The following is a 68,608-nucleotide window of genomic DNA, read 5'->3' as shown; positions in this document are numbered from 1 at the left end:
GCATTAAATGCCCCCACGGCTCCCTGACGGGTGGTGGCAGGGACTGACAACAGGTGTGGGAGGAGTGGTTAGAAGTGACAGGCCACGCTCCTTCTTAAATGCAGCATCGGGCCTCTCACCAATTGAAACCTCACCGCTGAGCCCTTGTGGGATCCACCGGTAAGAGGCTTCTCAAGTCCTCGGGGAACTCTGGGTGCCCGGGGACTACAGTTCATAGCCCCGAGCGCCCTCTCTCGAATATGTCTCTTCTCGGTCCTCGGGAAACTTGGGTACTCGGGGACCACTGTTCATGGCTCCGAGCGCCCTCTCCGGTAGTTGTGTCTTCTTGGCCTTCGGGGAACTCAGTTACTTGGAGACCACTGTTTATGGCCCCGAGCGCCCTTTACCGGAACTACCTTCTCGGGTCCTCGGGGAATTCGGATACTCGGGGACCACTGTTCATGGCCCCGAGTACCTCTCCCGGAACTGGGATTTCTTGGACCTCAGGAAGATAATCCCCGAGGGATGATGTCACGTGGCATTCTGCTGTCCTGATTTCGGGACTCGGGGACCACTGGTTCCCATATCACCGACAGGTATGCCCAACACACTCATACACTTCAAATGCGCACCTATCATATATTTACAAATAAAATCTGATAAGCTCATATTATATATATATATATATATATATATATATATATATCAAAATTTAAATTATGATAAATGAAATCTTACCTTCTTACCTTCACCACCACGCTAAGAGCTGGTTCGTGTGATGAGCTCAATTATCAACTTATTATACGTTCTTTTCATCGATAATATACTCTACCATAAAAGAGAAACCATGGGCACGTCCTTGCACGTGCCTGTGGCTTGCTTATCGAAGCGCGGCGGTGATCCACGGCGACAACCCACAGGCAGCACAAGTTCCAGGGCATCGCAGAGGCGCGTTTGCGTGGGCGGCCCAGCTGCGTCTGCGTGCGGACAAACTGTCTCTGCTCCTTCCTGAACTGCAGTCCGGCCAGGAGGAGAGTGGTACGAGTCGGTGAATCTGAATCTTAAAGGCTCCAGCATGTGGCTACTTGCTCCTACTGTATTGCTGCCAAGTGGACACACGTCCCGGTCCACTTCGCCAAAATGCAAGGATATGTCTGCATACCTGATTACAGATACTGAAATTCATGGTGCTTGTAGTGAATTTTTGCATAACCACCAGAGTTTTCATGCCTGAAAAATGCAGAGACCCCAAAGAAACAAACAAACAAAAAAAAGAGAAAGCCAAAGGGCCTGCTTGGGATCTTTGTAATTTTTCTAGAGCTGGGATCATGTGATGGAGAAAAGAAGTAGGGAGGAGGCGGCAACGCCGATTGTGGCCTACCCATCAAGTTTATCAGGTGAACTTTTGTACAGTTACAAGCTCACCAAAGCAGCTTTCTGAAGCCTAGGACGAGCTATTTTCTTGGCCTCTAATTTGCATCAGCTGTGGGTCCAAAACCAGCCCTGTAATCAGGGCTGCGACCACTTTCAGTTTAATCTGGGTAGAGAGTAGGGACTCTGGAAAGCAAAGTCCTCACAAAAAAAAAAAGATTATGACAAGCAAAAAACATGCTTGTAACAGCCCAAAATAAAAATCAGTGTAAAAAATGAATTAATAAATATCTATAATAACTCATAGAATTTTCCTTGGTTTTTCACGTGCATTTTGGATTTTTTGCATATTGAAAAGTACATATAACAATTTCCTTGAGCATACAAATAAATAATGCACCCAACTGGTAAATAGTTAAATCTCCAAACTTTGTTAACAATATTATTTAAAACCCTAGTAATTATGGTGAATTTTCCAGAATTTTTGGAGCAAGGCTGAATGTGATACAAAGTCATTTGAATTATTGAAATAAAGTAAAACGAAAATCAATTGGAAATTCGTCAAAACATCTTTGGGCCTGAGCACACCGTGGCCCATGACGGCCTGCCTGGCCCTTCTCCTACCTGTCGCTGCTCACTCTCTCTCTCTCTCTCTCTCTCTCTCTCTCTCTCTCTCTCTCTCTCTCTCTTTCTCTCACCTCTCGCCGCCTCTCTCTCGTTGCTTCTCGTGCGCGCGCACGGCAGCGCCGGCGCCTGGCCCCAGCCTTCAGAGATGCACTGACGCGTGGCCTCCGCGCGTCGCTCCGCTGCTCTGCACCTCACCTCGCCCCTCATTAACGAACACGAGCGTTCATTCCTTCGCGCCGGGCAAACCCCGCGGGCGCGACCGCGAGCTCCATTGCCGTAGCTCTTCTTCGCATGCGCGGCTACACGCCTCCAGCTGATCCTCGGCGTCTAAAAATCGTTGCCATGCGCCTGGTCTCACTCCTCCCCGTTGTCTCTTCCGCGCGCGGACACGCGGCCATGCCATATGCACGGGCTCTGCGCTGGCATGGCCGAGCGCTCCCTCACCTCCAGCGTTATAAAGCCCAGGCAACAGCGTCACGGCCGTCCTTCGCCATCCCTCTCTCCACCGCACCACTCCTCGTTTCCTCTCTCGCCTCGGGAAGGCGAGGCCGAGCTCGTCTTCCTCGGTGCCGAGGGCCTCCTCCGAGCCCTCTCTGGTGAGCTTCCTCGACCAAGAAGCTTCTCTCTAGCCTTCTCGTCCCATGCTTCCTCGCCGTTCATCGTCACGCGACCTCGCCGGCGCTCCACCAACGTCCTAGCCCCTTGGTGAGCTTCGCAGTTCGCAGTAGCCCGTAGTACCTATCCCGAACGTCAAAACAGCACAGCATGTCCACGGCAAGAATCGAATGCACATGCACCGCACAGGGAAACCACAACCATGTATATCCGTTCTCTGTTAGGAATTTGCACTAGTCTCTAACATGTTAACTAGTATACGTCTGTATGCATGCCACCTAAAAACAGTGTACGTGCATGTAGAGCTGTTAGTGTACAAGCCTAAGAGCCATCAATTCATGTTGTCGTGCTTCCTACCGCCGCCCTGTCGGCTCCGGCCGTCTCCGGCGGTGAGCTCACCTAGCGACCCTCCCCGTCGAGTCTCGTAGCCCTTGACGAAACTCCCCGGCTCGCAAACCTGGGCACAATTCTGACGCCGTGCGTGCTTCTAGCTCATCGTCACTTGGCAAGCCCAATCAGCGTGTTGACTCAGACTCCACAGCGGTGGACTGGGTCCACCATGTACTTAGTCCATGGATCTGGTACTGTTGCGTGAGCCGTATGTATTCCCATGTAAAAAATAATTCGGATAAAAATAAAATTGCAGGACCCACGTGTCAGTCAAAGAACAATATCCACATGAATTTTTAATAAAAAATAATTCAAGAAAATCGTGCAAAACTCAAAGTACACAGTCATTTGGGTACAACATTAGTTGATTAAGTTGCTTAGCCTTAGCTTTGTCTCTGACAATAAATAAATAAAGTGTGGCTGGTTTTTCCCGTCACTTGACACAGTCATTTGACATAGAGTGCAGAGTTACATCTGATGGATGTAAAGGTTCTGTCATGATAGCTTGTGACCACACCAAAGGAAATGTGTAAATTGTATATCGGCAACAAAGCGAATTAGTCTTATGAGTAAAGTGTGTAAGGTTAAAATTATTCAAACAATTATACTCACAGTCATGGATTTTTTAAATAATATTATTTTATTAGAAAATTGTAAAAATAATAGCCAAAATTCAATATTTGTAGAAATAGATATATGTCGGTACGCGAAATGCCGATTAGAGACATTTCGGCACTCAACACGCTGACATCCTACGTGGCAGTGGGTCCATAGGCCTGTCGACACGTCAGACGGTATTCAAAGAAAAAATTTATAATTTTTTTATATGATCTCGGATGAAGATGATCTTTATATGAAAATTATACCTCGCGATGATATATATAACTTTATAGTTGAATACCTTTCCATTTAAATTAGTTTAGATGCAAAAAAGTGGTTATAAATTTTATATCTGAAAAACTAGATTTGAAAATTCTAGCCACCTTTTGGGCATTTAAATGGATTTAAATGGGAAAGTGTTCAACTACAAAGTTGTAATTCTCGTCGATAGTTACAATTTTTATATAAAGATCATATAAAAATTATAATTTTTTCTTTGAATATCGTTTACGGGATACAAGACTTGTCAGCACGCGGAGTGCTGACAGTCCTATATACTTATTTCTACAAATATCGGATTTTGACTATTATTTTTATAATTTTCTAATAAAAATAATATTATTTTAAAAAAAGCTCCACTGTCGTGAGCATGCTTAGTCAAACACCAGTTATAGTGTTTCATTGGGACTTGGATTTTGGGATCAGTTATCACATGCTTTGTACAACGGTTGTTGCCCGGTAGAGATGGTTTGTAATTCAAGATTTACATTAAGGTCTGGTTATAGGTTTATGTTTACTAATGAGTATTTACTATATTTGTTCAATGTTTTTTTATAAATGTCGTTCGAGTTAGGCTTTCTTCATGAATTGCTGATTTTATGCTAAATGAAACCTGTCAAGCCCGCTATTGATTAGCCTGACAGGTATTAGGTTCTGTAAACACTTAGGCCCCCTTTAGATTGCAGGTTCGTTGTAGGAAAAATGGAGGAATCTGATTCCTATAGGATTATACACTGTTCATGCCTTTGGATTGTAGGATTGCAGCTCAGGAAAAATGAAGGAAAACTTTCTATGATGCCCATTCCAGAGGAAAAGTATAGGAAAGGAAACATGCAGTCTGACCTCTTTTTTGCTTTCCCTTGCGGAAGACCGAGGCAGATCCAGTGGCTTGCTTTGTGTTTTCCCGAAAACAATCTTGCTCATTGGATATACTGTCCCTAATCAACTTTACATGTACTATTCATTTCTTGTGTTTTTCCTGTGACTCATCCAAACACACATTCTTACAAAATTCCTATGTGTTTTTCAATTATCTGTTTTCCATATATATTCCTATCCTATTCTTGTATTTTTTTTTTATTCCAATGGTTTTCCAATCCTGCGTTACCAGGTTTCGATGAGTACAAAAAGTACTCACCATTGCTACTTTACCATTCAGAGTTTGAGCTACCTCTTAAGGTTCAGTACCTCGCAACAGGTTTCGGGATGCTTTGCATTGCCTCGCAATAGATCTTGGGATGCTAGTGGACACACTAACGAAGAATAAGTGTTTCAGTTTAATAGAACTTCACGTTGTAATATAATTGCGTATAAATGTGATACCAATGTTATTATGCGTACTTATATAATTTCATGGGACAAATACTGCATGCACTTCTAGAACTCTCTTTGCATCAAAGTGTTGGGATCAAACTAATGGGCATCAAATGCGCATCCTTCTCTGAAATGAAGTACTTAGGTAAAAGTACGAAACGAAGAAGTGTTAAGAATGTTCCGAGGCAATGCAGCTTCCTCATGGTCTCATGGAGTCATGGGTAGAAATAAATAATATAACCTCTAACTGTTGTGGCGATAAAGGATTAATGGTCGAAGTAATGCAACTTCTCCGCTGGGTAGGTCTCCACAGCGCTCACAGGAAAAAAAGGCCAACCCCATCAGAAACTCTTAACAGACTAGGCCTCCTACAGCCAAGTGCCTCTTATTATAGATCAACGCCGCCCCCCCCCCCCCCCCATCGAATGCGGATAGCAACATTAATTTGACGACTCTGCAAGTCTTCACTGAACTGCTGCAAGCCTGTCAAGGTCGGAATAGTCAACAAGTTAGAAAAAATCACACCCATTTATCAATACGAGTGTTTTAAGTTCAATTCACAATCATTTGCTGAACTTTTGTATGGACCGTTGAGATGTGTGGTTTTTTTTTAAAAAAAAAAGGTTGGTTCGTAACGTGGACTAACAAAGATACTTGGATATATACCTGTGGAGTGTAAATATGTAATTTAATTTACTATCAGAGCGGCATGGGCAGGTGTCATGCAATTTACCTATATGTTCAAGGAACAATTTTCCTAAAATATCTTGTAACACTTTCCATGGCCTAGCTGAAAGGTAAATTTGACTGAAACTGCTGCAGCTTGCACTTTGCAGCTATATATAGCTACACATCACAAATTATTTCGCCATCCAATGGGTAACATCTTTGGGCCATTTTCTATTTTTAACTGAATTAGCTCGTGAAAACCAAGAAACAGCTTCATTAATCCTCAATTTTTCTATTCCAGTAAAAACAGTTCAGATGAATACTAGTATATAAGGTACCAGTAATGCTATAGGTGGGAGACTACACAGCTACACTGGAACCACAACTACGACTGTATATACCTCCAAAAAAAAAAAACTACGACTGTAATAGAACCTCTGAAAAATTACTGGAAAGCAGAGAAGAAAATGCATACCAGATAAGTTTATTATGTCTGTTCTTTTGCAGAAAGCTCAAGAAGATACTCTGCCTCCCTAAGGAACAACCTTGTTAGTTGCTTTTGCCCTCTTCGGTACACTATACATGAACGGCTATTTATCTTTGACTTGTTTTCGTTGTTCTCATCACTTCCGCTGTGATAGAGTAAAAGAAAACGATGTTAAGAGTCTAAAAGAATAAGAGATTAAGAAGGGTGTGCAGAACACTATGTTAAGCATAATGCTACTAAATGAAGAACTGCTCTAAGATCAAAAGCTTCAGATATATGTGTCAGGGTATTGGAGTCCTAGATGTATAGGTATTTAATGATTTTTAGAGAAAAATAATATTGGCACCTGAACTCGTATATAACATCTATTGTCCATTATGATTACTAAAGGAGTTAGGCAATGGATCTGACTTCGCTTTTTTTCTTTTAGAAATGGTGTTTGCACTCTTGCTCACACCGGGGATCAAACCCAGGTCACAAGCGTGGCACCCTTGCGCCTTGATCTTATTTTGGTTTAGAACGAGATTTTATCAAGTTCTACCTGGGAATTAAAAATAAGGGAGAATTCCCTGTATGCCATGCAAAATTTTGCATGTTCCCTCTGCGCCATCAAAAACTTTGAAGTTCCTTCTTTGCCATCCGTGCTATCTTTTGTTCCTTCAGTGCCATTCCGTGAGCCGTCCGGCAGATTTCCCGTCTAAAATCACTGTTGATCGGCACTGTTCATCATAACTGTTCACAGCATAGTTATCTTCGGATATCTTCAAAAATCAGAGTATTCTGTTTCTCCAAAATGCTAAAAAAATTTATATGTGTTCCATAATTCATATGCAACCCATTTTAATTGGATTCACCTAAAAATACTGTGTAGAATTTAAACTAAAATTCCAAAAAAAACTACTTTTATAACCTTTAACAATTGTTAGATCTTCAAATAAAATCCCAAAAATCTGAGATTTTATACTAATATTTTTCTTATATGATGAACTAATTTCTAAAATTATTTTCAGTTCTAGGTTATACGGTGAAAAAATGAGTTCCTTTGTTGTGCTCTTTCCTAAAATGCGTATAAATAGAGCGGTACAAAGGAACTCACTTTTTCACCATATAACCTAGAGTTGTAAATAATTTTAAAAATTAATCCATCACATCAGAAGAATAGTAGTGAATTTTTCTAGATTTTGGAATTTTATTTGAGAATCTAACAATTGTTAGAAGTTATAAAAGTAACATTTTTGGAGGATTTTAATTTAAATTCTACACAGGTTTTTTGTGTGAATCTAATTAAAATGGGTTGCATATAGATTATGGAACATGTACAAAAAGTTCTAAGATATTTGGAGAAATAGAAGACCATTGATTCTTGAAGATATCCGAAGATAAATGCTGCGAACAGTGCCGATGAACAGTGATTTTAGACGGGATATCTGCGGGACTGCTCACGAAGGAACAAAAGATAGCACGGATGGCAATGATATTAGCTCCATGCTGAGCTTGGATATTGGGGCTATTGAGCGCTTCCTCCATATGAACAATTTAGGTATCTATGTTCCAACCTAAATAGCCATTCAATATTGTCTGGTTGTAAATTGCAGGCAATAAGTATACTGAGATGCATCCATGCATATTAAGATACCGAAATAAAAACAAGTATCTATTCTACAAAACCAAAAATTCTTTTGCCCACCTCACAGAGTCCTCCGAGTGACTGGAATAAAACTGCTCAAGCAGTTGGCTATCAGATGCTTCTGTTCCAGAGCCCTCTTCAAGTTCAGCCATTCTTGCAAAATGAATGTATTGATGTATGGGTTATTCGCGATGCTATATCAAATATGACCGCATTGTCTAAAATACATCAAAGGGAAAATAAAAAGAGGAATGCATTACTTGACCCTAAGAAGATCCACAAGCAAACCAAGTGCTCCATTATCACCGCAGACCTCCCAAATAGCACTTTGGATCTCTGCATCACATGGTTCTCTATCTTCACTAGATCCAACCTAGCAAGAACAAATTCAGCGAAGGCCTGGAATCAATTTGCCAGTAGAAAGTAGTCCAATTTTAAATAGGCCGTATAGGACGATGCAGAATACATGATTTATTATTTTCAAGGCCAGATGCATCCAAAGAAATTCTTGGAGCTGCAGATATTTGAGCTGTTCAAATAGAAAAGTAGTCCAATTTTAAATAGGCCGTATAGGACGATGCTGAAAAAAAAAGTTGGATTTCAAATGTATAATGCAAATGCTAAGGTTAGACCAGAAAATGAAATGACTGCAGTGAAACTTGAGCTCACAATTGCTTCATGAAGATTTTCGACAGCTTGCATAATGAGTAAAGCTCCTATTCACGCAGACGGCTTTCATGACATGAAATAACTCTCATGGATGATGGTGCTACCAAAATTAGTGCTTAGATGCAAACGACATGAAATAACAATCATGGATGGTGCTGCCAAAAATAGTGCATATAACATTATAGAGTCGCAAACATTGCAATTGCATCAGTGTGAAAGCACCACTGCCAGTTAGTTTTCAGATGTTAATTCATAACGTACGGATCACAAGTTTATGAGTCATAGGAGGATGCCTTCTAGCAAGACATGCCCAAATAATACTGCATGGGCTGTTCTGCCATTTTGGCATAACAGGTGGTTAAGAAAAAGTTTGCACAGGCACTACTCCCCTTTACAGTATACTGTTATCTGTTAGATACATATATTGCTCTTTGTAATATCCCTAGACTATAAGGGTTTTTTTACATATTATCATCTGTACATGTGTATATATACTGACCCATAACCTCTAAGGAATACAAGTTGTTATTCCTAACATGTTATATAGAGCCAAAATTTGGGTTAGAGTTCCTCTTCCAACTTCATGCATCTATAGTAATTTCGTCGGATTCGTACGGTTCTGCCCCCGATCTGCTCGTCCGCCCAACGCTCCGTCCGATCTACTCGTCCGCCAGCTCAATCTTCGGGTCTGCGCCGCCAGGGGACGTGCCTGCCTTGGATCAGCTCCAATCGGATCCACCACATCTAGATATGTCCCGCTTCAATCGGACGCCAGCTTCCCGCGCTTCGTCGCCCGCCCCGGGTTCTGCCGCGCCGACCTCCTATGCCCTCACCGGCCGCCTCTCTTGGACTGCCGACGACTGCCTGCCTTGCTCAGATGCTCGCCCCAAGCTCCGCTCCTTGCCTGCTCCGGCCGGCTGACTGCTCCTGCTCGACGCCGCTCGTCACTGCACCGCTCGCTCGATCGCCCGGCCCGCCGGCCCTTTACTCCGATCTACACCGGCCTCCGCCTCTGGTCGCCCGCCCGACCAGCGCTTCTAGTCCGCTTGCGTCCCTTGGCCCGTGAAGAAATGACCCGTGCGTTAGCAGCAAAAAAAAAAAAAAAAAAATTGCAGCAGCTCGCCACTATCTTTGCGCTCTTGCTGTCGACTGCCACTCCTCGTTGCACTCTCGCCGTCACTTGTCGCGCTCTCGCTGTTGCTCGCCGCTTCTTTTGCGCTCTCGCCGTCGACTGCCGCTCTCTTTTGCGCTCTCGCCGTCGTTCATTACTTCAGGATGCCATCGAGCATCGTTTATGTTCTTTGGTGCTCGGTGATCTTTGATGGTGCCAACTACCGGGACTTCGCGCAGCATGTGTGTCCACATGCGTGGGCTTCGTCTTTAAGGTGTTCTCTGTGGCGACGTTCCTTGTCCGCCTTCCGCTGAGCTTCCGACATTCTAAGTATATTGCCTTTGTGAACGCTCATCTCAATGTGTAGTTTCTTATGTCTGATCTTGGTCCTCTTAGTTACTTTCTTGGGATTGAGATTTCTTCTACTTTTGAGGGCTTCTTTCTGTCACAAGAGAAGTATATTCAAGATTTTCTTCATTGTGCTTCTCTCACAGATGAGAGCACTATTGAAACTCCCATGGAGTTTAATTTTCAGCTTCGGTCCACTGATGGTGAGTTTCTTGCTGATCCCACTCCCTACCGTCATCTAGTTGGGAGTCTTGTTTATCTTGGTATCACTCGTTCTGATATTTCTCATGCAGTGCACATCCTCAGTCAGTTCGTTTCTGCTCCCACTCAGCTCCACTATAGTCATCTCCTGCGTGTTTTGCGCTATCTTCATGGGACTATCTCTTGTTGTCTCTTTTTTCCACGCTCCAGCTCTTTACAGCTCCGTGCTTATTCTGATGCTACTGGAGCTAGTGATCCTTCTGATCGCCGGTCTATTTCTGCCTATTGTGTTTTCCTTGGTGGTTCTCTCATTGCTTGGAAGACTAAAAAGCACACCGCTGTTTCTCGTTCTAGTGCAGAGTCTGAATTGCGAGCCATGACATTGTTGACAACAGAGCTCAGTTTGTTACGGTGGTTACTTGAGGATTTTAGTGTTTCTTCTTCTGCACCTACTCCTCTTTACTCAGATAGTACATGTGCTATCAGTATTACTCGGGATCCAGTGAAGCATAAGCTCACCAAGCATATTGGTGTTGATGCTTCTTACACATAGACACAGGTACAGGATGAGGTGATTGCTCTTCAGTATGTTCCTTTCAAGCTTTAGTTGGTTGATTTCTTCACGAAAGCGTAGAGTACAGCTCAGCACAGGTTCTATCTCTCCAAACTCAGTGTGGTTGATCCCCCATGAGTTTGAGGGGGAGTGTTAAATACATATATTGCTCTATGTAATATCCACATACTATAAGGGGTTTCTTACATATTGTCACATGTACATGTGTATATATATTGGCCCAGGGTCTCCAGGGAATACAAGTTGCTATTCCTAACATTATCAACAGATCAATCAGAAAGTTACCAACAATGTTATAAACATTCATAAATAGCAAAGACAAAAAGAAATAAGCTCATCATCGCATCTGCAATAAATATAGCATAATGCCTAATGAGTGAAGTCTGAAGCTAAATACCAAGATCATAATCTTAGGAGTCAACTCTTGGCTTAGAATACTGGAGTGAAAAGTGCTAACCTCTCCAAGTAAAGAAGCGACCTGTTCAAGCTCATGTTCTTGCATGGCAACCGTACGTAGAGTACTTATAAATTCCTGAGGGAAAACAATTTTTTGGAGATATGATGGAACTTTGCGTTGACCGCTCCAACTATAACTAGAAAAATGACTAGTATTTTTCTTGTTATCCTTATCTTCACTGGAACGACTACCAAAAAATCCATTATCAAGCAAACTTCCAGGTAGGAGACACCTCAATTCGCCCTTCTGCAAACACAGAAGATACATAAAGTGAGATCCATGATGGCAACAGCTGCTTATGGGGCTTGAACCTATCAGAGCAGTCGTCATAATCTTGGACCATTCTGAACAGGGCCAATTTTCAAAATCTTGTACAAATTTAATAATCAAAAGTCACATATTGGTACCTAATACGCACAGGCTACTTATGACTAGCAATTCCCAAAACCCTGGCGTGTATGGGGTTAGCCCCTCTAAACAGCACCTAAGGATCCTAACAGAAGTCATGTAGGAATAGGGGGGGAAAGAGCTAATCACTTGGCGAATGGCCATACCTGTATCTCCAGTAGCTTCATCTTAATATCAGCAGACTGGACCTGTCTAAGAGCTTCAACAGGATAATGAACCTGCACTTAGAGCAAGAAAACCAGAGCTTGCTTAAGTAGCTACATATTATGTAAGTATGCCACAAGAGAGCAAGTATCGAGTATGAACTATCAGATCCTGTAAACGCATGAAGGCTTTCGAACAGCCTATCAAGTAATCATAAAGTCTCTGAGTAACTTGGACAAAGGAGGTAATGATCTACCATTCTATGACATTTCAATTCCTAGCGCTATTGATTCTGCAAGAAATGAGAAAGACATTATTAGTGAATAACTGCTTCATCTTCTTTTCCCTTTAACTTTCCACTGCAGGTTTGCCTTTTTTTGGTCACTAACACCAATCAAGTTAACAGTTAAGTTCCAAAATTTCTTGGGATTGTAAACTGGTATAGTTAGTGACTACCTCCATAATTTTAAGACATAACATTTACTGGGACAGTTTAATGGTTATAATGTTCATGCTAACACTACATACATCTCCTCACACAAGAGAACTCTGGCCTTTTTTATTATTTGTCACAAAAGATAAATGAAAAACATGTCATAGAAAATTATTATTTTTTAGCACATACATCATTTTGAGGGTTACCATGAGATAATCATCAGGATTGTTGTCAACCACAAATCCATAGAGGTATAGTAGTTCCTGTAAGAATGCAAGGTATATCATTTCATCAGTAATTCTGTTTCAATAATCATAACTGACTTATGATGGCTTCATTAGTTGCTTTGTTGAAATGATAAATATGGAAATGCGTCAAAACACACTGCAGCCTCTCAACACCAAACATGGACAATGCAGAAACTTCTTTTCATTCACCATTAAGGTCGAAAACAATCTTTTCACTTCTAAGTATAGCATTGCACTAAAAGTAAATCCATAAGGAACTAAGGACCTGTAAATCCATGTATAAATCAAACAAACAGCCAGATTCCAGGGATAAAGCAAAATGAACCACAGAATTCCTGAGTAATACACCTCCCTCATTTGGATTTTTTTTTCTATTTAATTATGCGTCCTATCAAGACTCCGAAAACATGGTAGTTTTTTCTGGACAATTTGTCTGAGGTACAACTAAGGTCTAAGGATGCAGCTCAAAAAGCAATTTCTTGTGAGAGGTTCTAATGTTCCAGAAAAGACATCAGACATGTATCACGATGTTGTATTGGTATATTAGCAAAACTGTGACAGAGAGATCTAAATAAGAATACGTGAGACAATGAGACCAATCCAAGTAATAAAATGGCAACTATGATAAAATTGACAAGTAGGAAGAAGTAAATCATTTGTTATAAACCAAAAACGCTAGATCTAGTGATCTACACATATAACTATGTGAGTAATACCTCATTTCCTTTGTTGCCATAATTTATGTAGATCTCTGCTCCAGCCTCAGCGGAGCTTTTGTCGGCTTGAGAAAGAAACGAATAAATACAGACAAACATAACAGGAATTATTAACAACAACAGCAGCAGCAAAGCCTTTGTCCCAAGCAAGTTGGGTAGGCTAGAGAAAAGCTATGTGGTTCTCTTATCATGTGGAACACAGTAAGAAAAAAGTTTGGATCAGCAAAATTACCAAGCATGAGGTACATTGAAGCAGGAACTCCAGTTGTGTTTCCCAAGGAATCAACTTCCCATGTTGCCAGTGCCTTTACATCTGGTGAATACATTCTAACTAGCTAAGGATGGGGAAGAACAATGCTTGCATAATAGAGAAATATTTACTTTCTTCACAATTTATGTAATTCATTCATTCCTTGCAAATACCCCCGCAGGTGTTTCTTGCCGAAAAACAGATATATGAATGTTCTGTCTACTAAAATACCTTACACAGATTATATAATTCAAGAACTTCAGTTAGAACTCTTACTATGATTACAGAAATCGATTCCTGGGACAAGGCCCTCAACCCAAATCGACTCCATATTACTTGATTCAGAATTCTCATCAACGCTACTATTCTTAACTGTAATGTCAGTTTCCTGCAAACAAACAGCGAGTATTTTGGTACAAGAGCATATGGATGAACAAATCAGCTACTATATCAGGACGATTAAAGATCTAATAACAAAGATACCAAAAATCATAAGTAGAAACGACGCATATCAGAGGTCAGAGCCTCAAGAAGTTCCTTGACCTATTGCTATATTAGGAAAAGGGCACAGAAACACTTGTACATATAGATACAATTAACCCTCCAATATGCCTGCAATAAGACATCATCATTATAAACTGTTTTTGTTTTTGTTTTTGTTTTTGTTATTAAAGGCCCTAATTTAGTCCTTGCATAGAAAAACTCCATTTTGCCAAATGAACTACCAGAGGTCATTTCTCTTACACACTTTCAGCACATTTTATGGCTGCTGCTTTTTCGGTTGTTTCCTGTGACTTTCAAATGAGCCTCTGACTAAATCATTAAAGAAAAAGAATAAAACAATAAATACTTGACAGAGCAGTAATAAGGCAGCAAGTGTAGGTAATTTTGATCTCTCGGTATACTCCCAGAATCAGCAGATAGCATAGGTTGCAGTCGACTGGCAGGTCAGTTTATGATAATTCAATGGACTGACAAGTGGTTACACATTAAAAGTGAACACATTTCAAGGTCCTTTGCTCCACTTTCTTGATAACATAACCAACGCTTAACCATTTTCCACTAAGCTTGAACACAAGAAATAAATTAAGAATGGGAATGGCAACATATAAGTATATAACTAAAAAAAGTTGAATCACATATAACAATCAAATGACAACTGAGAAGAACCTCAGAATCCCTAGTCAGTTCTTGGTTGGGAAGATAAAATTAACCTGGGGGGCAGTGAGACTAGAATCAAGACAATCATCACCAGTTCTTGTCTGTTGTTTGTCATGTGACCCCGGAAAAACATTAGAATGAGGCAATGGTATGTTCAGTGCTCGAGTCCAGAATATTGAGTTTGCCCTGTTGTAGATTCATACTGCAGATCAGCATGGGAAAAAATTGGACATAAATAGTTCTATTTGTTATACAGCTGTAACAGCTATAATGTTTATATCTAATTATTCTACAGTCATAATCCAAAATAGGCAGTGTAGATCCTTCTCTTTCTATCCTTGATTAATGAATTTCGGGATTTTGTCTTTTTCAGATTTATGTAGGTATGACCTCAGAGAGGAGGTGCTTAATCCCATGTGTTGTTTATAACTTTATATTTGTATAAGGCTGCTGCTGCTCACATATTGGCATGATCAGTCATGATGATAAATGGCATAAAATAAAGCTTATACTACGCCATTTCCACAGTATGTGCAAACCATAATTATACATACCAAAGGAAGTCCTCAAACGAAACTTCAATTGAGCTGCAAAACAATTTTTTATAGTATTAGCTGTATAGCAAAGAAAAAGTTTCATATGTCAGATAAAAAGGAATAGATTTTTCAGCAAACATGCAGCAAGCGATGTATTGAACCTCAGTTTAGGAGAGAGGAGAGCCACGTGGACTAGTTTACTTGACGAGAGGGAGTACGAATAGAGATAGGATTGATCTTAATCTTTCTTTGCTTAATCAGAATACAACATGCCTTCCTTTTTATGCATCAAGAGATAATAAACTTTAGTTAGAGGAGAGGAGAAAGCCAGACAGCGTTGGCTTACTTGAGCAGAGGCAGAAGAAAAGAGATGGGAGATGAGCTTAATCTTTCTTTGCTTAATCTTGATTCTTGACGCAACCTTCCTTCCTTTGTAAATAGGGATGGGCTCCTAACAACTAAATCTAGGGAGATAATAACCTCAAACCTAATAAATAGATACCCACGCACCTAAAAAACTGAATGAATGACAACATTGTAAAACACCAAAAAAAAAAAGAAATAGATTTTTTATGCCGAACAGAACCATGGAACGTCTGCTGCTGTAGGCCCTAGCGCCACTTCCTGGGATCCATACTGCCGACCGACCATCATGCATAACAAGGGATGCATTATAAGGAGTTAAAAGAATCAGCAGCTTTGGTATATTAAGCCATACTAAACAGAAAAATTCAAATCTCAGCATGAGGACATACATAAGTATATCATCATCTGAGAGATGTTCAATTTGTGCGCTGATGGGTTTTAAGTACATCTGGAATAAATAAGTATCAACATAAAACCATGATAGATGCACTCTAGTCGGTCAACATGCATACAAATAGCCTTCAGAAAAGATATTTTATTGTAATAAAGACCAGCTGAAAAGGTTCTTCAAAAGTCAATAAACGCTAATGATAACCATAAACCCCACTAGAACTGATTTCTGAATACCTGACAAACTGAATCCATGCCTTGTAAACAAGAATTATAAAACTTTCTACAAATGCAACAGTGTGAATCAACCACACTGCAGCAATATCATCCCAACAAGGCTCCCTGCTATGAATCAAATGAAAACACCGTGATGAACATAAACATTCTTGTGCTACTGTATTATACTTGATGACAACATAGATATCATACACACAAAGTAGTCCATGTGTTAAAGATATCATACACACAAAGTAGTCCATGTGTTAAAAAAGAACAAACTTGCCATGCGAGGTCCTTATGGGAAGCTAGTCTGTAAAATACAAGACAAGGAGCAATCCCATGCATTACAAACCAACAGCACAGAAGCATAGTAGGAATAACAAAATGGTGCAAACTCAATCCAAACCTTCCTGAGTCGTCGACACATAAAAGCTCTTCAACCAGGCCTTTCACCTTTTCATCAAATAGCTTTTGTAATGACTTCCTCTGAAACAAAATCCGAAAATGCGTTCACTTTCATATTTTCACCAATTTTCTCTTAAGTACCCTATTCCCCCAACTAAAAGAAAACGTATGCACGGAAGAACCTGCATGACGGTCGCACGGTACAGCGTCGTGCCTTCCAGTCCGGCAAGCTCCTCCTCGGTGAACCAAAGGGAGCTCCCGAAGGTGCTCGGAAGCATATCCAAATACCTACAGACGCAACGACCCAAAACTTCAACTAAGGTTCAAATCTATCCGCGCGTGGAGGTGGGGAGATGCGAATTGTGATCTTACGGCTTCCAGAGGGAGCCAGGGCGGAGCCGCTCGGCCATGAGGAAGAGCATGACGAGCAAGCGGTCGTCGACGCCTCCCTCCTCGAAGAGCGCGCGGCACCGCGGCCCGACGAGCGGGTCCTGCAGCACCCGCATCGGCGTGATGGCGAGGTCGAGTGGCACCACCATCACCACCCCTGCACCGGCGCAGCCGCGCGCATGTCAGCGCCCGGACAGAGCCTTGTTCGATTGAGGGAGGGGAGAGGAAGGGGGTGTTACCGTGGGTGGCGCCAGGCTCGGTGGCGGTGGAGAAGACGCCGAAGCCCTTGTCGCCGCATGCGCGGATCGTGCAGCCGCGGAGGTCGGCGCCGTTGGCCTGCGGAAGGGAGGGATCGGGGTTTAGGGTTTGGGGGGGGGGGGGGGGTGAGGTTGGAGGGGAAGGGAAGCGAAGAGGGGACGACCTGCAGCCATTGGAGGAAGGATTGGAGCTTGGCATCGGCATCGGCATCGGCGGCGGCCATATTGTTCGGCGAAATGCGCGTGTGAAGTGGAGGGAGCGCCGCCGTTCTAACGAAATCGTCTTCCTCACGTCACGCCGTTGGATGCAATGCTAAAAGAAGTCAGCCCTAATATTTGAAAAAATTTAAATGTGCATGTCTACAGTTAACTAGCAACGAGGCGAGTTTTGGGGGCCAAGCTGTTAAATTTTGGTTTCCTCACGAACCAAATAGCTATTTTTTGACTAAATTTTGGTATTGGCACGACTTTGACCGTAACCAATATTTAGCTTAGCACTAAAAGACCTGCAACTCAACAGCCCCTATTACTTATCAAGGGAGTTTGAATTAGTGTACATTTTCCTTGGCTAACCATCTCCTATTTCCGGACAACTGTACAATTTTTTCGGAGGCATCACGAAGGGGGTGAACGCGTACAAGGAATCCTTGACGATTATGCACCTGGCTTAGGTCAACTCGTGAATAGATCAAAATCTGCTGTATTTTTCAGCAAAAATTGTATTGATTATATGAAGTTGGAAGTTCATGAGACGTTAGGCATATCTACTGAAGCTCTCGTTGAGAGATATCTTGGGTTACCTATGGCTCTGGGTAGATCAACCAAAGAAGCGTTTGAAATATATACCGGGCAAGGTCAAAGGGTTGGCCGGTGGGTGGAGTGAAAGGAATATGAGCTCTGATGGAACAGAAATGCTGTTAAAATCTGTTACACAGGCCATACTGATGTACTCCATGAGCTGTTTTAAGCTTGTTGCAAGTACCTGCCAGAAAATTACCACTTGCATATCTAATTATTAGTGGGGTGGATTGGCCCATAACAAAAAGATCCACTGACAGCGTTGGTCTAAGCTGATACAACCGAGAGCATATGGGGGGGCATGGGTTTCAGAGATGTGCAGAAGTTCAACATTGCGATGCTGGGTAAGCAAAGTTGGAGACTTCAATCTAATCCCATCTCTCTTTGTGCTTGTGTTCTCGAGGGAAGATACTATCCAAACGGAGATATATTGTCGGCAACAAGGAAGAAACCTGCTAGTGAAATGTGGAGAGCCATCCTAGCCGGACGTCATGTACTGCAAAAAGGCATGATCAAACTATTAGTGATGTCAGTTCCACAGATATTTGGAATGACAAATGGATCCCAGATCGTTTCAAGGGGCAGTGTTTCAACAAGTTTCAGAACTAATTTCTGAAGATGGTTTGCATTAGAATGCACAACGAGTTGAGATTCTTTCTTACCACCGGATGTGAAAGCAATCCTGCGGATTCCACGGGGAACGCTCAAGAAGACTTTCTGGGCATGGGCATAAGAGAGGCATGGAGTTTACTCAGAACGATCAGCATATCGTCTATTGTCAAACGAGAAGAGACTTTCAGAGCAACAGAATTCAGCCTCAACATTTTTCACCTGACAACATCTGGCCGAAACTCTGGAAGTTAAGAATCCCTCCCAAGGTGTGAGTTTCCTGGTGGAAGGTGGTAAATGGGTTCGTGGCCACAAATCACACACTCCATCGTCGTCGTATTGGCCCAATTCCGAATTGTGAATGGTGTGGTGCAGATGAAGAGACAATTATGCATGTGCTAGTTGATTGCACTTTTGCTCGACATTTCTGTCAGATCAGAAAGAGGTCACAGGTGTGAAACTCCCTCCTCTACACCCGCTCACTTGGGCAAAAGACCTTGTATTTGATAAGATGTGCAAGAAAGATGATGCTGCCACTATCCTTTGCAGAATGTGGTCATTATGGATGGCTAGAAACAAGAGAAGGCACGGGAAGAAAACAAAAGATACAAAGGTTGCGGTTTTCTGGGCTCGAGATACGGTTATGGACTTAATTCATGAAAAGGAGTCTCATCGAGCCTGCAATTTTTAACCTATCAACAAGACAACAATGCATGAAAACCTCCCCTGTCAGGCTGGTTAAAATGTAACACAGATGCAACTTTTCATGCGCAGGAAAGGACATGAGCTTCAGGTGCGATAATCCGAGCATCGTGTTGGTAGCCTGGTACCCACATGCAATGAGCCAATGAGCTCACTGATCATGGAAGCTGAAGCAGCTCGAGATGGCGTGAAGCTTGCTATCAGAAAAGGAGCATCTCGCTTGCTGATTGAAACTATAGCCAAGATGTAGTGGATTTCTGGAATCAACGAGATACAGTTCGCGCAGATATCATCCCAATTCTCTGCGACATCAAGGAGCTAAGCAGGGTTTTTATTTCTTTCGACATTCATTTTATTCCGTGGCAAGCTAATAATGCTGCGCATGCTTATGCCAAATAAGTTTCTATGGGTTTGCAAAGGTGCAAGTGGCTAATAAACGCACCTCGATTCTTGCAAACCCATTGCTGTAATCCTGCTTCAATATAATACAAAGCTCCCTGGTCTCCCAAACAAAAAAGTGAATAGTGATCACTTCTCCGGACACGAAAATGCGAGCGTCTTCCGATGACACCGACAAGGGGGGCCAAGGGCAAACATATCTATCTCATTCAGCATTCAAGCACATCATCACTCGTAAATCTACTGCTATAACAACATTATATATCAGGTCCAAGTTACACACTCTACCTATGACTGACACTCACCTCAACTAAGCATGCATCGCATTACAGGCAAAGACGACCGTTCGAACAAATGCTAGCACACGAGCGAGGCCCGGAGGGAGTGCGCCGTGGAGAAGTTCGTGCACGACGCCCAGCGTATGACGGACTCGGCGACCGCCACGTCCAGGTGCTCGCGGTCGCCGGCCCCGATCGTGTGGTTCCTCCTGCTGTTGATGCCGACGGCCCGTGATGGGTTCGCGGACCTCGCCGTCCTCACGACCTCCGACATCCTCGGAGACGTGGAAGGAGTAGCAGCAGCCACCGTCGCGTCGCGGGGAGCCTTCTCGCCCGAGGCGTCACCCGACGCCGACGGCTCAGGCTCCCCGGGTTCTTGTGCACAGAAAAACGAGAAGCTCGGCATTGACATGACGCCGCTGGGCTCGCAGGCGCCGTCGAACGAAAACCAGGAGGTCGAGCAGGACGGGGCGCCGTCGGCAACGAACGCCGAGAAGGATGATCTGCAGGCGAATGTGGGCGAGCACACGTCCTCGTCCGACAGGCCTTGACAGGAGATCGGGCCACCGGTGTTGAAGCTCACATCGCGGCTCCGCGATGCCAGTGGCGTGGAGAACGAGCACGAGCTAGGGTCCTCCATCCTGAGGCCCATCTCGTGGCAATGGCTGCAGGAATCTTGTGGTTGGTCCGCGTGTTGTTGCATCCACGAATGCTCTGCGTAAGAACAATTATTTAGATAACTCCACACGGTGAACAGTTACTATAAAATGCGGGAAGCCATCATTTACAGCTGATCTGGGCAGTAGGGTATGGAAATGATGCAATGAGAGCCAACCAAACTAGATTCCATGCATGAAGGGTGGAAGAATGAATCAGCAAACCTAAAGAAACATGGATGACGAGAATTTAAATTTTCTCTGTACGGTAGTAATGGATCTACCAGAACATGACCCTACCCAAAAAATGTGATGGCTATGATGACACTCATCCTTTTCCCAGCCTTGCAAGATTAAATTACAAAAACCACCAGCTTGAGCTGGCGCTAGCTCCCTGCTTAGCAGAGAAGCTTCGTAATTTATTCAATTAGTAAGTTATAACGTAAATAAGGCTAAACTTTTTGAGGAATTAAACAAGATTTTAACTAATTATCGCTGATCTCCATGGTAAAAATTCAGTAGCCTGACTTTATAGTCAGGAATCAGACATCAAGATGGTAGCAGGGTTCAACTTATCGTCAGTTACCGCTCGGTAATCGCGATTACCGACCGCACCGCATTTGTAAACCGAACGGTTTTCAAATTTGAATTCAAAAAAAAAAAATCAACAAAAATCCTAAAAAAAAACTAGAGACAATTCTAAGACCTTCTGTGAATTTTTTTTACAAAAATAATGTCGTTTGCATCATATTCTACAGAGAGGAAGTTTGAAAAAAAAAGGGAAAAAATTGAAGCATGCAGCTCATTTATTAACTTATGTTAAGGAAAAATTTAACATGTAAACACATATCTTTCTTGTGTAGGACGTATCTTAAGAGGATCTTTAAAATTGATTTCACTTCATTTAGAGTTTTATTAATTTCTTCATGATTTTTACAAAGTTCACAAGCATAAAGTGAATATGTTAATAAACAGCACTGTAATTAACTTTTTCGTGTCTACCATTATTTTTGCTACATAAAGAATAGTATAAGTAAACTAATAAAAGCGGTTTCACTAATTTTAGAGATATGATGGGTTAGTTATGAATTAATCTAGTTGTAACACATTTGCATAATCATGTATGTTACAATAACTATTTCATGAGTTCATGTATTTTTTAAAAGACATAGAATCAAGTAAGAAGACTAACAAAATTGGTTTCATGATTTTTGGATTAGCAGAGAGTAAACTATGCATTTAACTTGATTTAGCAAATATATTTTCTTACAGAAAATATTCAACTTTTTTATGAGTATAAATACTTTTATCACGTACATCATGTTACAAGGAAACCAACAAAATTTGTTTCACTTGATTTGAAGCTCAAATGAATCAGTTATTAATTTTACAAGGTTGAGCTATTTTTTGTTTTTTTTTTGTTGAACTTCATTGAAATTCGAGAAAACCGCTCGATAATTCACTAAAAACGAACGGTTACTGACAATACGAAAAATGCGAAAAAATCAGTCGATAAATCGTCGAATGCGCTCGGTAACCGGTGTAATTCGACCGGTTACCGAATGTCGATTCGATCGATTTTTTTTCTAAATTTCGAATTTGATCGAGTGAATTTTAAGCTAACTCCCACCAAATTTTGAGCGGTTTTCGCGATAACCGCGAATTTTTAGTTACTGCCGGGACCGGTTTTCGGGGTCCAAACGATTTTGTGAACCTTGTATGTAGTAAGTTTTTATCCGAAGAGATTGGTATATATGAAAGCACAGGCATTTCAGATTGTGCAGTTTTGGATACAGATGAACTATGCCTCACCTAAAACCTGCTTCGCCGTGAGTCGTTGTCTAGGATCCCGCCGTAGCATCCCGGTGACCAGCTCCTTCGCTGAATCAGAAACCCTATCCCAGGGATCAGAAGGAAACCACAGCTCTGTCGATCTGATACACTCGAAAATCTTGGACTTGGTTTTCCCCCAAAACGGCGGGATGCCGCTCAGGAGGATGTAAAGTATAACCCCGGCGCTCCATACATCGGCAGCCTCATTGTATCCACCGGAAAGCACCTCCGGCGCAATGTAAAACGGGCTTCCTACCATGCCACTCAAGCTTCGACCTGACAAAACCCAGATTCTGATTTAGCTCCCAAAGACTAGCATTGACATAGTGCATCTTCCAAAGAATTGATCGTATATCGATTGTACCAGGCTGGATGTAGGTGGCGAGGCCAAAGTCTGCGAGTTTGATTGGCGATGACGGCGACTTGCTGACCAGGAGGATGTTCTCCGGCTTCAGGTCCCGGTGCACGATGCCTTTGCAATGGCAGTGGGCCACGACCTCCATGAGATACCGGAATAGCATTGCGGCCTCATGCTCCGAGAAGCAGCCGCGCTCCTCGAGGCGGTGGAAGAGCTCCCCGCCGGCGCAGAGCTCCATGACGAGGTGCACGGACTCCTCGTCCTCGTACACCGCCTTGAGGTCGACGACGTTCGGATGGCCCGAGAGGCGCGCCATGACCTCGATCTCGAGCTTGACGCCCCTCACGTCGTCGGGGGACACGAGGCGGTCCTTGGCGATGGACTTGCAGGCGAGCGCCTCGCCGGTGACCATGTCGGAGCACGACCGGATGACGCCGAACTGGCCCCACCCGAGCTGCAGCCCCAGCGCGTAGCGGTCCTCGAGGCACGAGACGTGCGCCGCCTCCAGAATGGCGCCGCGCAAGCCCGGCGCCTTGTGCGATTTGTACTTGGCGTCGGCGCGCTCTCCTCCTCCACTGCCGCCGCCCCAAGCTGCGGCAGCCATCGCCGTAAGGTCCCACACGCTGGAATCCGAAGAAACCTCCGCCAAATCTCCGCCTCCCCGGCGAATATCCGCGCGCCAAGCGAGGCCCCCGTGCTCCCGAATCTCGCAGCCTCAGTGCCCTCCCTCCGTGGGCATTCTTCCCTCCGCAACTGAATCTGCAGCGAGGAAGGCAAGAAAGGCAAGCAAAAAAAAGCTTTAGCTCTCGAACCCCCAAAATCGGAGCTTTACCGGACAAAGCCCGCAAAAATCATTCCAGAAAAAAAAACAGAGAAATCGCGCGGGCTCGGGGCTCGGGAGCCGGGGCGGCCTTCCAAAAACGCCGTAGAATTCAAAATTCCCACCACGGGGCCGGCGCGCCAGAGACAGAACCCGCAGCCAAGCTCCCGAGCAAGAGCAGGCGGAGCCGATTGGGCAAGAGCCCGCGCAGATCGAGCAGCGTCTTGCTCGAGACGACCTCGAAACTGCCGGAGCAACCGCCGTATTCGGCCTTGAAAAGGCAGAGAAGCTAGGTAGAGACTCACCAGTGGCTCCGGCGGCGGCGGAGGCGGCGGCGGTCGAGCGGAGTCGCCGGCGGCGAGGTCAGCTCCGCCCAGCTCGTGGCATTCGGCCGCCCGCACAGGGAGGGAGCGCGAGAGGGAGCGCTCTCACGGTCACGGTGTTGGTCTGTTCGTTGGTGGGGCGCCCCCCACCTTTCATAGGGGCAGTATCAGAGAGGGAGTCGAGTAATTAGCACCCGGAACCAAGGTCATTAGCCCACTAATCATGCCATTTAGCTTTGTTTAATCATGGTTTACTTTGCCGTTAGGTGTGAGCTTGGATGCTTTCTCTTGTTTGGTTTTGCTAATGGCGTTTGTGAACTTGGGAGTTTGATTAGGAGGGGTTGAATTGATCTAATGTGGTTGGTTTGGTTTGATTTTGAATTAGGTTGGACTTTGAGGAAGGGACCTTTTTGGGATTTGGTTTCTGCCATTATGTGTTACAGGCCGTTAGTTAATAACGGCACATGCTCGCCTGTACTCGTTTGAGTAATTTTTTAGCTTCGGCGTTGCTATCAGTTTGTTACTCTACTCGGTACATTTTTTATATGTATAATTTTATTAAAAATATGTTTGATTGATTGTATTTATCATTTTAATTTGGTATGACATTTACAAATGTACGTGTTTGGCTAGTTCACGAGTTAAGCTTGATTTAAATTTCACTTATCAATTTAGCTCGATGGATGTATAAGTCTACATTCGCTAATAGAGGCGGAATTATTTGTCAGTGTCATAAAATCATCTTTATACAATTAATCAATCACAATCTTAACTCTTTGCATTCGCTCATTGACCTCAAATTCAACCAACCAAACAAAAACACGGCTTAGCATATTTAGACAAATACAATAAACCAAATATTTTTATTTTTAATAATTATAACTTCCCTAAGCCTGCTTCACCAAGAATGTATATACGATATATACAACAAATCACACCCTTCTCTCCACGCTTAGTTTGTGCCGGCTCACGAGCTGCTCTATTTCGCTCTATCCTAACCTTTGTTGAAGTTCTTTCCTAAAACTAAGATAGGGAAGCGGTGAGCTCTTTATCCTAATTCATATTTTCATACACTGAACGATGGGTTCCTCTCCTCTCTTTTTTTGTCAAAAAGGAGTTCCCAAACGAATGAATGCAACGCGCATTGCAAAGCATACCAAAAAATGGTCCAAGCTTGCTTTCAAATTACGTCCTTTAATTAAGTTCCCTAAATAATGCGATGCGATGCTCTGCAAATTGCAGAGCGGAAAAAAAAAACCGGGCCCGGTCTCTCAAATTTGTAGCTTAATCAACCGCAAAGAAGGTACCAAAATAATGCGATGCGACCTTTGCTGGATTGGTTTAAGGAGCGGTACTACAAGTTGCGCCAACTCAAAGTGGTTTAGGGCTCCAACAACTCCACTGCGTTACTTCTGAGAAGACTTTGGCGAGCTCGTCTGCTCGTCGTCGTCGCCACCACCTGCGGACTCAAGTGTACGACTGCACGTACGAGTAAGCGCAACTTCCGTCTCCAAGTCTGGGCTGGCAGAGTCATGGCTGTTCTTTTTCTTTTTTTCTTTTCGGTTGACCGGTTTGCACGGCGTGTCAAGTTAACTAATTTGGGAAATTTGCGAACTTGCACGTACTGTGAGCCTTAAAAGTGGATGGTCGTTCACTCTGTAGCTACTCATAGTATATTAGACTACTAATAATTTTTCTTTAGGGATAAAATTATCGCCATGAAGGGATTTTCGTTTCCTTCAGTGTTATAATGGTTTCACTTTACGATTCCTGTCACAAAGGAATTCTCAAAGTCATTCCCTTCAAAACAAGATTCTCTCTCCCTTCCTTTCGCGGTGCCCCTCGAAGAAAAGTTGTTATAAATGAAAGAAAATAAAAGAAATATGAACGATGAAGGGAATCGGAAAGGGAACGAAATGAAGGGAATATAATTGGAGATGATCTTAAACTCCTACGGTTGGATATCGATGGGTACTTGTAGGGCTAATGTCAGTGTAAATAATAATAAGTTCCCTAGCAAGGGACCTATGGTGGTTAACTATTAATATTTTCTATACGTTATGATTAGGCAGTAGTATAGGTCCCTGGCGCGTCCAGTTATCAATCACACAACTATTTTTTCGATCAGTCTTCAAGTCTTATAGGGAAATCCCACGACCAGTTTTCTCTAGTCGCGGGGTAGGTATGTGCCTAATCCGACTAATTTTATTACATACTTTTTCCACTCAATTGTTATACCTAAGTCGTCCTTCCGGGCAGATATAGGCGTGGTCGGCACAGGCTTGTCGTGTCATGTCTCGTGGCATTAAACACTATAGGACGATCTGACAAAGCGTGGCAGTAGCTTTTGTAGGAGTGCAGATAGCGTGTGGGGATGAGACCTGGCAGACCAGACGATAAAGATGGTGCGGGTGTGGGACCGATACACAGACCCTGCAGACCGACAGGGAAGTGGAATACGGCCACTCGCCATAATTATGGGCATAGGTTAAAAGGAATAGCTAGGCCTAAGTCTAGCTTGGGTCCTTATATAAGTCATCTCTCCCTCAAATATATAAAGGAAGGGAGACACGAAGAAGAAGGTAAGTGTATATAGTTTATTCAGACCCATATAAAAATATAAAGGATGTAATGTTATCCTAAGGAAGGTCCGAACCTGGATAACTCCAAATGTTCTTGAGTTCATCATACATACGCAACTAGGACATACAGGTCCAGGTCGCGGATCACACGCCCGTCGTCAGGTATATCCTGGTATCATTGTCAGGGGCAACCCTTGACATTTGGCGCACCACGTAGGGGGCACGTTTTTCGCATATTGGTAAATTTCTACAGTGTGTTTGGGCTACCATGGTTAGATCCACCGCAACCGACGAGCTTGGCTCTAAGGATTTGGGTTGCCATGGGGTGCTCACCATGAAGCAAGATCCAGACGAGCCTAAGGGCTGCAGAGACCTTCACGCTGTTGGGTCCTAATGATAAGACTCCAGATTGCGTGCCTTAGTGGAAAACCACCCATGCAACTATAGGGTCGTTCGGAAAGTCCCCCACTATGTTGGGATGGTTCGCCAACTGTCTCGTGCGTTCCCCTTTTTTTTACAGAATGCCCAGAGCCACTGGCAAGGTAAGATCTCTAATCAGGTAAAAGAGTACCCTAAAGCTAACCAGATATGAGCCATCTTTGAGAAGGTTCATTCGGAGGACGAAAAAAGGGTCTTCTGTTCTTTAATTTTTATGGAAGAAAGAATAGTCGTTTTTTTTTGGATAACAAGAAAAGAAGCAACTTGTTTAGAACATCAGAAGACCACATGTTGCAGACATAGTACGGGTCGTCTGGTAAGAAAGGCGTTCGAAACCGAGGATGGACGAGCACATGACCATAAACACCGATAGGTCGTTCATGATAAGGGGCTGTGGGCTGGAACGAGCTCGACCCCACCAACTAGCGACCTCCTCAGGTACATAGTTCAGTTATCTTTTGTCAATTATTAGACGATATTACGAAGTATAATGGCATGTTAATTGTAATACGAGCAACGCCTGTACAAGGGTTAATACACCAACTAGCGATGAGGGACTCACTACTGGGCGTAACCCAAGTACATATAGGGCAATAGTGCTTGGGCCAGCCAATAGCGACGCTTCGAAGTAAGAAAGCTGGAGCGACGCTTCATCGGCTTTGAAGTCTAGCACTATCACTTGCAAGGATAACTCCTTAGTCCTGTGAGATGGCCTGTCTGGACTCTTCTTACGCACCTACCTTGGTTGGAGTCTTTGAAAAAAAAGATTCACACGACTACCTACCGCGGTCTCGGACCGACGTGGAAGGGATGCTTTATTTGGAAACGGAGCACTAGAGGTAACACATTTAGAGGCAACGCCTCCTTCGGTGTCGTCGACCTCGGATGGCCATCATGTGGACACCTTGCTTGATTTGGGTACTGTCTGGATGGATCAGATCTCAGACTACCTTCAGAATCAAGCAACCCCTGACGATGACATGTCAGCAGAAAAAGTCATACGATAAGCTCACAAAAATACTCGTAGGTAGAGGGACGCCTTACCACCAAAATAGCAATGACTTTTTACTAAAAAACATCATTCAGAAAGGGGAGAGCACAACGTTTCTCAACATCCTCGGCATCAGTGATAGTCGCGCTTCATACCACTCCCTGGTTGTAAAAGTGTTCTGATAAGGATTCTCTCGGTCTACAGCCCTTCAGGATGCTTGCGAGTTGATGAAATGATACGTGCTATGACTGTACCATGGCCGATATATCAATCAACCAACCTAAGCACCAAATAACTATGAACCACTAGACTCTATTCGCCAGTCAGAGATCGCCTATCAACCACCTTCGATGGCCAACTACTCGGGTAGTGACCATGTGGAGTGGAGAGAGGGTGATACAGACTCAAGCAAAAAGTTTAACGAACATGCTCTAAATCCGAGCAGCCCAATGCCGATGAAACCCTAAGGGTTTCCAGGACCACAAGGTTTGGAACTAACACTAGTCGCAGGCAACCCCGATGCAGTCTATAGTTCCCAACCTAGCATGGTCAAGTTCAGTTCTATATGTAAGGCTGCTCGGAAAATGAGCCTGTTTTCCTATTTTGCAAGGCCTTCCGGACGAGTGTGGAAACATGGCTTGTAAGTCTTTTAAAGTTCTAAAAATTAGGCTCTCTATTTTGCAGGATTTCACTAACAGAAATGATTTCCCACCAAATTGTAAGTTTTTTCGTTTCAAAGGCTTGATCGCCTGGTCAAAAAATTTCTTCTTCCGACCAGACGGTCGAGGGCTAGAACTATTAGAATTTGTGTTTGGTTCCCTGGTAACCAAGTTTTTTTCCACCCGATCTCTCACCTTGATGGGGGTGAGAACTAGATGTGGCCACTCGCGCAAAGTCAAAGGTATAGACGCTCGTGGGATCACGACCACATGACCACGGGTCCCAATTCGGATCGAGCGTTGGTCGCCACCGATGGGCTTATCGTGCTAAGGGCCACCCTAACGACCACAAGGTCATAGGTCCCAACCCGGAGCGAGCGCTGGTCGCCACCGAGGGACTTGTCAGACAAAAAGTCATCATGAGCGCATGAACCTAACTCGCGAGCGACTACGTCATGGAACAAAAGCAAGCCACTCACGCAAAGTCAAAGGTATAGACGCTCGTAGGATCGCGACCACAAGGCCATGTGTCCCAATTCGGATCGAGCATTGGTCGCCACCGAGAGGCTTATCGTGCTGAGGGCTACCCTAATAACCACAAGGCCACATGTCCCAAATCAGGTTGGGCGTTGGTCACCGCCAAAAGGCTTGTCACTCTAAGTCATTGTGAGCGATGGAACCTAACTGGTGAGGAGTGCAACGTGATCCCCTCATGCATAGCAAGCACTCCTAATCTACTCGCTACCCGAGCACAGGAAAACTTGCTTAAATAGCATGTCCTCTCATTACATAGCAACCCCCGAGCAACACCCAGAGGGTGACGCTAATTTTTTGATCAGTAGATACAGGATCCAAAAACATGTGGCAGGGGATCAAACTAAACAGTCAAAAAAGAGAATGAACGGCAAGCAGATACAGGTCAGCCTGACCTCGAAGCTCCTCCGTGGTCCTTGTAGCATCAGCAAAGCCTTCAAAGACTGTCGTGATAAGGTCAATATCTGAAAATTTACTAGTGATGAACTCGAAGGGAATATATATTATATTGGGGATGAACTGGCTCTTCAAGAACAAGACCGTGTTAGATTGTGCCTAGCAGACAGTTACTCTAAATGGTTCGTCCGGCATCCGAATTCAATTGAAGCTAACGGGTGTCAAATCTTGTCTCTTCGCCTTAGAGGCTGCCCCCACCGTAGACATGATGAGTATTCCTGTGGTGTGGAAATTTTCGGATGTCTTTTCCGGATGAATTGCTAGGAATGCCGCCCGACCGAGCGGTTGAGTTCTCTATTGATCTCATGCCCGGAACGGCGCTAGTCTCAAAGAGGTCGTATTGGATGCTACCTAATGAATTAGCAGAACTGAAGAAGCAGTTGAAGGAGTTGCTGGAGAAGGGGTTCATTCGTCTGAGCTCCTCGCCTTAGGGATGCTCGGCACTTTTTGTGAAAAAGAAGGATGGTATCTGCAAATGTGGGTTGATTACCGTCCGTTGAATGAGGTCACTATCAAGAACATAGAATATTGTATTCTATGTTAATACTAGTACTTTATCTTATAACGTATTCCTCATGCAGGAATACAGATGGGAAGAAAATGCCCTGCCATCGAGACGGGGAACAGGGATGGTGAATTTTCTTCCAAGCGGAGGTAGGTATGTCCACTCACTCCCGTATGAAATTTCCACTGGGACATCCCTACCTATAGTTAGCGAAATGCTTACAAATGCATGCCGTATTGGACAATTGTCCGGCAGTGGCATAGCTTGGACAAGATTGCAGAGGGGGCAATCCAACTTGATATTGAAAATGAGGGGGTAGATTAGTATTTTTCTTAGCACTTGAGTAGTAAAATTAAGTATTTCTTTGATGTCTTTTTTAAAGATTGGAGATAGAGTTTGGCCCAATGAACCTCCGCCACTGTTTGCAGGCAAACGATTCTGAGTTAGGGTTTTAGTTACCGTTTAACAAACGGTTATCGATCCCCGATGGTAACCGTACAGTAATTCGGTGTGATTAGATAGAAACCGGTCGAATTTTGTCAAATTTTGATTTTTTTTGAAATTTGTCGAATTTTTGAATTTTTTTGAATTTTAAATTTAAGTTTGATCGGTAACCGCTCGATTTATAAAAGTGGTGCGGACCGAATCGTCCGGTAATCGTGATAAACTAGCGGTTACCGACGATATTTGTAACCCTGTTCCGAGTTCGACTATTTTATTAAAGTGAAAATATAAGAAGGGACTGAGCTGAAGTAATTGCAATTAGTTAGTTGAAATAAGTCTAAGAATATCTCTTTCACTGTCTTTTTATATGTAATTGCATATTTCTATATGCGATAGAAATCAGCGGCAAGGGTGCATCTTACTAAACTCTCGGTGGCCTGCAAGGGTACTAACGCTTCTTCTCTAACCTCTCAGTGGCTTGCAAGGACAACAATTTGATCCATGGCAGTGATGACATCCTTGAGATCCTCTAGAGGAAAAATACTGTAGAGGGGATAGGATGGGAGAGGTCGAACACTATCTTTAACTATTTCTCTTCACCAGTCCTATTTATTTTATAAAAGTATTTTCATTTTTTTTCGATGTTCTAATGATTTTTTTTTACAAAAGAATTTTTTCTTATGTTCCCTCTATCATGAAATTAAAAGAATAAAAAACAAAAGAAAGAAAATATAATTGAAGACGGTCCAACAGTAAATGAAAGCCAGCTGGTTTTCTCCTTTTCGTTGGATGTCAAAGGGGGTTGTTGGGATGGGGTAAATGATCACGGCCGTCGGATTTGTGGTTAGATGCGCGTGAGCCGGTAGGATTAGTTGACCACTTTTTCAACTGCCAAAAGCTAGTATTATGGACCGGTTGTCTTCGGGATTTGAGCCGTTGACGTACAACTGCATCTGTCTTTTTTTGTCCTTTCTTTTGCTGCAGCAGCAATTCATCGAGTCGCATACGTTGTCCATCTTCCACTGTACTTCTTTGAGGGGCGGACCCAGCTAATCACAAGGTGGGCTTCAGTTCAGGTTATAGGTCTAAATTTTAATTGAAATTACTATAAAAACAGTGGATTTTTTTTTAAGATTCATATTAAATTTGAATGGCCTAGCCTGAGTCTTGCCTAGGGCTGATTCCGCCCTTCTTCTTTGGCCGTATGGCTTATGTCATGGTGCTCCAATCCAATCCACACCGATTTTAGTAGTGACGGATGTCCATTTCAATATGTATATTTGACGAGTCGACAAAAAGTAGTAATACAAATAAATTTTACTCGAATCCAACCAACAAATTGCTACAAATCTGTTATAAACTCACACACTGCCACAACAGGCAGAGGGAGATGGAGCCCAGTGGCATAGATACAAGAGGCAGTTTAACAAAAAAAACAGCTAGACGAAACTAGGGATTGAACTGTTTAAATGCCAGCAGATGGAATAAAGACAACCCTTTATCTTTTTTTAGACAAAAACACATTCCTTTATTAAAAGAAAATGATAAAAAATCCCAGCAAAATTCCAAAATAATACTAGAACTAAACTACTCTTGTTCTCCACTTCCTCTCCTCTGCGCTATGCTCTTTCTCGGTTGCGGTGTGAAACAAATAATTGACGTGAGGTCTGAGGATGGCACACCTATTATATAGAAAAATGTGTCACACTTTCAACTGACAGACGAGATGTCTCTTGCAACATATAATATGTCACTGTGGCAGCAACGTCAGTCATGTTATTTAATGCCTCATTTGACCGTGGACCTATTAGTAATAGGTTAGACATGGAATTTTTTCAATCAGCGACTAGTTTTGCAAATATTAAAAAATACAGTGTATAAAAAATTCCTTCCTCTCCCTATACAGTACGGCAGGGCCGAGGAAGCAGCCAAGGCAATCCGTGCCGTCCACGACTCTTACGTGTCACGAAGCCGTCGGCGTGATCGAAAGGCGGAAAAGATTCCCCGTCCTCTCTTTCTCCTCCCACACGTCATTCCCGTCTCCACTCCCGCCGCTTCCCCTTCCAGACGAATCTAGAAACTTCCGTGCGGGGGGGCTCGAGTCCGCGATGGCCGACGCGTACTGGAGGTACGCGGCCGCCGACCCGCGCCAGCAGCCGCCTCCCTCCGCCGCGGCCGGTGCCCCGCAGATGGCCGCAGCCGCGGGGCAGCAGCCCATGAAGCGCCCTCGCCCTGCCGACTTCTCAGGTCCGTCCGTCCCTGTCCCTGCCCCTGCCCCCACCCTCGATCTGATTCGCGCGTCGTTTGACTTGTTGTCCCGCCCGCCCGCCCGCTCGATCTGTTCGTGGCGGAGCGGGCGCCGGGTGTCCAGGGTTTGAGCGGTTCGTGTGCGCTGTTGCAGTTTGCAATGCACGGGTTTGTTTGCTTCCGCCCCATCTGGCTTTTGCTGGAGGCTGGAGCTGAGATCCCGCGAGAATACCTCTTAGTTTCGTTGCTTTCGTTCGAGCTGCTTCGGTGGTGAGAGATTTGCACGCTGGTGCGGTCAAGCGATGCCGTCTGTGCCGGCTTTCTGCCGGGAGCAGGCGAATTTAGGTTTCAGTGTTCACTTCGTCCGCACTGAACTGCTGGAGTGGACTCACATGGTTAATTGCACGATCTGTCACGATCACTTTAGTGGTGCTGATGGCTAGTGCTAGATTTTGCGTGCTTCTTTTTCGATTTAGCATGACATCTGAAACCCACTGACACATTCACATCTGTAGTTTAGTAGTTAAATGATCCAGGCTGCAGTGCACAAATTTAAGAATCGTTTGTTTGGTGCAAATTGCGATAGCAAACTCTATGGACAATTTGATTGATTAATTAGGCTTAAGTAGGTCAAATCAAACTGCAACAGGAAGGCATCTCTATTTTCACCGAAGTTCTCCGTGTCATACTGGCTTTAATACCTCTGCAACTAATGTCTAAGACAGTGAATCACCTTGTAATCGAGAAGAAGGCTAATGTTAAGACTAGGCTGCAACACGGACATCTTGAGACATCATTATCGTTAATTCCTTAGCTGCTTATAAGTGTTCCACGAAAATCTCGGCAACAGTATGGCTTGAACTCTATATTTACCAGTATTTTTTTCACTGCATAGATGTAACCGGCGCACCTGACATGACTGGCTATTATCCGCGTGATGAAGAAAGGGCAGGGTATCGTGCTGCCAGAGATACCGAGGCTCTTAATGCATCCTATGAACGTTTTCTGCGTACTGGGGTATCAATTGTTGGTTTTTTGCATAATCATCTTTCAAATACACAGTCAGCTAACACTTTTATTGAACTTCAGCAAATCCAATCCTATGGTGCTGGACCTGCTGGAGAACTTATTAGGCCTGCTGTGGGAGGCAATGCTGGCTACCCAGTTGATGATCGTCCAATGATGGCTGCTAGGGGTATGGATAACAGAAATATTGGTTATGGTAGTGGAATGCCAGAGCCTCCCCTCCCACCTGATGCCTCAAACACCTTATATATTGAAGGCGTTCCTACTGGCTGTACACGTCGAGAGGTTTCACGTATCCTTAAATCTATAACATTTCTGCCACTCTCTTTTCCTAAACAGCTATCTGCATAAACTGCGGGTGTATTCATGCATGATATACTTCCATCTTTTAGTTAGTCCTTCACTTTTCTCCCCAGATATCTTCCGACCGTTTGTTGGCTTTCGTGAGGTGAGGCTTGTAAACAAAGAACCGAAACATGTAAGTGACTATTTTGATTTTTGTCAAGCCTTTGCCTCTTGTTTGATTTCCATGTATCCTTCTGACTCCGTTGCTATTGGCAGCCTGGTGGTGAGCCGATTGTCCTCTGTTTTGTTGATTTCGCTGATGCTACTCAAGCTGCTATTGCCATGGATGCTTTGCAAGGTGAGCTTGACATATACAGATACTTTCTGAACTATGTTTAGTTGACACTAAGTCATTTGTCAGATTTACTTCCTAAACACTTTTGATTGCATTTAGTCATATACCAATTGCTTTTGTTCTTCCATGTTGAAAACCTTGACTACACCGCGTTCAGGCATTGGTCTTACCAGCATCCATTTCTCATGCATGCCTCAAGTGTTGCCTTGTATTGTTTTAAACTGAAATCTACCTTCTCTTTTACTTGTCATCTTAGAAAGTGCATAGTAAACCTTTATAATCCTTTACCACCACTATGCATGTCAATATTTTGATTTGTTACATGGAAATGATATCGGTACATTCATCTTCACATGTATTTTTAATAAGATTACATTTATTTTTTATAGCATATGATTAGAAAACTAATGCCCAAAGGTGTGTATTGTGGACTATTGATGTCCAAATGACAAGTAAAAGAGAATGGAGGGAATAACTATTTCTATCGCTACTTTGGGCTTCAAGATCCGCATAGACTTATAGGGGGGGTGGTACTTTATATGCCTTAGGCCAAGAGCCAAAATACTCAAGTCTGTTTGTGGGATACAATTCTTTCAGGTGAATTAGATATCCGTTACTTTGGTGTCGAAATATTGGCCAACCAATCGAAAGCAGGTTGTGTAATTCTTGTCTGTAGAGTACAACACTAAAATTCTGTAAATTTTGCTCGGCATGATCACTAAGTGGTCATTGGTGATTATGCCACTTGGTAGAATGATGTTCATGTGATAATGCTTCCCAAGGTTATATTGTGCTGACTAGGAACTAGGCATGTTCTGAAACACACTACAGCAGAAAATAATGGGGGCGCGGCTCACCGATGCCTTGACTAGTCAAGTAGTAATCTGTTCTTTGTCTGATCAGTGATCACCAGTTTAGTATGCTACATATTATGTCACGATATGATTGAGGGTCGCATAAGTCCACTTGGTGATGTTTGTCACCCTATCTTATTCCAGAGAGGTGCTGATGGGCAGCCACTTAGGTCGTGTAAAAGGGATCACTGTCCATGATCTCCCCAGGCATTTGTTACCAACATTTGTAGCAAGATTAGTAATAATGCAGTCTATCTACCTGCAAGGAGTTCGCTGTGGGTTCTTGTAAGAATATGTTGTCCAGAGTGCTGTTCCTATGTGTGGCGGGCAGTTCGCTAATTCGTTTTCCTAATGTATAGACGCAGGCATTGATACGTTGTAAATCATAAGCACCACGGTCGATTTTGCAGGCTATAAGTTTGATGAGCATGATCGCAATTCGCCTAATTTACGGCTGCAGTTTGCTCGTTTTACGGGTCCAAGGGGTAATTCAGGACCTGGTGGCGCTCGTATTAGGCGTTAAGTTCTTGGCGTTCCTTCTGTCAGGTGATTCATGAAACTGCTCACTCCACACGTTCATTGAGTTGACCATGAGTTCAAAGTTTTGAGGCGATGATAACGTTAATCAGTTGTTTCTGTCACCGTTTTGTAGGCCTGGTCGCATCGAATACCTTTCGGAGATGATAATAGTTTGGTTGTCTTTCCAGACAAATTTCTCCATAGTACTAGGATCAATAGCTTGTGCCTTGTGTCGTTCCAGCTTTGCTTTGCTACCTTGGTCTTGATAGATGGCGTCTGACTGAATGAACTAGCTGAACATGATAGGTTGAAACGTTTGTGCCACCCTGCAGACGTGATGCCTATTGTAGGCTTTGTTTGTAATGTATCGATTTGTATCTGGAGGCAGTTTTGCCGTTTAATGCGCCTAGTTTATGAATTTTGTTCTGGATCACACATTTGAGAGCATGTATATGCTCAGTTGCAACCTGATTCCTATTTTGGACTAACACGCCGCATTGTATGGCTACCACACTCTTTTGGAAAATGTCAAGTGGTTTCTTGGAGTTGCTGGCCTTTTAATCGCTTCCATGGTCAAAAAATTGCACCACTGTAGTGCGTAATGCATTTTGCTGGAAGGCGGAAGCAGTATGCCCAGTTGATACTGCACTGGACTTGCCTGGTACTGGCTGGTCGCAGCCACTATGTGTGTTTAGCTGTCCGAATCTCCTTCAGCCTGATCTGGTAGATGTGTATAATTTAAAAGAGAAATACGTTTGGTTATCTGTATTCATTGTTCTAGCTTAGTCCAGCATATGCATATATACGATCTCATCCTGGTTTGGAAATGAAGCTCTATTTGAGTTTAACTTCGTAGTCTAGCTCGGTGAATGCAGTTTATGTATCCGTTTATATATGTAGATTTACTTATCAGTGTTACAATTATTTTTATACAAGTAACTAATCATAATCTCAACTTTATATCGGTTCATATAGATATCATATTCAGTCAACTATTTAGTCAACTAAATAGCAGTTTAACATATCTAGACATATACAACTAATCAAAACTCACCTTTTTTTAAAATAAATATAATTTCTTTAACTTATATCATACAACTCTACGAAACCTTATCAGAAGAAACACACCCCATATCTCCCGCTGTATTCCGTAACGAGACCATTGTGATGGTGTGAACAGTGATATACCTCTTCTTTTCTAAAAAGAAGCTTTCGATCACACTACGCACTATCAGTCTCCAGCGGCCGCACGTTGGTAGTCCAGCGCCAGCCAGGGATCAGGATCACCACAATCTTGCAGATTTTTTTGGCACAAGTCACTGTCACACATTCTCAGATACACAAGTTGCAATTAAAAGTGCTTGTCACACAACCTGCTGAAAAAAAGCGTCCAACCACCACGAGCTGGATTAGAGTAGCAAAATGCAGGAGCAGAAGCTGACAAGCTAGACAGGAGGAACCCAAACCATGGCGTCCATCCACCACGAACTACAGGAAGAAGAGCAGGAGGAAGGAGAAGAGCACGACCGCCATGACAGCCATATCACCTCTCCACTTCGTAAGCCTCGTCATTCTCAAACCATTCCTTGGTTGGTGTCCCGGCGGGAGAAGCTCAGCGACCGGCACTGTTCCGTTGCTTGATTTACGTCCTTGTCATGCAGTGCAACCATCGGGCGAGGATTGGGAGGCAGGGGCGAACTCGCCGATCGAGCAGGTGGCGCTGACGGTGCCGGTGGGCGACAACCCGGAGACGCCGGCGCTGACGTTCCGGATGTGGGTGCTGGGCACGGCGTCGTGCGCGCTGCTGTCCTTCCTCAACGCGTTCTTCTGGTACCGCAAGGAGCCGCTCACCATCACGGCCATCTCGGCGCAGATCGCCGTGGTGCCACTGGGCCGGCTCATGGCGGCGGCGCTGCCGGAGCACGCCTTTTTCCGCGGCACGCGGTGGGAGTTCTCCCTCAACCCCGGGCCATTCAACGTCAAGGAGCACGTGCTCATCACCATCTTCGCCAACGCCGGCGCCGGCAGTGTCTTCGCCATCAACGTCATAACCGCTGCCCGGGTGTTCTACGGCCAGCAGACCTCCTTCTTTGTCTCACTCCTCGTTGTCCTAACCAGCCAGGTATGCATTTATGTATATATCCACGTAGACAAATAGTTAACCCTGTGTACACGACGGAGCTTGAATGAATTGATCATACAGGTGCTGGGTTTCGGTTGGGCGGGAATATTCCGGCGGTATCTGGTGGAGCCGGCGTCGATGTGGTGGCCGTCCAACCTCGTGCAGGTCTCCCTGTTCAGGTAGCTTTGATTATTATTATCTGTTTTAGCATTCATTAAGAAAACAAGAAAGTATTATTTATCCACTCAAAAAATAAAATATTATTTACAGAAACCCGATGAAACAGGTCCAAAACAAGAACAGAAACGACTAGCTGAAAGAGGAAAACCCTGAAGATAAAAACCGGAGAACAAACTAGATTAAATTACCCCCAAAATTAAAGAAGAAAGAAAAAGCTAGATTGGATTGAAGGCAAACTCCGATTAATTTGTTGGCATACTAGGCGCTTCCATTAGTTAAGATGATTATCAGCCCTTACGTAATTCCACCAGTAATATATGGCGTATTCAGTTTTTCCTTATGTTTAACAAGTGATGGCGCAACCAGTCGACCTGCGTATATGCAAGCAAAAGAAGAGTGAAAAAATACGCAGTTTCTTACCACTTTCATGATTCTCTCTTAAGCTCAAGACAAGTTCCAAATATCAAGACAGCTAGAATAAAACATCAAGATTAGATTGGAGTAGACCCAATGATTGAAACGGCTGTTGTAGAGCCAAAATACACACCTTTTGCCAGTTCCTCCTGACCTGAGTGAATCACACAGTTTGCAGGTACAGCCCTGCAGGGATAAAATAGTGAGTTAGTGACTTGAAACTACTAACTAGCAAGCATGTCCATCAAAACAGCAACCTCACCTATATATTAAAGATAACCAAACGTACTGCCTAGTAATTTGTCAAGAAAATTATACAAGAAATCATGCATACAATTTGTCTGGACAAACTTTTAACAATCTGTTGAAACACAGTTCTAAGTGATAAGACAATAAAATTAGTGCCACCGTGCCTATGAACAAATACATCTAGAGAGCACTTCATGAGAAGGTGAAATAACATATTTGTGATGCATATACTCATCAGGGCACTTCATGAGAAGGAACGAAGAAGCAAAGGTAGCATGACGCGCAACCAGTTCTTCATGGTGGCATTCCTCTGCAGCTTTGCCTACTACATCTTCCCGGGCTACCTATTCCAGATGCTTACATCTCTGTCCTGGATCTGTTGGATCTTTCCCAACTCCGTGGTTTCCCAACAGCTTGGCTCAGGTCTCCACGGCCTTGGCATTGGTGCAATTGGGGTCGACTGGTCATCCATTTCCTCATACCTCGGAAGCCCTCTCGCTAGCCCCTGGTTTGCCACTGCCAACATTGCTGCTGGCTTCTTCATCGTCATTTATATAATCACACCGATCACGTACTGGTTCAATATCTACAAGGCACGCAACTTCCCCATCTTTTCAGACGGTCTCTTCACAGTGACTGGACAGAAGTACAACATCTATAGCATTATGGACTCCAAATTCCATTTTGATACCGATGCCTATCAGAAGAATGGGCCATTATACATCAGTACCTTCTTTGTTTTCAGCTATGGTCTAGGTTTTGCATGCCTTTCCGCAATGGTTTCCCATGTTCTCCTTTTCCATGGAAGGTAAATTTCTCTAACCATTTGCCCCTCTTGGTGTACTGTGCAAAAGTAGGTATGCAGCTATAATTGCAATGTTTGTTTCCAGTGAAATTTGGCAGTTAAGCAAATCAGCTTTCCAGGAGAAGAAGATGGACATACATACAAAGCTTATGAGGAGATACAAGCAGGTCCCTGAATGGTGGTTCATCTGCATCCTTGTTGCTAGTGTTGCATTCACCATGTTTACTTGTGAGTACCACATTGAGCAACTGCAGTTACCCTGGTGGGGGGTACTGCTTGCATGTGCCCTTGCCATTTTCAGCACCCTTCCCATTGGAATTATCAAAGCAACAACCAACCAGGTATGGACTCCGAACATTAATATATATGCATACCGCAACTTATACAACCTTATGATCAGCAGTTCAACTTATTGTATCGATGTAACAGACTCCGGCCTTGAATATCATCTCAGAGTACATCATCGGATACTTATATCCAGGACGTCCCATTGCAAACATGTGCTTCAAGGTATATGGATACATTGGACCGCAGCAAGCTCTAGAATTTTTGCAAGATTTAAAGTTGGGTCACTACATGAAGATTCCCCCTAGGACCATGTTCATGGCTCAGGTCAGCTCAACTAGTCACATGAATAACAAGCTTACTTTCTGAAAGGAGGATAAGCACATTCTCCTACCGTATTAAATATATCCCTAAAAGTATGTTAATGAAACATAACAGGTTGTGGGCACTTTAATAGCTGCTGTTGTATACCTTGGAACAGCATGGTGGTTGATGGCCACAATCCCCAATATCTGCAACACCGAGCTCCTTCCAGTGGATAGCCCTTGGACATGCCCATACGATCATTTGTTTTACGATGCATCAGTCATATGGGGCCTTATTGGCCCACAGAGAATATTTGGTGATTTAGGCACTTACTCAGCCGTGAACTGGTTCTTCTTGGGTGGTGCCATTGCTCCCCTCCTTGTCTGGTTTGCACACAAGGCATTCCCAGCTCAGAAGTGGATCCTACTTGTCAACGCGCCCATACTGATCGGTGCGACCAGCTTTATGCCTCCTGCCACTGCAGTCAACTATAATGCATGGATATTCGTTGCATTTTTGTCAGGTTACGTGGTCTATAAGTACCGGCGAGATTGGTGGGAGCGACACAATTATCTGCTGTCAGGTGCCCTTGATGCTGGTTTGGCATTCATGGCTGTCTTGCTATATCTATGCCTCGGACTTGAGAACATCAGTTTGAATTGGTGGGGCAATGATTTGGATGGATGTCCTCTGGCTTCATGCCCCACTGCAAAGGGTATAATTGTACATGGATGTCCAGTGCATAGCTGAGAATCTTCTCAACGATGTCAGTACCTGGGGATAAAACTAAAGTTACCTTAAGGAGCATGCAAGGATAAATGAACTATGCAGATACGAGAAGTCTGGATGATATTCTTCAAAGCTTAAGAAAGATTTTAGACCATTCAAGATGAGGAACCGAGATGTGCTTAGAAAGAAGAAACTGCGGGGTCTTGATGATATGGTGAACAACTTGATTCCACATTTGCCGGTAAAGATAAAGATGCAATTAGGATTCCACATTTGCGGATTATTCCATTATCTGTCAAATATATGCACATCCTGATAACATCAGGATCTAGACTTGTGATCCGCGTGTGACTTGTACTTACCACAGCCTCATTGAGCTGCTCCCGAGCCACCTTCATTTCATCATGCACAGCCCGCGCAATCCTGTCTGTATCCCGGTAGCTTCACAACCGGCAGACTGGCAACCATCCATCAACGAGAGCAGAGCGCGCCGTACCATCTGGCCTGGCCACTAGCAACTGGCTGCATCATCAGCGAGCAGATGTGCACCCTTGAGACCTTCCTTCCCAGCTCCCATGTGTGCCCGGCTACCCCCGTCGCGCAGGCGACAAAACAGCATCCAGGACTGTTCCCCAATCAGGCAGGCATTTCGTCGAGCGCCCTGAGAGCAACGCCGAGAGGGAGGTCACCAGTTACGGGCGCCGGATCGAGCGAGGTGTCGCGGGGAGGACGAGTTTGGGAGCGACGGCAGAGCTGCGGAGCGGCAGAGGCTGGCTGGTCGTGGCGGGGCGGGGTGGGGCGGAAGGCGGCGGCGGAGACCAGTGCGCGCCGCAGGGGACGGCCGTTTTCCCCGCGAGAGGCCGCGCGGATTTCCTGATGGCGTAACAAGTCTGTATTTTCAAGTTGGTGGTGCTGAGCTTTGAAACAGATCAACAAACGATACAAGAAGGGCTTAAATTCTCTTGTCATTTTAGTCGCTTAGGAAATTTGAAAGCATCGAAACGATTGTGTGTTCAGTAGAGTTTTCCTGATTTTCGAATTGCTTGTTCAAGCCGTGGCTGTACAAGTATCGCTTTGGTGTGCTGCTGGAGAAAGGAACTTCGGATCCTTTTGGTCCGGTCTTAGGTTCCTTTTCCTTAGTTCTTGTTTGGTTGTTTGTATTTTTTTTGTGTTTTGCCATTTTTTGTGTGTTTTATTTTAAGTGTTTTTGTTATGTTTTGTTTTCTTCTCATTTAATAAAATGACATGTAGCTCTAGTGTATATGCCCCAGTAGAACAAATAGTCGCTGTACCCTTTTTTAGGGTCAGCCGCTCTGGAGCCTGATGGTTGGCATTACCGCCTAAGAAACCCATGATCACTATTGCAGTCTGAGTATAATGAAAGCACAAAGTGATACGTATGCCTTCCAATTCATTCAAACATAGCGATACATCAGAATACCATCTTTCTGACGACAAGTGAAAAATTCAGATAACACATTCAGGCAGTCAGACTTCAGCATGAAAGATGAAATAGTATTTGATTCCATTTCCTTCTGACTCTGAACAGAGATTACAAGTTACAAATATCTAAACAAATATGGCGAAAGAATGGCATGTAATATGACATGTATAACAACTGGAGACATCCGTATACGCTGTGAGAGACCCTGCTCTACAACTCTTTCGCTTCTACATAACATGCAGCTAATTTTGCAGGGGACTCGGCAGCCAAAAGAATATAGAATTACAACTACTAACAATTGAATCTTTCATCCTATCAACTATAAAACAAAAGGCTGTTATTTCTTTCACCTTTTTTTTTTGTCCTTCTGAATGTATAAAAGAATTGTCAGACTGTATTATGAACTAATGAATGATCACCTAACAGCAAAAGAACCACTGAAAATGTCTGTTCTTTCTTCTTCAAACCTTCTCCATTCAGCTTTGCTGAGAATGGGATGCTGTGGTGGACACGGACGCAGACACCGTGCTGCCTCCGGCGCCGTCGCTCGCCGGCGTCCATGCCGACACAGTGTACATCGCCTGGTCCAGCCACCAGAGCGTGAGCCCCTCGCCGTCGCCCTGCGCCTGCACGCTGTAGTTGCCAGGCGCGAACATCCTCGCGATCATGCGCCCCTGCATCGCCTCCCGGTCGCCGATACTAGCGTTCTTGAACCCGCCGTCCTCCATGCGCCGCCGCCACCCTGCGAAGGTCTCGTGCCGCTCGAACCGGTCGGAGCCTTCGAACGCCACCGCGTTGCGGATCTCCCGTGTGAACAGCTCCTCCGCCTTGGCCCTCGCAGGGCTTGCATGTGCCAGACCGGCCGCGTCCACCGTGTCAAACGCCGCGGCGTAGTACCGCAGTGCGCGCGCGAACCGCGCCTCCCACCGCCCGGAGTTGAGGGCGTCCTCGTGCTCGCCGAGGAGGAGGATGGCGGCGCCCGTGCTGCTCGCGAGCCCGAGGAAATCGGCAAGCGCGGCGCCGGTCTCATCGCGGAGCAGCCGGTGCGCGGCGAGTACGCAGTTCACGGCGACGCACTCACCGCGCTTGACATGGAGCATCCACAGGCGGACGTCCTCAAGCCGGTCCACCACGGCGTGGAACTCGAACGCGAGCCCGAGCGAGGCGGCCACGTGCCCCAGCCGCTCGCCGGTCTCTTGCAGCTCATGCCTTGACTCGCCGACGCCAGTGATCCGAACGTGCGCCGGGGGGCTAGCCCGCGCGGCGAGGCTCTGGAGAAGGCCCGGCCACTGGAGCCCCTGCTTTATGTCGAAGTCGATGACGTGCACGCGATCGTGGCCGTCGAACGCGCGGAGCAGCCTCTCGTTGAGAGTGAAGTGCAAGAACCGCGGGATTGGGGTAATGGTGTTGAGTATCCGCAGCGCCATTCCGTCGTCGTCGCCGACGGCGCCGTCGGTGAGCTCCCGCGGCGGGGTGACGTCGAACACGTGCGGCCACATGCGCACCATGCGGAGCGCGAGGGCCTCGGCGAAGTAGGCGGCCACGCGGTGCATCGGTGTGGGCCCCGCCGGCGAGGCCATCTCCCCGAGCCGCGCCAGGTAGTAGTTGGCGGCGTCTTGGTTGCAAGCGGCGAGGGAGTCGGCGCATGCTGTGAGCGCGCCCACGAGCTCCATCGCCTCCCGCCCCGCCTCCCCGGGCGCCGGCACGCCGTTCCTCGCGTGGGCCTCGGGCGGCGGCACCGCCGACGAACCGCCGTCCGTGCCGCCCGACGAGGACGGCGAGTTGGACGGCGACTTGCTAAACTCCTCCTTCTTGGCCGCGGCCAGCGACGGCCCCGCGGCGGCCATGCCGTGGGGGAACGCCGCGGCGCTCGGCACCAAGAAGACCTTCTCCTCCTCCGCTTCTTCTCCTTCCCCTGCCGCAGCTTGTCGCACTTTCCCTGCAATGGATTGATGGAACCATACCTTATCTCCGTCGCCGCCCATTCTTGTCCGCTTGGCGCGAACAATGGGGCCGCCATACTCCTCAACGGCGTCCTCCTCATGGGCCCGCTTAACAGCTCTGCTCCTCTCCCAGACACAGTCGGCGCCGTTGTCGCCGGGCTCTGGCTTGGCGCCCCAGGAAACCGACTGGGTGACCGGCGGCGCCGGGTGGGCACGGAAGGAGCAGGTGGCACCGCCGCTCCTGGTGTCGCCTGCCGCGACGCGTGGGGTGGCACCGCCGTCGCCACGGTTGCCCCGCTTGGAGAAGCCGCAGGGGAGGATGTCGAAGCGCTGCGCGGTGCTCATCTGATACCTCGACGACGAGAAGGAGCAACCAGCCAACATCCCGGAGACCAGGCCGGATGCGACGTGCCTCGAAGAGATCTACTCCTCTCCTCCTCTGTGCAACTGTGCCTTCCTCTTCGTCTGCTTCCTCCTCCTCCTCTCTGTTGATTCACTTCTCACTCTGTTCTCTCTCGTTCTGCCTCTCTCCCTCAACTCTCTGTCTCTCTCTGCTATCTGGCTATTGCTTGAGATCTTTGTGAGGTGAGTTGTATATGAATCGATGTACAAAAGAAAGAGGAGTTTGTTTCTTGAAAAGAATTTCGTCAGTTCTCTTTGGGCAAAAAAAGAAAAAAGAAAAAAATGAATGTTTATGAGGTGGCTATGTGTATGTTATGCTGTATATGCAGGAAAAAATGGGGGTTTACAAGAATTCTTAGTACAAAAGAATCAAATAATTTATAGGAACAAATGACCTAAAACATCTAGAAAGACTGGACAATGGAGAGCATGCTGGGGCTGCTCACCCTCTGCAGAGCCCGCACGGCGGCGATGACGGCGACGACGGCAAAACCCAGCGAGCGGGAAGCAGAAAACCCCAACACCTCCATTGCTCAAAGAAAAGAAACGAAAAAAGAAGAAGACGTTTTTCTCCAATAAATCAAGAACAGGGGACGACGCTAAGAGGACATCCGACTCCTAAAGATGCAACCTTGGATGGTTCAATGCAGTGGCGATGGAGACGCGATGTGTGTTCCTATTCCCTAATGGATTCTACTGCTGCTGCTCCTCCTCTTGCCTCACCATCAGCACTCCTCTCTCTATCTCTATCTGTGGCTCTCTCGTCTCTCTCCTCTCGCTCGCTCTCTGCCTCTAGTGTGAGGGAAGGGAGAAGAAGCCCGGGCCAGGGAGGAAGAAAAGACGGTTCAGACTGTGTGGCGGCTCGGATCCCGAGGCACCGCGCGCGCCGTCGGATCGGGACCGGACGGTGGTCCGGGATGTGACCGTTGCGCGGGGGGTGCTCCCGCCTCCCTGTCCCTGGTCAATGTGACCGTTGGGTCAGGTGCGCGGCACGTGAGCTCCTCCCCGCCCCGTTCTTGTTACCGTTGGGCTCCCCCCCACGCCACGCGGGCAGTCATGGCGTGGGACGCGTGAACTCTGCGGCCTGTCCACGTGTCTGCTGACGCTGTACGACGGATACGCACGCCTGTCCCGTGTGGTCTCGGGTCACTTAATGAGCTGGCATTTAGAGAAGCCACTTGGAATATTACAAGGTTGGTACAGCTCTGGTGAGTGTCACTACTGTAGCTCTTTATACCATCTGTTTACATATCCACATTGTACGCATGTGGCATTTTCTGGATTGCTATTCTTTAGGTCCTATTTCGTATAGCTCTATATTCAAAGTTTTAGTCCTATTTCACATAGCTTTAGATTCAAAGTTTTTTTTTCTAGTCAAATCTAGTTTAAAAAAATCTTGAATCTGTAGTTGTGAGTGAATAGGAGTATTTAGTTGAGTAATTTGGTTTTTATTTTAAATAAAAATAAAGATTTAAATTATTTTATTTTATTATTTAAATTTTAAATTCAGCATAGAACTCAGAGCTAGAGCTGAGCCAAACAATGGGTGACATTTCATGTATTGCTATTCCCGTAGATTGTGCTAAATGCTACTAAACACATTGAGTAGTGTACGTGGCATGTTGTAATGGTTGTGCAGTACCGGGACGGAATTAGGCACATGGCAGTATGAGTTTTAGCCTAACACTCAGATCTAAATTTTTATCAGATCTTAATATATAAATTATAGATTTTTAAGATTTAACATAAACTTCAATGGGCACCCTAATCTGTAGTAGAACTATCATCGACTCCTAGCAACACTTAGATTGCTCTGGAATACATCGGAAACTACCTAGATAAGTGACGAAATAGCACGATCGATAAATGCCGTAAAATGGCTTTGCTGTCTACGTGCTAGCATTACCTGTATAGCATTGTTACATGTTCGAATGATTGCTTTAGGATGTGTTTGGTTGTTCGCACGAAGTTTTGTGGAGCTGTATCGTATATCCTGTATGAGGGGAAGCATGTTAAGGGGATCCGTATTCTGAAAAAGAAGTGTGTTTGATTGGTTGGATGAACGGATGCAGGTTGAATTTAAGTTTGTGTTTGGTAGGTTGAATCTGAAGCTGCATGAAGGAGTTCACTGTCGCTGGCGAGTGGGCCCAGCTGCATCCGGGGAGCTCTGGTCATCCGCCCATCCAAACATCCGTCTCAATCATCCTATACACCGAACGTTGCATGCGCGGATGCATGCATGCGCGGATGCACCCATCCAAACACCCCCTTACGTAACCAGTACATACATGGCTTATCAAAATGATGAGTTTGCATTCAGAAAAGACAATTTTAGTTCGCGACAAAAAGATGTTTCTATACAACTGTCATATGACACGTTCAGCAGTATAAGCATCACCATACATTAGTAATACCGACTCTGGCAAGTAATAACACTAGTTGTAAGAACATTTAGAACCGTGACATTGAAATGCCTACATTGCATAACCCTGACACACCGCTGCTAACTCTTGGATTTTTCTGAATGCTTGGGATACCTTTTTTTCCCGACTGTAAACAGAAATCCGTTTACTTGTAGAACTTATGCGAGCTGAGTTGGTCACTGAAATGCTGGTTTATAGACTATTTCATATTTTACCTACACATATGTGTTACATATAAGTATAACCATGCAATTCAAGTCCTCGCAAGAAGAAAAAAAAATGCAATTATAAGTCGTTTCTGCAGTTGATTAGCATGTAAGAGCATATACAATTGGATGTTTAGATGAGATACTTATAGAAAAGAAAATTGGTTTTTTTTCTGCACTGGCATAAGTACTTAGATGAATGTACGTTGCTTATTTAAACGCCGTTATTTATATTAAAGATAATAAGATAGTTAACTATATTTAAGAACTATGTTTAACACTATTTCTTAAGCACCTAGTCATGCTCTAACCATACTAAAGAACCATTTGCATGCGTGTGAATTATGTTAACTAAAAGGAGAAAAGTGTCAACCTGCTAATCTTGCTAACTAGTACTACTAGCTGTTTGTAGCCGTTTAGTGCTACCTGCTTTGCATCCGTAGAGCCCCAACGGTTCAAAGAAATACAGTAGTTTCTTCGTGTTCTTCTTGCTCTACGGCCATGCAGCTTAATGGCGTTGCTCATGAGTTGCATCAGCACTAGTTTTCAGTTGGTATCGAACAGCATGTAGTAGGAACTACATGTGCTATTAAACAAAGCAAAGCATCCAATTTCGTGTGTAAGATAAATTTTAACTTAGATAATCTAAACATACATTCACACTTATAATCAACCGAGTTAGCTAGGCTCATTTGTTGTATTAAATTGGTATCACACTTACTACTTGATGTTTATAGTCACAAGCTAATCAAATGGTCCGATAGCCGTAGTACTTATTTCAGAAATTAACTTGCGATAGCTGTAATTAAATGGAGCGAAACAAACAAACAAATAGTTTCTCTTAGCAGTAAAAAAACGGGTGCAAAAAACGGGGGACGAGATCCTGAGTCCTGACGGAAGTTCGCCACCCGCTAGCAGGTGACTCTGACCGGTGGGCCCAACCACCGACAGAGACCCGCGCAGCGAAACAAACCCGACGTTCTCTCGTGAATAGTGATGCCGTTGCTCCGCTTCGTCGACGGAATCGGATCCTTTGAATTTATCCACGGGTGAAGTCAGGTGACACAGTGAATGAATCAGATGCACTGCTACAGTGTAACGGAACAGTAAAATCGATTGCTGCAGTACTTTTGCTACCGTAAATTGACATCAGTGGACTGTTCATCTACTCACAGTTTACTGTTCCCCGTGACTTCATCCCCTAAAGTCAGAGGATCCGGATCCCTTCGTCGACACCTCCGGCGAGCTCTAGAGTCTTGCGTGATGTGTTGTGCTGTCGGTAACAATATTTAGACCGGAAAGCCTTGATTGCTTGGTTTCGCGCTGCAGATTGGAAGATCTATGGGCCTCGAGGACCCTCGAAAGGGAAATTTTCACTAAGGTACGTGATGTATGATTTATCAGTACTGTTTATTTATAATAAATTTTGTATTAGACAATTAAGATGAATAGTGTGTGCGTAACATATTGCGGAGTTACATTTAGACATCTATCGTTGTTCTGCAAATTCTGAACCATCAACTTCAGTTTAGGTCGTTGCTAATCTATGTTAGAATATAATACCTTGTTGGTGTCAGTGTCTTTTTTTTTCTTTTATGTTTTGAGTCAAACGCACGTTGTCTTGCTTGCGTCAGGGACGTGCAAGTATGTATAGGACTAAGACGTCAAACATGATATGTGTCATAACATTGCGATTTTCTTTCCCCACGTTAGCTGCGACATGCGATGCAACGCAAGTTACGGAGTATGGGTCGCATGTAAGGGTAGAGTCTATAAATAAGAGAGAAAGAAAACCGAAAAGTGCGATGGTTGAGTGGCACAAAAATCTCTCTCGCATCCAAGTGTTTCTGTGTTCCTACAAGCAGTACTTGAGTGTGCCTGTGTGTGGTCGCTAGCACTAGTCGAGTGGTCGTGTGAGTGGTCAGAGTGGTTGCGAGTGGTTATGGAAGTGGTCGGAGAGTGCATTGAGCAGTGCTTGCGTGCGCTCGACAAAGATCGAGGGTCAACTATTGGTATCAGAGTCTAGGTCCCTGGTGTTCTTCGCTCCTGCGATATATCGGAATCACAGGTTCCGGAAGGCTCGGGGCTTTCCCAGACTCCGCCGCGACAGGGACGTCGCGGGTCTCCCTCTTCCGCTCCACGCTGAGGACGAAACTGTGACGATGGTGGCCGTACGCTCGTGGTGCAGTGGACGGTACGAGAGGTTGGCGGCTCGGCTGTAACATCCTGAGTTTAAGCATGCTAATTAATTACAATTTCACTCCAAATTAAATTTTTTGGATTTATTAAGCTAACTAAGGTTAAGAAAATAGGTATGTGGATTTATATATACATTCATGTATATTAGATATGCTAAGTTGAATAAGTGTTCCAAAGAGCACTAGAATCAAATTCAAAATAATTTCTGCATTAAGTTGGTTCATATGAATTAGTTTGAGATTCTTATGGTTCTTTGTGTGGAGGTTTGAAATTGAATGTCTCTCAATTTTAAATTTACTCTTAGATTCTGTTCAGTTCAAATCCAATTCGAATTCGAATTCTTAGATTCAAATTATCTTCAAAAGTCTCGAAATCCAAGTCCAATTCATAATTCAAATATGTTTATTTGAGTTGATCCTAATCCAACACGCCGGCGACGGAGAGCGGCGTCCGGCTCCGACGAGCAATAGGGTAGGGCGACGGTGGCCGGATCCGGCCCGGGCGAGGGTAGATCTGGCCGGCGAGGGTGAGGGCCGACGATGAATCAGGGCGGGAGAAGCTCCGGTGATCGGCAAAACGGAGTGAGGATGGACGGATCTACACCATGATGGAGGCGGCTCGTGGCGAGACTAAGGTATGGGGCTAGATTTGATGATTTTGGGGCTTCTTGTTTGGGAAAAGGAGGAAGAGGAAAGAGTGGTGGAGCTCACCGGCGGCGAGCTTCGGTGTGGTGGTGACAGTGGTGTTTGGCTCGGGTGGAGGTGAGTTATAGAGAGAGGTGGTGTTGTGCGGTGTGGAGGAGAGTGGGGAAGAGGGCATTGTTCCTCTTATAGGCGGCGACGACATGGGCACTATGGGACAGGCGGCGCGGCGTAGAGCTCTGGCGCGTGCGGCGCTGAATCACGGGGATGAAAAAGAGATGAGTTCTTAAGTTTTTTTTTTTTAGAGAGAACACGAGTGTGACAATAAACTTTTGTAAAACCTTTTGATAGCTAATTTTTTGAGATTTACATAGAAATATTTCTTAGAAACTTGTGTGCAAAATTTATACTGCAAAACTTTTTTCAAAAAAGATGATCTCAAAAAGTTATTAAAAAAAGTTTTGAAAAAATTACCGAGAAAAAGTCTGAAAAGAATCCATGCTTCTTGGGCTAGATCCAACTTAAGAATTGCTCAGATTTACCAATGATTATCTAGCGAAAAGTCTAACACGCGGTGTTTCGCATAGACAGCAGATCGTGCGACCCAGTACGGGTGGGCCGGCCCGTTTGGTTTTACATGTGCATGTGAGCTAATTGGTGGGCTCAAGAGAAGGAACACGTGTGCGTCGCGCGTGTGTTTTGGGGATAAGATAGAATTGTTGTGGGGAGTAATGGACGAATTCTGACCGGAGGCTGGCCCTCTATATGCGTCGTTCGCTGATCGGAGTCGTGCACGACTTGCTAACAAACGGGCACACTCGGAACAGAATTTTTGCCTAATAAGCCAGAAGTCTGGCATGCACATGTGAAAAATTCCCTTCCGTGGTCGGTATTTCATTTACGGTCCGCCCGCGGTAACTGACAGCCGTCCGATCCATATCCCGCGGTCGCGACTAAGCTGGAGTCACCCGAAACGAACGCGTTGTGAAAATACTGGAGCGGTGAGCGCTTCCGCGCGCTCTCGTCATCCTGTTGCGCTGCTTTGCCGTCCTCGCCGCCGGCCCGCGTATTTTCGCGCGGCAAATTAGATCGATGCGTTTCTTCTCTTGGACCTCCCGGCCGGAAACCCGTCCTGATGATCTCAGAAATCCAGCAACAGCGAAGCTCGGTTGATGCCAGGGCTGTCGTCGAGACATCCGATACAAGCTCAACGGTAGTGCCGGACCATGGCCGGAAACCACCGCCGCAGCCTGACGAACCCTCACCGCCGCAGGCCACCAGTCGGTACAAGTCCGTTTGTGACAGGCTGGTGGAGAAATACCGCAGGCCGCAGCGATATTTCGAGACGATGTCGACATCCTGCTGAAGATCAAGAACCTCACCGGCGGGATGAGATGGGACAGCTGGATCGTCAGCCACGAGGACGAGCCGATGCAGAGGGAATCCTGGTGGCCATGAGGCCGTCCTGGACAGTGAAGTAGAAGTAGCGAGGGGGCACAAGCTTGTTTGGGCGTTGGGGGCCAGTATCGATGATTCACTAAACCCGTTTTTTGCCACTCTGTAAACTGGCTCTACAGTTTAACTTAACATAAATTATGCGAACCATGAAAAAATTTCAGTTATGAGTACTTCGTTTGGAATTGAGGAAAAACCTGCCATATTCAACAAAGGCTTCAGATGACAGTGAAACGGTATGCAAGGTGGCACATTGGCAGATATTCATTCAGGGGATTCTTCACAGCGGCAGATTCGTCAGATGACAGCCTAGAACCTACAAGTTTGTGTTGTAATCACAGTATGGTACATATGAAAGAAATGAACTGACCTAAATCGACAATGCCAAGAAAAGAACACGGGGGCAAGCTGGCACCCAAGCACACCATACATCTCTCAAAATGACCCATCATCTCCAAGAATAACATCAGCCGATTATAAAATAATAATACAGACAGAAAAAAAAAAGAGCCGCAATGAGAAATGTGTACAATACAAAATCAACTGGATTCTACTTTAACATCCGTGTCCGTGGCAACCAACAAATCCCCATTCTTGCCTTCAAGGTCTCATAGTTGCTAATTTACACCGGTTGCAATTCCTCAGCTCTTCAAGATTTGAATATACATCGCTAAATTATCACTCGGGGGTTGAATATGATGTTGAATTCGTCAGGCTTCACTTACAGAGCAAACCACAAATTAATTTGAGAGCTGGAACCTTCCTGTTGGTTTCCTCTTTCGCCATCCCTAAAAAGTGTTTGGAAATAATAAACAATCAAGCTTGTTTTTTCTGAATTTTAATGTGAATGACTAAGCACTTGAATACGAAGGACTTACGAATATTGCATAGTAGAAGAGCGTGAGTATGGCAAGTGCAACAAAACCATACTGGAAAACATTGTACCTGCATATTTTGTGGTTTGAAAATCAGAATATATTAAAAAATTAATGTACAAAACTCGCAGCACACAAAAAACAATTAATTTCATGTCTTCATTTTAGTTCAAAACTTACTTGTAAAGATACTTAATTCCACGAAGAGATTGCAATGTGTGGCCAAAGATCTCCTGAGCGGCAGTTGCTTGTGCGTAGTAGGCAAAAGCCGTGGCACAAAACTGGATCACACTGCACAAAGAAAAACAGAAAAATGTGAGAATTAAATTAAGAGGACTTTTTCAAGATCAAGAAAACATTCAACTAAATAAAGTAGGCAATCAATACTCATGAAGGAGTTATGAATTCTTTTTATATGAGGAAATGCATACGATCAATCACGCAGAAGCCATTTTTTATCTTCAGTAAGATGCCAGAACATACACCATGGTTGATTGAGGAACATGCCATTCTGAGCATTGCACTATTACTGACTATGATGCTATTTACATATGGAAAGTTAAATAAACAATTTCAGAGACATACACAAACTACAGATACACAATAAATATCCACTACCTTGTAATGTAATAGTGAAAAAGAATATTACAGCCTTCAACACTTCATAATGACTAATACGTTACAACAAAACATGTGCGACTAAAAGAAGGCATTGATAGCGCACCTGATGGAGCAAAGTAGAATGAGTCCAACATTAAACAGGAAAGAGTTCATTAAAGTGCCTCCCCATCTGAAATAAATTGACTGATCTGTTAATGAAATAAAAAAAGTAAGACTGCACAAGAAATAGTATGTCAAGGGGGAAGAGTTAGTTACTTCATTGGGTGAATGGTGATGAAAACTAATTTCAAGCCAAGCATCATCTCCCCAGCAATCACTGCAATAAGGAGATAGAAGCAGAAGAATGCAAAGGCAGCAGTCCCAAGCAGACCTGGTACATAAATCAGAAGATTAACTGGACTATTCTCCTCGGTAGCATAAGTTTACAACAATGCAGAAAAGATAAGAAGAATACCCCAAACACCATCCAATTTTATGAAGACTTCATTCAGGAAAGAAGATAGAGGAGGATCAATCAACAAGTATATGACGATATGCGCAACCCAAGCAATTGATACAATTAACCTGCGTGTACAATAACATTTTCAGAAGAATGCACTTGCGGAAAGTGGACTCAATTATGAGATAAGTAGATGTACAGTACAGAAATAAAAACATTGCACTCACCCAACAACACCGAATATAAGTTTTCCAATGTACCCAAGGACTGTGAAAGCCCATGTAGCCTCAGCCTGCGTGAGAACAGGTGTCAAGTAGAGAACTTAACACATAAAACCTAGGACATGAGAATTTACATTGAGTTACCTTTTCTCCTTGAGGGTACATCTCTTCTAGAGCCTTCATGTCATCTTCCAGAAGTAACAACTCCTGATGTTTAAAAGAGTGAACTTAGTATCGTTACACATTACACAAAGTATGGCAAAAAATTGGAGAAAGGTCTACCGCAGTAATCAGGGACAGAGATTACTCCACATGAACACTATACAAACAATCAAACATCATGTGGCACGCAAATGGACACCAATTCAATGGGAACTTTTCAACTGCCAAAACTCCTAAATGCAATGCGGCTTCTATAAATACGTGTCAAAATTGTTTTTAACTTTTCTTTTAAGCCAAAGATTTGGAATTGATATCTTAATTATTCTAGTTATTGTCAAATCCCTGATTTTTCTTCCCCTTCTCCTCTCTCTTTCTCTCTCTTCTTCCACTCTCTTCCATCTCTCCCGTCCTCTCCCCGTGACCCCGCCGCCTGCCAGTGCCACGCCGTGTTGCGCCTGCTGTCGCATCACCGTGCCAGTAGACCTCGCGCTCCGCGCCGCCGCCTAGCCCCGCGCGCCCGCCCGTCGCCGGCCTTATAAAAGGAGATGAACAGTGCAGACTCCCCACCCCCATCCTCACCTCCATCTCTCTCCCTCCGAGCCCTCCGCCGCCTCCCTCCGAGCGCCACCGCCGCCGGTGAGCCCACCGGCCCTCTTCTCTCTCTCCCTCTCTCTCCCTCCCCCTGTAGACATACCTGGGCCACCCATCGCCATCGGCCGCCGCCTTCCTGGCGCCAGCCGCCGCCCCCGCCGCCCGTTGTCCCTCCCTCTCTCTCACCCTCTCGTTCTCTCCGCAGCCGAGCCAACCGGCACTCCTCTCCTCTCTCTCTCTCTTTTATCTCCCTCTCTCTCCACAGCTAACAGGTGGGCCCCTAGAGCCGAGCCCGAGCCAAGCCCAAAAACGAGTCGAGCCGCCCCCTGAGCCGAGCCGTTGAGCTGTAAAACCCGAGCCTGAGCCTGAGCCGAGCCGAGCCCTGAGCCGACCCAAACGGAATATTCCGGGAATATTCCCCCTTTTCTTTTTTCTGAATTTCTCTCCCGGCAAAACTTCCGAAGCCTGTTTCTCCTCCGTCCTAACTCCGTTTCAACGATTCTTCCACCGATATTCATCTAAATTCGAGATCTACCCAATCATGTCAATTTCATAATTTTTGTAAATTATTTAGTCATTGTTTTAATCGTTTGATTGATTGTATGCGCCTTTGTCGTTGTTGCGATTATTAGAGGAAGGAGCATTCGAGGAAGACCCCGAGGATCCAGAGTTTGAAGAAGGAGCAGACGAGGACTTCAACGAAGGCAAGTCCTACAACCGTTGATCATATTGATCCTATGTTTTTAAATACAACCCGTAGAGCCGTTGTTTCAAACAATGGGAGTATGCATGATTAAATTAATAGTTGTGATTTTAAAGAAATGCTAGAATAGTTATGACCTAGCTTGTTTATGCCATGCTTTGTCATTGTTACCTTTATTCCATTGAAACCCTAGAAGGTTCCCAACATCAACTATAATGATTGTTTGGATGAATGCTTGAGCTAGATTATTTACATACGCTAATCATGCTTTTCAAAGATGTGAAGTGATGTGTGCATGCTGCGTGTGCGTGTAAAACTTGTGTTCTTGGGAAAACTCAAGAGTAGTGTTGACGAGGGTGAGTAAGGTACCCCACAAGGGTGGGAGCTACCTTGGAGCAAAGTTCGCCTTTGTGGTGTACTTGCTGGGAGACTCTTGCCTCGGTCGTATAAGGACCGGTTCGCTGTGACATCTCACCTAGTATCCACTTGTACAACCACATGGCCTAAATGGGCAGAACTTGACCTAACCCCTTCGACTTAGTTCGGTACCCACCCGGAGGCCGGTAGTGACAACGGGGACCAGGAGAAGACTTGGGTGGTCCGTAGCCCAAGGTCCGGCTGGTGATATTGTTAAGACCAAAGCCTTGGGATTGCTAAGTGGTCCTTCCCGTGGATCTTCTAAGGCCCCTGGTATCTTAGTGCCTCATGGGTGGATATTGTGACTACGTTGTGAGGTCGTTGCATCTCGTTATGACAGCTCCACCATTTGCTAAGGTGGGAGCCTGCACATATCTTGTGGGTAAAGTGTACAACCTCTGCAGAGTGTTAAACCTATCTGGATAGACGTGTCCTCAGTCAAGGACATGCTATGATTTGGTCACAATGATTAGCTTTTCGGCGTGAGTACCTCCTTGGTGTGTGAGTGGGCAATGTGCCCGTGTTTTCGAAAAGAAGAATTTTAGCTTTGTACCCTAAGCCTCCTGGACTACGTGTCCGCCGGCAAAAGACTTGTGGGAACTGGCGGGATGAAAGTATCTCCCCAGGGCCGTCAACCCCCGTAAGCTCAACTTACGTGTTCTCTTCGGAAATGTTTTTATTAAAGATAGTCTTTGCAAAATGAACCTTGCATCAACAAAACTAGCTTTCCGCAAAACCGAAAAGACTCTGCAGCCTTATCCTTGATCTACCCATAAGCATCTAATATTCCCCCTTGAGGTAGGACTTGCTGAGTACCTTATGTACTCACACTTCCTAATAGTGGATCCAGATGATCCAGGGACCAACTTCGTCGAAAGAGAAGATGAAGATTAGAGAAGTTGGTTTCGTCTGCACTCAAGCTGCATGTAGGGCATGTGTTGTTTTTGCGTCGTTTCCGTTGTGTTGTGAGGGTTTGTTAATTTATGACTACGGGCCTTTATTGCAATGAACTCTGTGTTATACCCTATTATCGTATTTAATCGATGTATGTCTGTGATGTCTACTTCTGTTGGAATTCGTGTGTATCAGCTACTGATCCAGGAACTGGTATGAGCTACACGAGGTGACCCCAAAGGAGGGGTCTGACAGTTATGGACAAACATGAGACTAAAAGTACTGCAAAGTTCCTAGTAGAACTAAAAGGGAGCCAAGAGGCCCCTCCAGAACCTAACTTGTTGCCATTAAACCAAAGAAATCACTAGGAGACTGTTCTTTAAAATAGCATGCCTATAACTGTCCAAGATTAACATTTACGGGTTTCCAGCTCTTACTCTTAAACACGCCTCCTAAAAGGCTAAAAGATGGTCTTTTTTTTAACTGTGATGACTAAACGTTATCAACACGACAACACTTAGAAAGAATGTCACGCCATTTGAAGGGAATGCATACCTTCTCCACAGCTTTCACGTTTTTGCGCCATTTCCTGCCCTTCTTCCCACTTCTCTCTTCTTGGTGAAGGGCTTCAGCCGCTTTCTTCAACTCCTTGGCCTTCTTTCCCAATTCAGTTGCTTCCTGCAGGGCACATATTTAACCTTAAGGACAGATCGATATCCAATCAAGCAAATAATTATATGCAACGGAAAGTTTCCTCACAAGTGGAGGCAAACATCCTTCATGACCGAAATGACATATATGAGAATATAGTCATATACACACCTTTATATATTGTGACCGTGTAATGACAGCTTTTGGACGCCGGACAAATGAGAATATAAGTCCCAATGGAAGGCAAGCAATGCCAACACCACCAAATATCTACCAAGCAAACAGCATAGTTAACAAAAAGAAAGGCAAAATTGCAGAAAGATGGCGATATTATCACAGCAGCACTAGATGTTGGATTAACACATGGTTCTTATTTCTGATACAGCTTACAATGTCTAAAGATAAAAGATAAAAAAAAATTACAATGTCTAAAAAAATTGCACTGAAAAAAATTACAGCTTACAATATCAAATATGGTGATAGCACAAATAATTAAGTTTGAAATAAACTCACCGTGAAAAGCACAGATCCAACGATAGTAGCAAGAGCAACCACATATTCAGGGAAGGTAGCACGCATTGTCCAAGTTGATAGAGAGGAAGGTGGTGCAGTAGAAGCCGCACACTGAAAATACAAGACAGGAGAGCAAGTCAGTTGCAAGTAGTCACCAAATTCGTAAGCATATAGTCAGATAAAATGGGAAACTGGAGAACTAAGAACGCTGACAAATAGTTGCGGCCAGAGACTAGTACTCATTCAGCGAAACACAAAAGACAGATAAGAGAAACAGACTAAAAGTCATCAATAAAGAAAAGGGTATTCCATCAATGGGTAACCTGACGAGTCAATGGACTGATGCAAGGCTGACCGCTTGAGAATCCAGAAAATGAGTTTGGAAATGTCTCAACCGATGAAGATAGATGCCTGACTGTGAAGTCCACTTTACCAACAAGTCCTGAAGCAACAAAATGGTAGTGCACTCAGCTAACTTGCGTAAACACACCATCAGAAAACTAAAAATTTGACACTGTAGGAACTAGGAACATGATATGTGACGATCTCATAATTGTGTGACTATTAATAATCAGTATTTCGTGCAATTGAAAGTTTGTGGAAGGAAAAAGCTAGGTTGTACGATACAAAATTCGAAGGAATGGGAACTGTTATTCAAAATCCCACTCCATTCCTCGAGTATTCATAAGAGCATTCTGGGGGTGAGAGAGAAATGGGGAACCATTGTATGATCCGCACCGTATAGGATGCCGAGGACAAGGCCGCAAACCACCGCAGACACGACGACCCACATGAGGGCGGTCCTGAGCCTCTTCCCCACGGACCTGGAGGCCAGACAGCAAGGCGGATCTCATCAGCGAAAGAGAAAAAAAATCCCACCTTTCTTGCTTCAGCCGCAAATCAAGCAAGAGATGCAGGCAGCCAGGCAAACGCCGATCAGGAGTCGTCCGTACTTGTCCTGGTCGCCCTCATAGTAGAACATGGCGAATGGTATGACGAGGAAGACGAGGACCGCGTCGGCGATGTAGACGACGAGCCAGAGCGTCTTCATCGGGAGCGTGAGGTTGCAGGCTCCGCTGTAAATGGCCCTGCGGCACGCCTGCCGGTTGGCGACATCCGCGGGGAGCATGAGGATGGAGAGGATGGCGACGGTGAGGCCGAGCACGACGACGAGCTTGGGGAAGTAGGCCTGGTTGGCGTCGTCGGGGTGCTGGTAGTTGACGAGCAGGTAGACGCTGACGAGCAGCACGACGACGCTCACCACCACCGCCACGATCACTAGGGCCAAGTTGAAGTCCCCCATCGCCCCCGCCGCCGGATCTCCCGGCGGGAGAGACTCCTCAGGACCTAGCTAGGGCTCGGGTTGGGGTCCCCCGGTGCTCCGGCGCCAGAGGCGGGGGGCCACCACCGGCGAGCGGGATCTGGGCGGCGCGGGGGACGGGATACTTGGGAGGGACGGAGCCGGGAGCCGAGCGGCGGGTGGGGTTGTTGGGTGAGGTGGGTTGACGACGGCGGCTGAGGAGGAGAGGGTGGGCAGCGTGGGCTAGGCTGGCGACCGTGACCCGGACGGCCGTTTTGGGCGGTTTGGTTGAGTTGGCTTGGGGGTGGTTTCGGCTGGATTTCGCCTGGCTGGGAGGTGTTTTTTTTCATTATCTCGACTACTTAAAAGATATATCAGGTATAACGTTTTAACTTTAACCTTATAAACTACTCTAAATTTTACAGAAATTATCCACTTATACCACTTAATCTCTACTACTTCACTTGTATATGTTTCGCTCCCAGAAATCCCGCTTTCACATTTCGTCTCTGGCTCGCACGCCCACTTACCCAGCGCGCTGCACGCAATGCACGTCAGCCGTCTCTGGCAGCTCTTAGCTGATACCCATATATGAACAAACCCAATAACTAATAAATTAGATATTTCTACACATTTATATATGTACGTTCTACGATATATAAATGAGATTAGATATATCCATATATGTATATATCATTTTTAAAAAATAATCTAAAATATATGAGTATGGTACCGAGTCTAAAACTCGAACCGGCTAGAAAGGCTGCACCAACTCAGCGGGACAATGTTTTTTCGGGGCTGCGAGTGCGACGCCAACGGCTGCTGTTCTGGTGACTGGATTGGGACGCGTACAGCGGTGCAGGAGGGGGGGTCTCCTTTTCGGCTATCCCCTCCCCCGGTTGGTGATTGGGACCTGGAGCTGGATCGGAGGTCCAGCGGTTGGTGATGGCAGCTGCTGAGTGCGTTGCTTTCGGTGGGTGATAGTTCTTGCAAACCACATCCATGACCTGGCGATGTCATCGGGGTACCTTAGCAGATAGCACATTATCAATCATCGTCATCCCAATGGGAATGTCCAATGCAATGCCGCTTGTCTGTTTCAGAACATGCAGAATGGGATGCATGCTGTAAAGCGCATGTGGTTGATAGATTTGCAAGTTTTTTCCACCTCTCGGATCGATGGATTTGCAAGCTAGAAACAGATATTTGCTTCTTTCTGAGCACAAAAGGCTGAGGATGAATGCGGTAAATACGTCAGGTTTCAGATTCCAGGGTCAAAAAAATTAGTGAGTGCATGAGGATGAAACACCATGCATGTCTCTTCCTCGTTTCCCCGGATACTTAACCTCCTGCAAATTACAACCTCTCTGCCAAGTTAAGCACAAACGTTTTACCTTTTTTTATGAAACGAAAGACAATTGTACAAACGCTGATCTTGGTTTTCTGCTTCACCGAGATGCGATTTGAAGGTGCATGACAAGAACGGCGATGCATTAGTAGAGCTACCTTCTCCAATCAGCATGAACCATGTGACCTCGACACAGGAGAGCTTGAGCCGAGGCGTGAATGGCTGCCAAATCCCACGCATACATTGAACAAAGTCACGAATCCGTACTGTTCAAGTCGGGCTATAAATTTGAGACATGATGATTTTCTTTCTTTTTTCTTTTTTTTTAAGATGAAATGTTGAGGGAGAAGATAAATAAGGCCATGCTTCCGTTTTGGTTGGCTTCTACTTCTCAGAAGTCAAAAGACGAAACAAATAGGATTTTGAAAAGCTGAAAGCTAGCTCTGATGAAATGAATCAAAAACTGAGAAACTGATTGGAAGTAGCTTTTCTGATTGAGAAAAGCTGGCTAAGAGTATCACATTGATCCTCGTTCGTTGAGTTTAGCCAAAATAGTTAAATCTAAAGGCAAAATAGCGAGGCTAATATTAATACAGAGTTAGACTCAATGATGTATAGCAAAGTCTGAACGCGAGGACCGAAGAACGGAAGCGGTAGCGAAACCCGGAAAAGAGGACCAAAAGACGAAGAGATGTGACGAAACCTAAAGGATGAAAGGTACGACGAAGCCATGAGGACGAAGAGAGGCGACACAAGGATCTTCGATAATAGAGCGAATGTTTGTCCTAGAATGAGCCTGCATGTTAACTAGAACCTGACTAGAATACGGCCAGAGGGAGCTCACCGGTAACCCTAAAAGAGAGCTCAATGTGGGCTCCTTTAGGATACGTGTTGGGATTTGATTGCATAGGGCATCATAGGTGTGCAATAACTGTAACGATGATGGGAGTTAGTGTTAAAAGGAATATTCCTGTGAATAAGGATCACATATGTAATGATGATGGAGTGGTTGATGTATGCCTATAAATGTTCTCACCTAATTGATGTAATAACAATAGATGAACAGTTATTACACTTACGGATACGAGTATTATTCACTGTGTTGCGATCACGCTCCCAATATTTCTTTTAAAGACTATTTAAGTACTAGTGTGTTGCAATGAAAATAAAAATATTGGACGCGATAACATCAAGTACAAACTTAAGCTATGAAGATATGAATACGCTATGGGAATACCGTCGAATGAATATGTTAGGAGCGATACTATAGTTTGATTTCAGATGAAATCTGAAAAATAAGAGGAGACTATTTGCTATCTTGTACAAACGTTGATCTTGGCTTCAGGTTCTGTTTGATATAGTTTGTGTTCCTACCTAATTCGTTTTCTACAATTCATTCTCAGAATCTATTATTGATAATCTAATGTAGAATTATACCGTTTGATATAATTTCTATAAAATACTTAAAATCCACGAACAGAAGCTATGGTAAACATGACCTCGGTCTGGCTTCTGCTTCACCGAGATGCGATTTGAAGGTGGATAACAAGAACGACGGTGTATTAGTAGAGCTACCTTCTCCAATCAGCATGAACCATGTGACCTCGACACAGGAGATCTTGAGCCGAGGCGAGAATGGCTGCCAAATCCCACGTATGCATTGAACAAAGTCACGAATTAGTACTGTTCAAGCCAGGCTATAAATTTGAGGCTAGAAATCCGAGAGTAGACCTGATGATTTTCTTTCTTTTTTTGTTTTTTCTTTTTAAGATGAAATGTTGAGGGAGAAGATAAATAAGGCCATGCTTCCGTTTTTGGCTGACTTCTACTCCTCCGAAGTCAAAAGCTGAAAGCTGGCTCTGATGAAATGAACCAAAAGTTAAGAAGTTAGCTGAGGTTAGCTTTTTTTATTTTTGATGTGTTGAAAACCTAAAAATTTCTTGTAAAAACAAAAGGTCAGAAGTCAACTTTTAGCAAAAAGTCCAAAAGTCTCATGCCAAATAAACAAACCTGTCGGAGAGTGAACTCCTGTCGCAGGGATCCCGAGAGACCCCTTTTTAGAGATTCGGTCGGGGGGATGATCCTGGGAAAGCTTGTTTGGGAAATAAGCAGGAACGGAAATAAATGCGATGGCTAGTGGGAGACGATCACCCTAATGCAAGAAAAAAGGGGGTACGCCGGGTGTTAGACAGGTTCGGGCCGCACGGAGGCGTAACACCCTACTCCTGTATGAGTGCTATATTTATCCTTGAAGGAGATTCTTCAAGGGGGTATCTGGTTCTAAAGGGAGAACTGTTTACAAAGAGCTTGAGGCTCTTATGTTCTAACTTAACTTGAGCTGGTTCGAATGTCCATCGATCTATCTTTTGCCTGGTTCGTCGGGGATTGTTGGTTGTCTGGTGGTCGGGGGCTCTTGCTCTCTTCTTTTAGTGTTCTCCATCCTTTCCTTTTATAGGCGCGCCGATCTCAACATATCCTGAATGGGAAAGAGGGGACGCGAATGCCAAGGTGCCACGGAGAAAGGCGTAATCATTTCATCTTGGCGAAGTGACAGGGGCGGTGGAGAAATGCGGCGCGCATTCGACCACCAGCCGCTGCGGAAGCCTCGGGGCGCCCTAAAAGGGGCCCACCGGTCAGCCTCAGAGGTGCCCAGTGCGCCCACCCTGTCTTGTTCTTCTGCCAGGGCAGGGTGGCAGGCGGAGCGCTTCGATTCTGGCAACGTTATCCCGAGGCACCTGGATGAAACGGGACGGGACCCATGCATTTAATGGACCCACGGCCCCCTGCTAGTGCATGGCAGGGTCTGACACTGGGGCGTGGGCAGCTGAGAATGTCAGGATGTCAGGATGTCAGACCGCGCGTGCCTATTAAATGCGGCATTGGGCCTTTGACTGGATGACACCCTGACGACGGGACCCTTCGGGTCGTTGAATGATCTTGCGCGAACCTTCGGGGCACCGAGTCCTCGGGGGCTGCCACGTGCAGCCCCGAGCACTCCCTCCCGAGCACTTCGGTGGGACCTTCGGGGCACCGAGTCCTCGGGGGCTGCCACGTGCAGCCCCGAGCACTCTCTCCCGAGCACTTCGGTGGGGACCTTCGGGGCACCGAGTCCTCGGGGGCTGCCACGTGTAGCCCCGAGCACTCTCTCCCGAGCACTTCGGTGAGACCTTCGGGGCACCGAGTTTTCGGGGGCTGCCACGTGCAGCCCCGAGCACTCTCTCCCGAGCACTTCGGTGAGACCTTCGGGGCACCGAGTCCTCGGGGGCTGCCACGTGCAGCCCCGAGCACTCTCTCCCGAGCACTTCGGTGAGACCTTCGGGGCACCGAGTCCTCGGGGGCTGCCACGTGCAGCCCCGAGCACTCTCTCCCGAGCACTTTAGTGGGACCTTCGGGATACCGAGTCCTCGGGGGCTGCCACGTGCAGCCCCGAGCACTCTCTCCCGAGCACTTCCTTTTTGGTATTTGGGCTCTGCGGATCATCGGGGAACTAGGGTGCTCGGGAACCAGAAGCGGCGACCCCGAGCACCTTCTCCCGGGACTTAGCTTCTACCTACCTTGCAGGGTGGTGACATGTGGTGGATGGCCGGCCTGGCCTCGGGACTTAGGGACCCCTGGTTCTAAATACACCGACAGTAGCCCCCGGGCCCGTTGGTAGCCGATGGGACGGAGACTGCGAATGGGCCCTTCGTCGCGACCGAGGCCAAGGCTGGCGCGGACGCCATGAGGTGGCCCTTGTGGACCTAGACCTCAAGTACGTTCCAACGGGAGAATGAGTGGACGCGTGTCCACACAACTTCCGAAGGGCATGATAACCATACGGGCGGCACGCGCGGTCGCCGCGCAGATCGAGGAAAATACGCCTGGCAACCGCTGACATCGCGCGATCGGCGGGAGATTCGCCTGACAGTTGCGTCGATCGAGGCGACGCTTCGCCGAGCGAACCGTCTGGGGCGGCAGTTTTTGAATTTTGAGCTATAAAAAGGGGGAATGGATCGGACCGTTCCCCTTTTTTACGCTCTCTCGCACTTGCGCTCCTGCCTTCTTTGTGCTCCGAAGCCCTCAGGAAACTCTCAGGCGACCGGAGCGTTCTCCCTTCTCTCTCTCTTCACCACCAAAAAACACCCTCTATCCTGACGAAATGACGAGGGTTGGAGGAGGTCACCGGGACAAGGCTTCGGACAGCATCTTGCCGGAGTCTCGTCTGAGGAACGAGGAGGCGGCGGATAAGATTAGGAAGCTGTTGGTACCGGAGGGTCAGGAAGGTGCCGTGGTGGTGAGGCCGGCGACTCTGACGCCGGCGACGACCGTCCCTGGGCGGACCGTCCTCTTCACCTCTTTCGTGGCGGCAGGGCTAGTGCCGCCGTTCTCCGCCTTCTTTCTGCAAGTGCTGGAGACGTACGGCATTCAAATGGTGCACCTAAACCCCAATTCCGTCGTGGCGTTGGCGGTCTTCGCGCATCTCTGCGAAATGTTCGTGGGGGTGATGCCGTCGGCGACGCTGCTTCGCCACTTCTTCGTCCTTCGGCCGGTGGGGAAGAAGAGGGGGCACTCCACGGTGGACGTCGCGGGGTGCTGCAACCTTCGGCTCCGTGAAGGCCTGGGGGACCATTACATTCCCCAGGTGATGCGCAGCAAATGGGAGGAATGGCGACGGGACTGGTTCTTCGTCGACATCGACCCCCACGAGCGCCTCGAATTGCCAGAGAAGGCGGCGGAACCTCGGCGGTCAACGTGGGAGGCACCGCCACCAGAAGATGCGAGACTGAAGCCGGTGCTGGAGCGCATTCTGGAACTGCGCGAGGGCGGGCTGACCTCAGTCATGGTGGTGGCGGATTTTCTGCGTCGTCGGTTGGCGCCCTTGCGAGAGCGGGCCCGACCAAGCTGGTTCTACACCGGGCCGGAGGACATCACCAGGACCCAGATTGGCGCGAGCTGGGATCTGGGGCAGGCGGAGCTGCGAGGGATGACCCGAGTGATCACCGGGACGGAGGACATGAGCCGGGCGGAGCTCCCGTGGACGGAGATGGCGCTCTGCGCCAATCCCAACCGGGTGGCCATCATGGCGGGGCTGCCGGAGTTCGATGCCCAGGGGCCCGTGGACCGGCCACGAAGCCGGAGTCCCGAGGCCTCCGACCTCCCCGGGCTGGAGGAACTACTTGGCGAGGAGGTCGCTGGTAGCTCGGCGCGGGCTGGCGACGGGGCCGCCGCAAGCAGCAGCCGCCGTGCCGGAGAGGAGGGCGCCACTGAAGTCGTTGGGGAGTTGGCGCCGGGAGACCGGGGAAAGCGTCCCCGGGCCTTGATCCTAGTGCCAGACTCTCCGCCGTCGCCGACGGCAGCGGCGGTATTTCCGGTGCTGGAGCCGCGCCTGGTGCGGATGGGGCCTGCGCCGGCGCCCGCGATCAGCACGGCGGAGACCGAGACCCGTGCGGCGGCACCCGAGGCCCGCACGACGGCGCCCGTGGCCCGTGCAGCGGCTCAGCCGAGCCCCCAGCGGAAGAGGCGACGGGAGGGGTCCGGACCGACGGCGCCGGTCCCGGACATCAGGCTCCCAGCGGCCAAATGGCGGTATCGGTGAGTCTTCTTTCTTGCTTTTCCATGGGCATTTCCGGCCCGAACTAAGTTTTGACAATTTTCACTTGTCTCCCGTAGGCCGGCCGCAGGCGTTGCTGCGACAGAGAGAGAACAGGCGCCGGGGCCAGAGCCGAGCCCGCCCGCTGCGCCAACGGAGGCCGGCATAGGAACGGCGGAGGCGCCGATTGACGTGGCGGCCTCTGGGAGAGAGGCGGAGGCGGCGACCAAGAGAAGGGCGCCGGCGGAGCCTACCCCGGGCGCGGAGAGCCCGGGGCGGATAACGGTGGAGGCGGATGTCCTGCCGGGGCCGGTGGACAGGGCGGCCGATGCGGGAATGCGGCCGCCGTCCGAGACCTTGGCTCCGGCGGAGCCTACCCCGGGCAGGCAGAGCCCGGGGCGGATGGCGGTGCAAGGCCCTGCGGAGAGCTCGGCCCCCCTGGAGGCACTCTGCGGAGAAGCCTGGGCCCCACCGGTGCCCGGTCAGCCCGCCGATCTTTTCCTGGCCGCCATTGAAGGCGTTCAAGTAGCGGTTGGGCGGCTTGGCGCAGTGGTGGACGCCAAGGAGGGGGAGCTCGAGGCCGAGCGCGCCCGCCTGGCTCTGGAGAAGGCGCAGCTGGCGGGCGCCCAGGAGGAGGCCCGTGTGGCAGCCGCGCGGGAGCAGAAGCTCCTAGAAGACATCCGTGCGGAAGCCGCGCGGGAACGAGAAACTCTGAAGGCCGCGCGGGCAGAAGCCGCGCGGGAACGAGAAGACGCCGCCCGCTTGGCCGAGGCGTCGAGGCAGCAAGCTGCCGAGGCCCTTGCCAGGATGGGGCAGGCGCAGGAGAGGGAGGTGGCAGTCGCAGCCCGGGAGCAGGCTGCGGAGGAGCGGCAAGCCGAGCTGGCCCGCCGGGAGGGCGCGGCCGAGAAGACGCGCGCCGACCTCCAGCGCTGGGAAGACGACCTCCGAAAGATCAGAGAAGAAATCAAGCGCTGGGAAGAGGAAGTCTCCATCCGGGAAGTAGACAACGAGCTATCGGCGTCTGAACTCGGTGCCCGGGAGGATTCGGTGGTCCAGCAGGAGGATGTGTTGGCCCGGCGGGAGGATGAGCTGAGTCACTGAGAAGGCGAACTGAGTCGCCGAGAGGGCGAAGCTGCTGCTGCGGCGGCCGCCGCGGCTACCAGGGCGGAGGAGAACACGAAGCACGAGGCGGAACTGGCCGAGCGCGAACGCGCCTTGTCCGAGATGGTGGCCAAGACGAAGCAGGCTGCCGCCTCCACCGTGGCTGGCGGTTCTTCCGGTCCGGCAGGGGACCAGGGACTCGAGGCACAGCTGCGGGCCGCCAGGGAGAAGCTCGAGACCGCCTTTGTCTCGCGGGTCAACCTCGAGCATATGCTGGAGGACATACTCCGGCGGATGCGACGGGCCGTGAAGAAGGGTGGTCTCGGACGGCTTGTTGACGACAAGAAGGGCGACGGCCCCACACGACAAGTGTTGGGGCTGCAGCAGGTCTGCGAGCGCCTCGAGACCCTGCCCTGGGCAGTTCAGGAACTTGCCGCCCGGGAGGAACGTGGCTTGGCACGTGCCGTGGCCGAGCACGTCCTGGCCTGTTACCGAAGCAGGGACCCGAACTTCCCATTGGAGCCGGCGCGAGAGGGAGTAGTCGAGGCTGAGGAGGAGGCCGCCCGGGCAGCGGTTAGGAGTACCGCCTCTGTGGTGGCGGCCGGCTTCAGGCGAGAGGTGCCGCCACCGCCAGCCCCCGGGGACGACTCGGAGGATTCAGCCGACGCCTCTGCCGCCGACTAGGCCTTCTGTGCCCTCTTTTCTATTGTTGTAGATGTAGGAGTGAATATTAGGAGTGAACCCTTAGAAAAACGCCTTGTATATGTCTTGTGAACATAATGGCAGCTTTTCCTTGGGCTCGCAACTCCAATTTCTCTGTGTGTTTGATGTTTCTTTTGGTATTCTGCCTGGAAGTCCCGGGGAGTACTTAGTCGGGCCGTTCCCGACCTTCCCATCCCCGAGAAATGAAGTTGTTCCGATTGCTGACGTTGGCGCGGCCAGCCCTCGAGCTTTCGCGAGTCCGCACTGCCTAGAAGGGAGACGTGTGCGGGCGAGAATGTGACCAAGAGTCCTCGCGGTCCGGTGGTTCCCGGGCTTGAAACGGGCCGGACCGAGCACTGACAGCCTGCCCCCGAGACCTGAGCTCCGGACTACCCGAGTAGCTCGAGCGATAGGATTACCCAGGGTACCCGAGGACTCGGTAGTGCTCGGGGTCCATAAAAGCGGACCGAACACCATGACGACCACGAAGGGCTTCGGTCAGACATTATCGCAAGCACGCTACTCTTTTCTGCAAACCGCTCTGTCGTTCTGGGAAAAAGTAGACACGCGGCAGGGTTTTTGCGTGCGAGGAGACCACCTCGCCGAACAGATTAAACCGCGAGAGCCCCCAAGAGTGGCTCGAGGACGTAAATTTACTTAAAGCAGACTTATCTGAACATAACCACTCACCGGACAGCTGTCGGCCTTCTGGCTCATCGATCCAGGAGGGATGTGCTTCCGAGCTCGGGTGCCCGGGGACTTGATTCTTTCAACGGAGCGCCC

General features: G+C 46.4%; 6 protein-coding genes and 1 long non-coding RNA gene across 9 annotated transcripts; 2 read left to right on the top strand and 5 right to left on the bottom strand.

The window, feature by feature from the left end:
- Nucleotides 1–5,382: 5,382 nt before the first annotated feature.
- On the bottom strand, nt 5,383–17,541 carry LOC133930954 (uncharacterized). 2 transcript variants are annotated; one of them, XM_062377740.1, is made up of 17 exons: nt 17,409–17,541; nt 17,227–17,323; nt 16,970–17,144; nt 16,780–16,885; nt 16,599–16,678; nt 15,236–15,268; nt 14,735–14,867; nt 13,797–13,908; nt 13,503–13,583; nt 13,271–13,335; nt 12,513–12,569; nt 11,873–11,944; nt 11,319–11,564; nt 8,219–8,331; nt 8,019–8,111; nt 6,320–6,476; nt 5,383–5,658 (listed from the first exon to the last, which is right to left on the bottom strand). In XM_062377740.1, exons 1-16 carry the CDS (start codon nt 17,466–17,468, stop codon nt 6,332–6,334), a joined length of 1,668 nt encoding a protein of 555 aa, XP_062233724.1. In that variant the 5' UTR covers nt 17,469–17,541; the 3' UTR covers nt 5,383–5,658; nt 6,320–6,331. The 2 variants fall into 2 exon arrangements, with proteins under 2 accessions (XP_062233724.1, XP_062233725.1); XM_062377741.1 differs by lacking the exons at nt 16,599–16,678; nt 16,780–16,885; nt 16,970–17,144; nt 17,227–17,323; nt 17,409–17,541 and adding an exon at nt 16,211–16,479.
- A 2,259-nt stretch (nt 17,542–19,800) lies between these two features.
- LOC133930955 (calcium-dependent protein kinase 26-like) lies at nt 19,801–24,157 on the bottom strand. The gene is made up of 4 exons (XM_062377742.1): nt 24,003–24,157; nt 22,884–23,636; nt 22,499–22,795; nt 19,801–20,744 (listed from the first exon to the last, which is right to left on the bottom strand). Exons 2-4 carry the CDS (start codon nt 23,479–23,481, stop codon nt 20,110–20,112), a joined length of 1,530 nt encoding a protein of 509 aa, XP_062233726.1. The 5' UTR covers nt 23,482–23,636; nt 24,003–24,157; the 3' UTR covers nt 19,801–20,109.
- An 8,484-nt stretch (nt 24,158–32,641) lies between these two features.
- Nucleotides 32,642–36,348, top strand: LOC133930951 (RNA-binding protein 1-like). Its single transcript, XM_062377739.1, has 7 exons — nt 32,642–32,876; nt 33,772–33,893; nt 33,966–34,194; nt 34,319–34,380; nt 34,464–34,545; nt 35,807–35,942; nt 36,049–36,348. The coding sequence occupies exons 1-6, from the start codon at nt 32,738–32,740 to the stop codon at nt 35,917–35,919; spliced, it is 747 nt and encodes a 248-aa protein (XP_062233723.1). The 5' UTR covers nt 32,642–32,737; the 3' UTR covers nt 35,920–35,942; nt 36,049–36,348.
- A 143-nt stretch (nt 36,349–36,491) lies between these two features.
- Nucleotides 36,492–41,275, top strand: LOC133930949 (oligopeptide transporter 7-like). The gene is made up of 7 exons (XM_062377737.1): nt 36,492–37,473; nt 37,577–38,037; nt 38,119–38,216; nt 39,119–39,688; nt 39,771–40,026; nt 40,115–40,297; nt 40,409–41,275. The coding sequence occupies exons 1-7, from the start codon at nt 37,383–37,385 to the stop codon at nt 41,024–41,026; spliced, it is 2,277 nt and encodes a 758-aa protein (XP_062233721.1). The 5' UTR covers nt 36,492–37,382; the 3' UTR covers nt 41,027–41,275.
- Nucleotides 37,886–41,502, bottom strand: LOC133930953 (uncharacterized). 2 transcript variants are annotated; one of them, XR_009911820.1, is made up of 7 exons: nt 41,368–41,502; nt 40,610–41,050; nt 40,442–40,514; nt 38,765–38,817; nt 38,638–38,689; nt 38,117–38,236; nt 37,886–38,025 (listed from the first exon to the last, which is right to left on the bottom strand). It is a non-coding gene; the product is annotated as an uncharacterized LOC133930953 (long non-coding RNA). The 2 variants fall into 2 exon arrangements; XR_009911819.1 differs by having other exon boundaries at nt 38,117–38,208.
- Nucleotides 41,503–42,508: 1,006 nt separating this feature from the next.
- Nucleotides 42,509–45,661, bottom strand: LOC133930950 (protein DWARF AND LOW-TILLERING-like). Its single transcript, XM_062377738.1, has one exon. It carries the CDS (start codon nt 44,774–44,776, stop codon nt 42,926–42,928), a length of 1,851 nt encoding a protein of 616 aa, XP_062233722.1. The 5' UTR covers nt 44,777–45,661; the 3' UTR covers nt 42,509–42,925.
- A 6,466-nt stretch (nt 45,662–52,127) lies between these two features.
- LOC133930948 (LIMR family protein Os06g0128200) lies at nt 52,128–59,403 on the bottom strand. The gene is made up of 14 exons (XM_062377736.1): nt 58,759–59,403; nt 58,544–58,629; nt 58,129–58,247; nt 57,806–57,916; nt 57,464–57,562; nt 57,197–57,319; nt 54,019–54,081; nt 53,881–53,945; nt 53,669–53,778; nt 53,470–53,584; nt 53,318–53,383; nt 52,774–52,884; nt 52,597–52,663; nt 52,128–52,506 (listed from the first exon to the last, which is right to left on the bottom strand). Exons 1-14 carry the CDS (start codon nt 59,106–59,108, stop codon nt 52,459–52,461), a joined length of 1,533 nt encoding a protein of 510 aa, XP_062233720.1. The 5' UTR covers nt 59,109–59,403; the 3' UTR covers nt 52,128–52,458.
- Nucleotides 59,404–68,608: the final 9,205 nt, after the last annotated feature.

Source organism: Phragmites australis, chromosome 10, assembly GCF_958298935.1.
Source record: "Phragmites australis chromosome 10, lpPhrAust1.1, whole genome shotgun sequence".
NCBI classification, from domain to species: Eukaryota; Viridiplantae; Streptophyta; class Magnoliopsida; order Poales; family Poaceae; genus Phragmites; species Phragmites australis.
Note: the sequence above shows the minus strand (reverse complement) of the source record. Positions and strands in the feature narration are given on the sequence as shown.

What these genes read in the sequence shown, in the direction of transcription:
- LOC133930955 (XM_062377742.1), bottom strand. Translation starts at nt 23,481, where the DNA reads ATGGCTGCCGCAGCTTGGGGCGGCGGCAGTGGAGGAGGAGAGCGCGCC. An exon ending in CGCCACCTACATCCAGCCTG is followed by an intron (nt 22,796 to 22,883) that starts GTACAATCGATA and finishes GGGTTTTGTCAG; the next exon opens with GTCGAAGCTTGAGTGGCATG. An exon ending in CACGGCGAAGCAGGTTTTAG is followed by an intron (nt 20,745 to 22,498) that starts GTGAGGCATAGT and finishes GTTCTTACGCAG; the next exon opens with AGCATTCGTGGATGCAACAA.
- LOC133930948 (XM_062377736.1), bottom strand. Translation starts at nt 59,108, where the DNA reads ATGGGGGACTTCAACTTGGCCCTAGTGATCGTGGCGGTGGTGGTGAGC. An exon ending in CTTATATTCGGTGTTGTTGG is followed by an intron (nt 53,779 to 53,880) that starts GTGAGTGCAATG and finishes TTGTACACGCAG; the next exon opens with GTTAATTGTATCAATTGCTT. An exon ending in AAAATTGGATGGTGTTTGGG is followed by an intron (nt 53,585 to 53,668) that starts GTATTCTTCTTA and finishes TTTATGTACCAG; the next exon opens with GTCTGCTTGGGACTGCTGCC.
- LOC133930951 (XM_062377739.1), top strand. Translation starts at nt 32,738, where the DNA reads ATGGCCGACGCGTACTGGAGGTACGCGGCCGCCGACCCGCGCCAGCAG. An exon ending in TCGCCCTGCCGACTTCTCAG is followed by an intron (nt 32,877 to 33,771) that starts GTCCGTCCGTCC and finishes TTCACTGCATAG; the next exon opens with ATGTAACCGGCGCACCTGAC. An exon ending in TGCCATGGATGCTTTGCAAG is followed by an intron (nt 34,546 to 35,806) that starts GTGAGCTTGACA and finishes TCGATTTTGCAG; the next exon opens with GCTATAAGTTTGATGAGCAT.
- LOC133930954 (XM_062377740.1), bottom strand. Translation starts at nt 17,468, where the DNA reads ATGGCCGCCGCCGATGCCGATGCCGATGCCAAGCTCCAATCCTTCCTC. An exon ending in CTAGTCTCACTGCCCCCCAG is followed by an intron (nt 13,909 to 14,734) that starts GTTAATTTTATC and finishes GTTTGTTTGCAG; the next exon opens with GAAACTGACATTACAGTTAA. An exon ending in TCGCTTCTTTACTTGGAGAG is followed by an intron (nt 8,332 to 11,318) that starts GTTAGCACTTTT and finishes TGTTCTTGCTAG; the next exon opens with GTTGGATCTAGTGAAGATAG.
- LOC133930949 (XM_062377737.1), top strand. Translation starts at nt 37,383, where the DNA reads ATGGCGTCCATCCACCACGAACTACAGGAAGAAGAGCAGGAGGAAGGA. An exon ending in TCGTTGTCCTAACCAGCCAG is followed by an intron (nt 38,038 to 38,118) that starts GTATGCATTTAT and finishes TTGATCATACAG; the next exon opens with GTGCTGGGTTTCGGTTGGGC. An exon ending in GGACCATGTTCATGGCTCAG is followed by an intron (nt 40,298 to 40,408) that starts GTCAGCTCAACT and finishes GAAACATAACAG; the next exon opens with GTTGTGGGCACTTTAATAGC.
- LOC133930950 (XM_062377738.1), bottom strand. Translation starts at nt 44,776, where the DNA reads ATGTTGGCTGGTTGCTCCTTCTCGTCGTCGAGGTATCAGATGAGCACC.